At 26.8% G+C, this 60,948-nt stretch overlaps 1 protein-coding gene across 1 annotated transcript; it reads right to left on the bottom strand.

Moving 5' to 3' along the window:
- Nucleotides 1-6,673: 6,673 nt before the first annotated feature.
- Nucleotides 6,674-58,269, bottom strand: LOC135924871 (NEDD4 family-interacting protein 1-like). The gene is made up of 6 exons (XM_065459999.1): nucleotides 58,161-58,269; nucleotides 52,685-53,245; nucleotides 50,635-50,725; nucleotides 8,993-9,117; nucleotides 7,293-7,350; nucleotides 6,674-7,181 (listed from the first exon to the last, which is right to left on the bottom strand). The coding sequence occupies exons 2-6, from the start codon at nucleotides 53,228-53,230 to the stop codon at nucleotides 7,120-7,122; spliced, it is 882 nt and encodes a 293-aa protein (XP_065316071.1). The 5' UTR covers nucleotides 53,231-53,245; nucleotides 58,161-58,269; the 3' UTR covers nucleotides 6,674-7,119.
- Nucleotides 58,270-60,948: the final 2,679 nt, after the last annotated feature.

Genomic DNA, 60,948 nt, shown 5'->3' on the forward strand with positions numbered 1-60,948 from the left:
ATAGGTATCGCGTCATTACAGAGAAACCATTACAGAGAAAACATTTACAGAGAAACTTTTACAGAGAAAACAATTAAAGAGAATGTCGTTTAGAGAATTTTTTTATAGAGAATTATTTAATAGAGAAACTTTTACAGAGAAAACAATTAAAGAGAATGTCGTTTAAAGAGAATTTTTTTATAGAGAATTATTTTATAGAGAATGTATTTTACAGAGAAACTTTTACAGAGAAAACAATTAAAGAGAATGTCGTTTAAAGTGAATTTTTTTATAGAGAATTATTTTATAGAGAATGTATTTTACAGAGAAAACAATTAAAGAGAATGTCGTTTAAAGAGAAAACTATTATAGAGAATTTTTTATGTTTAAAGAGAATTATTTTATAGAGAATTTTTATAAAGAATATGATTATTTTATAAAAAATTTATAACGCTCTCAAAAATAATTATTGAGCTTTTGGTGTAATTTTGAAATTCAAAAATAGAGATTTGCAGTGTCAATTTTACTCTATTTTAATGCTACCAAATATAATGATATAAAAAAATTAAATTTTATCTATTGGACCGATTTCTTTCAAAATTAGTATCTCTTTCTAAAAAACTCACTTTATTTCAAATGATGAACAAATTTAAGAAAGTTTAGCAAAAAGATAATTAAGATATTAATGTATTAAATAAATGATGGTAAAATGAGATGTAAGATTGGTCTTTTGTAAGTATTTAATACATATCGAAATATTTAATATTTTATAATAAAAGTCAACACATAGTATATGGCCAGTCAATACATACTATGTTTTGACTGGCCAGAAAAACAATATGCACACCTTAAGTAATAATTACGCAAATTTATACAAAAATGTTATATATTATATAGATTAACATTTTTTATAATATAATCATATTCTTTAAATAAAATTTTATAAAAAATTCTCTATAAAATCATTCTCTATAAAATAATTCTCTATAAAAAAATTATCTTTAAACGACATTCTCTTTAATTGTTTTCTCTGTAAAATACATTCTCTATAAAAAAATTCTCTTTAAACGACATTCTCTTTAATTGTTTTCTCTTTAAACGACATTCTCTTTAATGGTTTTCTCTGTATAAGTTTCTCTGTAATTGTTTTCTCTGTAATGGTTTCTCTGTAATGACGTGGAACCTTGATTATAAGATGTGATCACAATTAATACAAGTTTTTTTATATTGCGCGCTGCACCACTAACTACAGGTAAAGATTATATAATGGTATGGATATCCATATTTACATATATAATTAAAATGAAAATTAAATTATATATCAAATAATAATTAACGCTCATATACCCTAGTCTAATCAAACATAATAAATGGATTAACAATATTAGGCTTGCGCTAGTGTTGTTAAAAGCCAAGTTTTTTGTTGGCTCAACCCGGTTCAGGAGTTGGCTCGAATCTAATTTTGAGCCAAAATATATTTATTTAAAAATTTTAAAAGAATATAATAAAAATCGAGAATTCGTGTACTTCCTCTTATATATTTTTTAATAATATTTTATTTTTTATGTTTATAAAATTTTTTTTAAACATAATATATTATGAAAATAGATTTATTTATTTGATATTTTTTAATAAAAAAAAATGATATACGCTGCTATTGTGTGATATTATTTTTTTTATAATTTTATTAGTGATTTTCACGCCCAAAATTTTAAGCAAAAAATATTTTATGAGTTCAAAAAGATTTTTGAACATATTTTGATTTGATAAGAATTTTAAATTTTCTTTATAAATAAATCTTTTTTTTGAGGAATTCTTTTGGAAATTTTATTATATAAATAAACAATCTTTTAGATGAAATCTTTTATAATTTTTGTAAAATTATCTATTTTTTAAGTATAGAGGTGGTTTTTTCTAAACAGTTTTTTTTTAAATATTTATATTAAACTTTTTTATGTTATTTTATATGATCTTTTTAAGGATAATATTTTAATGTGACAATTGTATTCTTTAATTTTAACATTTTTGAAATTTTTTGACACAAAATGGTAAAATTAATATTTACATGGTAAAGATGTTAAATTATTAAGTCAATGAAGATGTTCCTTGGAAAAATGACAATTATCATAATCGGTATTTTTAAACATATTATATTTTTTGACGCTAATGGTCAAACAAAATATAAAATTATTTTAAACCTAAAAATCTAAAATATTTATAACATGTTAAATTAAAATTTCAATTAAAATGTTACATATTAAAGTGGCAATGTCATAATCGTTATTTTTAAAGTTTTTTGATGCAAATGGGCAAAAATAAGTATTGTTAACATGTTAAATTAAATATTTAGTAAAAATTTACCCTTAAGAAGTGACAATTATCCTAATCGTTATTTTTAAAGTTTTTTAAAAAATTTTTGATGTTAATGGGTTAAAATAAGTATTGCTAACATGTTTAAATAAAATTTCAGTGAAGATATACCATAGATAAGTAACAATTGTCACAATCGTTATATTTTAAAAGTTTTTTTTACCCAAATCGGTTAAAATATAGATTGTAAAAATGTCAAATTAAAATTTCATGAAGATGTACCATAGGAAAGTGACCATTGTCATAATCTTTATTTTTAAAGTTTTTCAATATATTTTTGAGAAATCATTCAAAAAAAAATATTTTGTTTAAATTTTATTTAAATAATTCAGAAAAGTGTAAATTACCACATTCGTTCTTTAACTTATTTCTTTTGAGAAATGTGTTAGCTCTATTTGGCGAAACAAAAAACAAATGGCAATTTTCATGCTCATTATCGTTGTCCCTTTTATCCTGCTTAAAATTTGATAAAAATATACAAAGTGATTACTAAAGAGGGTTGTAACTCATGTTAATTTATATACTTTTAAGATATGGACTCACAATCTTATTAATTAATATATTTTAATTCTACATTTATTAAAATGTATACCCTGCATTTACAATTAGTAAATTTTTACGCACGGTGAAATCGAGCTGAGTCTGAATTCAGGGTAAGATTTTTATGAAAAGAACTTAAAAACATATAAAATGTTTACAATAAATATTTTAACCCATTTACGTCAAAAAAACTTTAAAAATAACGATTATAACAATTGTCACTTTTCTATGCTACATTTTCGTGAAATTTTAATTTAACATGTTTACATTCTATATTTTTACCCATTTATGTCAAAAAACTTTAAAAATAAGATTATGATAATTGTCACTTTTGTATGCTACATCTTCATGAAATTTTTTTAACATGTTAACAATATATATTTTAACCCATTTACGTAAAATAAATTCAAAAACTTTCAAAATAACGATTATGGCAATTGTCACTTGGGTACATCTTTACTTAAGTTTTATTTCAACATATTAGCAATACTTATTTTAGCCCATTTACCGTCAAAAAACTTTAAAAATAAAGATTATAATAATTGTCACTTATCTATGGTATATCTTCACTAAATTTTTAATTTAACATAATAACAATACTTATTTTGCCCATTTGTATAAAAAACGATTATGACAATTGTCACTTTTATATTATCTTAATAAAAATTTTAAATTTAACATGTTAAAAATTCATATTTTTGCCCATTAGCGTCAAAAAAATTTAATATTTAAATACTGATTATGATAATTGTCACATTGACTTTATAATTTATCAAAAAATGTTAAAAAATAAGGAATATAACAATTGTCACATTAAAATATTATCCTTAAAAAGATCATATAAAATAACATAAATTTATAAAAAAAAAATTATTTTGAAAAAACCACCCTTTTAATATACTTAAAAAAATAGATAATTTTACAAAGATGATAAAAAAAACTCTAAAAGATTTCGCCTAAAAGATTGTTTATTTACAATAAAATTCACAAAATAATTTCTCAAAAATGATTTATTTACAAAGAAGATTTAAAATATTTATCAAATCAAAATATCTTCAAAATTCTTTTTGAACTTCAAAAGATTTTTTTTGCTTAAAATTTTGGGCGTGAAAATCACTAATAAATTATTCTAACAAAAATAATATTACAATAGTAGCATATCATCATTTTTTATTAAAAAAACATGAAATAAATAAATCTATTTTTATAATATAATCATATTTTATAATATAATATAAATAAGCTGGTCGCCTGAGTTAATTTTTCGACTCAAAAACTGGCTGAATTTAGGGCTAAGCCGGCTTGGCTCAGCCGTTTAACAACACTAATTACAAATAAATAAATTTCGGCTCAAAAGTTGGCTTGAGCTAATTCCTGAGCCGACTCGAGCCAGCTGTCTCATCTGAGTCTATATTTCAGCTCAAAAACTGGCTGAGTTTAGGGCTAAGCAGGCTTGGCTGAGCCATTTAACAACAGTACCAGGTTATATTCTTAAGTAATATATTTATATTATATAAATATATGCATTCTTTACCTGATTCAATTACATAAAAAATATTAAAGTAAAATAGATGAAGCGGCATTAAAGAAAAATTAATCTTTGATGTTTTTAATATTTTCTTAAAATGTATAAGTTATATTAAAAACTAAAATATTATTCATAAAATTATACAAAACAAATTACAAGACTGGAGTGGAAGAATTTTTAAATATTTTATACTTGTAACTTAAAAATAAGCACGTGAACTACCTAAGAGTTCTGGAGCCCACTTAAGTGGCTCAACGAGAGGATTTTCCAACAGGAGACAAAATGTATATATAATATAAAATAAAATCTTTGTTGATATTGAAGACAGAAATATTCAATAATCAACTCAAACGATTGAAAGATGGCTGTTAGACCTAAAACATTTAAAAAGTAGGGACGGGCCGGCCCTGAATATATAAAGCTCGTACTATGTTTAAATATTTTTAAAAAAATCCTGGCCAGGTTTTTTTTTTCAAAGGAGCCGGGACGAAATTTTTCTTTTTTAAATTCAAGCCATGCAAATGATACTTCTGCAGCTATCTGATAAAATAATTGATATTAAGACCACATTTAAAAATTCATAAACAATACTTAATATTAATAAAAACCACCTTTAAAAATGTTTAATAAAAAAAATTAATTAATATTTACATAAATTCTATGAAAAAATAAAATGTTGAGTTAATGAAGGATTAATTATCAAAATATCTTTAGGTTAAAAGAAAAAAATGATTTATTTTAATTTCTATACCTATAAAATATTAACATGTATAAAAAATAAATAAAAAATAAAATATATATGGGGTTTAATTTATTTACAAATTCCAAATTTGTCTGTTTTTTTCCATTTATAGCATGGGATAAGTATAAATAAAATTTACATTATGCGATAAAAAACACAAATTCAATATTATAATAGATATAAAATATAAAAAATGAATCAGACTTTGCAAAAGTAATAATTCAAATTTCAAACAAGAGTTACAAATTAGTGATTAAATTTCCTCCATGCCTTCATTATTTTTATTTTTTTTAAGATTAACTTTATTTTTATTTATCATTAATAATTAATATAAAATAATAATTTTAAAAAATTATATTAGACGATAATAAATTTCAAAATAAAAAATATTACGAAAGAATGATTAAAAATGAATCAGACTAGGTAGAATATAGTTTTTTAATGCAGTTGTCAATAAACAAGTGAGCGACCTCAAAGTTCTGAAACAACTTCGGCTAGCCCATTTATGTTGCCCATCGAGCTAGCTTGATTATGAATTTATTTTTTTACTCAAAACGTGGCGCTTCAAATGTCTCAATCACATATAAATAAATTTCGGCTCAAAATTGAACTCATCCTGAGCCGACTTGAGCCATCTCTGAGCCTGCCGACTCATATGTTTCAATGAGTTAGTTTAAGCCTGAGTCAATTTTCGACTCAAAAACTAGCTAAGTTTAGGGCTAAGACGGCTTGGCTCAGCCGTTTAACAACACCACAAATAAATAAATTTCTGCTCAAAAGTCGTCATGAGCCAACTCCCAAGCAGGCTTGAGCGAGTCGAATTTTCGACTCAAAATCTGGCTGAGTTTAGGGCTAAGCCGCCTTGGCTCAGCCATTTAACAACACTAATCTCAAATAAATAAATTTCGGCTCAAAAGACGGCTTGAGCCAACCCCTTAACCGGCTTGAGCGGACTCGAGCCAGCCGGCTAATAAGGCTCAAAAACTGATGAGTTTAGGGCTAAGCAGGCTTGGCTCAGCCGTTTAACAACACTAATCTCAAATAAATAAATTTCGGCTCAAAAATTGGCTTGAATCAACTCCTGGCTTGAACCAACTTCTGAGCCGGTTTGAGTCAACTCCTGAGCCTACTCGAACCAGCCGCCTCATATGGCTCAATGAACTGGCTTAAGCCTCAGTCGAATTTTTGACTCAAAATCTGGCTGCGTTTAGAGTTAAGCTGCCTGCGCATACCATTAATGCTTTAATATTTTATTATGTATATTTAAAAAATAAAATAGTAACAACATAAATTCTTTCCTTTTAAAGAAACTAGATATATTTTTTAAAACATTAATTATTTTGCCGAAGTCTCGAAATAGTTTTAAAAAATTAACAGCGTTATTGTAATAATATCATAAAATAATAGTGTTTAAAAAATTAAGTGACACAATTTTGTATACCTTATAATAATAAAAAATTTATAATTTGAAATAGTTTAACGATATAAAGCATTTATTTTAAAGAAAACAAAATTGCTGGTGATATAATAATTAACGAGATAAATATAACAAAAAATAGATATAATATTTTAGGCCTTTCTAAAATTATTAGCCCATTAATAAATAATTTCTATATTATAACGTAACTTTATAGTGAATCGTAATACATAGTGCTAATAATGTTGGGGAAGGATGGATTAAGTTATTTATTTGATAATGAAATTGTAAATGCTCAATTAATGTTTTAGCATAAAATAAACACGTTTGATGGAATGGTGCAAAAAAAAAGTGAATAATTATTTTGTGAAGTAAGATTTTTTAAAGGTGAGAAAATAATAGAAGCAATGTCGCGTTAGTTTTTATAATTTAATTTTTAAAAAACAAATACATTATAATATTATTAAAATAAAAAATAATTCATCTAATTATGTAATGTCTTCAAATGCCATTATCTAAATTCCAAGAATTTGCGCTAAGGTTTTATAGGGCGAAAGGTCTTGATTGCAGATATTGAATGCAACCTTTGCAAAAGAGTAAAGCTCCTAATGTATAGTAAATTTTTTTAGTATTTTTAATAATCGTATGAAATCGTAAAATAATTTTAAAAAGATAAATCATTGATTATTAGTAAAATGAATAAATTTTAAGATTACCTAGTATTATAAGAAGCCACCACAACCAAATTTCAGCCGATGTGTAATTTAAAGAATGCTATTGATTTTTTTACCAATAAAATATGATTAATGAAGCCGAATGCAATATAGTAGCCTTATTATATCCTCATATTATGGGAAACGTATCTCGTTATTCATAAAAAGTGAAAACAAAAATTAATGGTTTAAGAAAAGGCCGCCAAAACAAATTGATATGGTAATTCTATGGTAAGATACAAGCATTACATGATATATTTTTATTATTTTATAGATTTCTTCACTCGAATATATGCTCCCATTATGGTTCTTATACAGTGAATCGATTCAACGTTTAAAATCGGGGTGTCGTAATGGTTCAGTTTCATTCCGATTTTATGTATAGTATATAAATAATAAGCTTATCTAGAAGCCGGACGTGAATTAACAATCCTCCATAGTATTTGCATTAAATATAATTTGGTCAATATATAATATTCATCATAATTAACCTGTGATAATTTCTGTTCGTTATTTATATAAAAAAATTAATGAATTAAAACAGGGTGCTAACAGCACAGAAAAAAAGTTGAATATATTTTTATAAATTCCATATTTTTTTTATATTAAGCATTTTGATTATAGTTGGGTTATTACTATATTTTTAGCCGAAAAAGATCGTTTTGGCCTAGGGTTTTTTTTAGAAAGTTAATAGTTCAAATTTGAAAGAAACTACTATAAATTAAAACGCCTTAATATTAAAGGATTTTATCCGATTTGAGCCGAAATTTAGCAAGTACCCAACTATAATTCGAATGGGCAAATCGTTAATATGGCAATATTTTTTATATAAAACTGGAGGACATAACATTTACAATTAAAGTAGTGCAAAAGCAATTTAAGCGGAGGGCGTTAAGATCCAAATATCGGTTGGTACTAGTGTTGTTAAAAAGCCCGATTCGGGTCAATTTTAAAAAACGGCCTGATTAAAATTATACCCTAAATAACATTATGTAAGCCTAAAGATTTTAATCTATTTGCCAAATCTCTATATTTACATAATATTATTTTAGCTAAAATCTTAATTTGGCAGTTTTGAAAAATCGACCTAAATCGAGCTTTTTAACAATACTAGTGAGTACTAGTGCATGAAATTTAAAAAAGAATCCTGATGATTTGAAAAATATGGTCAGTATAAATCAATACTGTATTTTTTGTATTGTGTTCATAAAACAGATATTAATTAGGAATTTAGTGGCCATTTGATAAAGTAATAAATTTTAGGATTATTATTTCACTTATTTAATATTAGATCAATAGGAAATGAGTTCATCTATGGGGGAAAAGATTAGGAATATACCATTAATCTTTATATTTTAACAAAAATTTCATTTTTTTCTTATTTTATAAAGACACGAATTTTGTATTATTAGATAAAAGGTTTTAAATTAATTCTTTTTTCTTCTTCAAATTAAAGCAGTATGCAATATTTAAAATGACTCTTCAGTTATAGATAGGGTGAAGGTGTAACTATATAAATAGTAAAAAATGATTACATAATTTGCAATAATTTATCTTTTTTTATAAATTATAAAAAATATTTTTTTATCAAATTATATTCTTTTTTAAAGTTATTTAAAAATAAGACATCTATTAAATAATCTGATATTATTTAGAAATAAAGTTATGAACGAAATATAATAAAATAAAACAATTTCGAAAACTTTGACAATGAATGTCCATTTGATGATAGACAAACCGAACCCCGAGAGAGCTCCGCATCTTCCGGCAATCGTCTGGGATACGCATATCGCGAACAAAAACCCGATCCAGTTGAAAATAAAGGCGACTTTATTTTTAAAAAAATAAAATTTAATTTTGTAACCATTGAATGAATATTTGGTTTTGTAGTGTAGTTTTGAAGATTTCTTAGGTTTAATAATTAGATCTTATAATTTCGATACCCTTAAAATATGAATGTACAACTAATAATTTACCATATTTCTAATGTCATCTTAATATTTTTTATAAGTACTTAAGAATTTTCGTCGTAGTTTATATCAAAAAAAAAGAATTAATTCCAATTATGTAAAAACATTTTTTCTCGTCGTTGCTTATCAAAAAAACAAAAAAATTAATTAATGATCATTATTACTTAATTTTCACATATTTATATACTAAAAGAGGGTTGACAACAACTATTGTTATCATATAAAAAAGCGATTCAATAAAGTATTATTATCAAGATTTTATACATAATGGTCATCCTTAAATCCTTGGACCAATTTCAAGTGAAGAAAATATCATAACTAGGTTTTATAAATTGTAATGTGTTAAAAAAAGGTACAGAACAATGATATACACAAAAACAAAAGGGATAATTAATGGACAACGTGTTTTCTTTAAAAACACAACATGGGGGGGGGGGCTCCCTGGCTACGCCTATGATCTTGGAATATTTCTAGACATGACGCAACAATATTCTAATTTTTAAAATTTTTGAGAATTTCCACATATATTATAAAATCAAATGCAAAGCAGAAACACGATTTATACACAACATTACATGGGCTGTTCTCCGAAAATTTTTTTTATTTATACGACCTGACGACCCGCGATTAGGTAATTATAAATCTGCTATAATTCGGAGGTGCGGCGGGTGCCGTCACGGTTATGTAACGATCCAATAAGAGACAGCGGTTACCTTACAATGTAGTGCCGCTGGTACTTACACTATTTTTGTAGTGTTTAATACAATTACCAAAATGCCCGCAAAATCTGGTATTCCTGTCACCTTCTCCGAAAATCCCGAACCATCGAACTCAGTCGATCCCTCCCCCTCCTTGAAGATAGTACTGCCTAAGGTCACTGTCCCAAATACTTCACCCCCCCCCCCGTAATACAATACTAGCTAATAAACTCCCGACTCTCTCCCAAAAATGTATACAATATTTCACCATAAAGGATAATTCGAAAGAAAAATATTAATATTGTTTTAAAAAGAATGGTTATAATTCAATTTTTATTTATAAAAAAAGTGCAAAATCATTAAAAAATGTAACATTGCTAAAGGACTCCAATAAGTGATCTTAAAGATCTCCAATAAAACAATGTGGGGGGGGGGGGGGGTGGCAACCTAATAATGCAACTTCTTAGAAAAATACATTAATTATTCTAATTTCATTTTTTATAATATTATATTTTTTGTAAAACAATTAAATTATTGTTATTGTATTGATACATTTATATAAAATATTTTTGACATATTAATACTTGTCATTTAGAAATAAAAATTATTATAAATTAAATATTAATATTAAATATATAAAATTCTTTCGAATAATTAGAATAGAACTTTATTTATAATTATAATATCGAATAATGCTTCATTCGTATTCATAAAATGGACCCAATAAAGTAGTCAATTCGATTTTACGATCAGCATGGACAGAGGAAATCATAGATGTAATACGAAAATATGGCATCAATGACTTCCAAGTACCCAAGGGAATGCTATGGGATGATAGAACTAAATGTTTTAAAAGATGAAATTGACCAAGTTAGTTAAATTATTAACCTCACCAAAATGAAAAAAAAAACTAGTTGAATAATGACTGCTGTTGCACTTGTGCAGACACAAAATTAACTTGCAAGTATATGTCAAAGACGTGTATTGAAAGAAAATAAAAGTTATTTATAATTTATTAAAATGTTGAAGTTGTAATCATATTAATGGCAATTATATGAAATTATTATTGATAGTATGTAAATTTTAGTGTTTAAAGTTAGTAAGATAGTTATATCGAAAATCTAATAATTAAGAAAAGAAAAATTTTATGCTTACTTTATATTTTGCTTTTATATTTTTAGTTTTATTTATTTTGTTTTATAATTGATTATTAAATAGTGAAGGTCAACGGTTCGGTCCTATCGGTCTTAGACCGGGACTGGACCGATCTTTTTTTAAGGACCGTGGTCCGGACCGGTCTTTTTATTTTTACGGTCTAGACCGCGGTCCGGACCGGCCTTTTATTTTTATTAAAGTTTGCTTTATTATTCAATTAATATTATTTTTTTGTATATTTTATTTTATGATATTTTTCTAGATGAGTTATTTTAAATTTTGTTAATTTTTATTTACAATATGAAAACCATAATTTGTCCAAGAAACATTTTACTTATATTCACAATAAAAAACATAGAGTATGTGTTCACTGCAGTACCAAATTTAATGTATCGTCAGCAACAAATAACAAAATAATTGTTTATAATTTTTTAAGCAATAATGAAATCAAAATAAGCAGTATTATTATTAAATATTTTGGTTATTATTTATATAGTTCTATTTTTTCTTAAGAAACTGTCTGAATAATTCATTGTCAAAATAACTTAACCTTATTCTTAATAAAATAATTAGGTACAAAAACACAATCTACTCTTAATTTTAATATGCCATCCACAAGCACAAAATCACTTTCTTCAATACCATTGGATAAATTTTATTGTTTATATAATGCTTTTATATTTAATAAAATGATAAAAGAAATTAAATTAGGTTAAAAAAAATATGTTTTTTAAACAAATAAAAAGACCGGTCCAGGACCGGTCTTTTTATTTAGCACTACGGTCTGGATCGATCTTTTTCTTAAGGTCCGTGGTCCGGTCCGTGGTCCGGTCCGAGGATATCGGTATAGTCCGGACCAAAGACCGGACCTTCACTATTATTAAGTAACTATTTATTTTAATAAATTAATTTGCTCTTCAATTCATGATCTTAATAATTATTAATTAAATTCGGAGTGAGGATAAATTATTCTCTCATTTAATTCGGATTTTATAGTATATAACAACAGGCTTAGTTATTTTATTATAAGTATGGTAACCCCTCTCCTTCTAGAATCTGCAACAATAAACATAGACAAAAAAACTGGTGAGGAAGGGCAAAATTAGCTATAATAATGTTCTTATTTTTATTAATTTTTTTTTAACATTATTTGTTTTTGAGATATAATGTTGATTCGTCATGAATTAATAAAATAATGCTTTTTAACAGGGCTTCCCCTTAGAGCCCAGAAAATATTTTCGGCAATTTTATTAATTAATTTTTTCAAGGCTGAACCCCTACTCATTTAGGCCCTGATATTTTTATTCTAAAAATATAAATTAAGCGCATTTTTCATAAAGTTAAAAAATAAAGATTAAATGTTTTAATTAATAGTAACTAATTTGAAATACTCGTCCTCTAGTCGACTCAAGTTGACGACTCGATACTCCTAATCCCAGAAAATTTTAATTATTACATTTTATTTTTTTTAATAAAAGATGCAAAACCAACAATCTCTATTATATTTTTTCAAATATTCCTTTATTTAATACGCCCAAGCATATTTTTTTTTATTTAAGCCGAGATCGGGCTGACTTGCAGGACACTAATTCCACTCTCTATTTATAAATGTTCCGGTTAGGTTTAGTGATTTATTAATTACTCGTTATTTTAAGACCTGTTATACTCGTAAAAAGTAGAAAAAATGGGCATATTTTTTTGTAATACCCCTTTGCTTTCCACCTTACATCAATATATACGGGAAAAAAAAATTGATCAAAAATTTAATATTTTTTTAAAAATTTACATAACAAATATTATTTTTGCCCATCTATTATTATTTTTCTTCTTCCATGTTCGTGGTTTTCTAGGTTTAACCAAATAAACCAGTTTTCCCCTCTTACCCTCCTCCATTTTTTACAACGATGAGCTTCGTTATTTGTATAATTCATTTTTCTCATGCCATCTATTAAATCCCCGTCATCTTCAAGGTACATTTCTTTGCCCGATCATCTTTCGTTCAACATTCCTAAATCACCTCAGTCTATTTCTTCTTCAAAAATCGTGTTACCCTCGTTGCTCACGATTATCGGTAGGAATTGAGATTTATCATTATATCACAGCACTTATAATTCCTTAATGTGCTATAATAGTTCATGTATGATCTGACTTTGTGGATGGCGTTATTTGTGGGTGGAATAACTTATCTTGAAAGGTATTTACACCAAACATGAAGATGCTTGCGCAAGTATCTATCTCTCCTTCAATATTTAAACTGTTAATTTCTGCTACCATTTTAATGTATTTTTCGTCCATTGGATCGATTATTAAATGGTTAATTTTGATCTAGAGATGGGCGGGTTTTAGCTAAAAATCCCTCCCACTAGTTATTTTAAAATTTTTAACTCGCCCCCGCTCACTTATAATTTTTTTAAAATTTAAACTCTCGCCCGCCAGCCCATTTATCTACAAATTTTGTTTAACCAGCCAGCCCGCCTAATGTTTAAAAATTATTTTAATGGCTTAATTGGTCTTTATTTATTTATTTATTTTTTTAATGTATTTTTAATTAAACATGTATAATATGAAATATTATGAAATAAAACTAATATTTTTAATGAATCGAAGTCTGTTCTGCTCATTTCGCCTGAAAAAATATTTAAAAAATCACCTGCCAATGCCCGCCAGTTTAAAAAATTTTTAACACCCCCCCCCTCCAATTTTGAAATCCTGACCACACCCGCCCAAGGTATGGGCGGATGGGCTAAAAATTCGCCCATTGCAGACCTCTAATTTGGTCTCCTTTTCGATTTTTTTATCTAGGCAAACGAATCGCTGGTCTGGTTATGATTTTAAGTGGTTTATCCATATTTTGAAAATAATTGGGATGGGAATTGGTTGTCAGTTGTCGCTGCCCGGTCTATCGGTTTTAGACCGGGAACGAACCGATCTTTTTTAAGGACCACAGTCAGGACCGGTCTTCTATTAATTAAGTTTGCTTTACTATTCAATTAATATAATTTTTTATATAATTTATGTTATTTTTCTAAAGGAGTTATTTTAGATTTTGTTCATTTTTATTTTACAATATGAAAATTATAAGTTTCTCCAAGAAACATTTTACTTATAGTCCCAATAAAAAAACATATATGTGTTCACTTCCGGACCAAATTTAATGTATCGTCAGCAACAAGTAACAAAATAATTGTTTATGAATTTTTCTGAGCAATAAATTAATCAAAATAAGAGTTATTGATATTATTAAAATATTTTGATCATTATTTATATAATTCTATTTTTTCTTAAGAAACTGCCTGAATAATTCATTGTCAAAATAATTTAACCTTATTCTTAATAAAATAATTAGGTACCTTAAGCTGACATCTGATAAAACATAAAATATATACTTGTAATGATGAAAAAGAAAATAGCTCAAAAACACAATCTACTCTTAATTTCAATATGACCTCCACAAGCACAACATGACTTACCTCAATACCATTGAATAAATTTTAAACTGAAATGAACTGTCTGCCAATGAAGACATTTGAAAGTCAGGTCTTCATAATTTATTCAAATAATTAAACTCAATAGCTACAATCTGGACTAAAAACAAAGTTAAAATTTTTTATATAGCTAATTTTGGGAAATTAAGAAATTCATTAAAAATATTTTAAATAACAATTCTTTAATAAGTTTTACCATAGATATGTGGAGCAGTATAAATTAAATTCCATTCATAGCCCTAACTGTACACTATATTGATTCTTCATTTATATTAAAAAATACATAACTTGATATAAACCATATCCCATTTCCTCATAATTCTGAAGAAATATCCTTAGTTATAAAAGAAGTAATTGATGTATATCAATTGGAGAATATACTGGCCTGCACTACAGTTAATGTCAATAACATCTTAAAAAGCAGGGATATTTTGCAGAATATAACAAAAATTTAAAGGCTTCAGGCGTTGTGCCTATATTCTTAATCTAATATCTCAGAAAAGTTTATCATTCATTACAATTATCCTAGAAAAATTGTGAGACATAGCCTTTTCTATAAATGAATCGTCCAAAATAAATCAAGCATTTGTACATATATGTGAAAATAAGTATATTACAAAATTTAAAATCCTTTCTGATATCCCTATCAGATGGAATAGCTCCTATTTAATAATGATTATAATTTATGAGGTATTTACATTTTTATCCAATTATTTTTAAAATAAATTTAATTTTTTAGAACATGGATGCTATAGAACAAGTAATTTTTTGAATTACAAACAGTGGCGTAGCCAGAATTTTCTCATGAAGAGCGAGGGGGGGGGCGGGGGTTAAAAAAATTATCCCTCCCATTTTTATGAACTTGCTTATATCTTAGGCTATGTTAACTTTATTAAATATTTGCATATAATAAAATTGTAGAGTATTTCAATTATAGATTTTATTTATTAGCATAAATAACATTCCTTTATTTAATCATGTATTTATTTTTATTATTTAATATAAATTTCAAAATGGAGATATTTTATACAGATTATAATTTTAAAAATTTTATTGTATAAAAACTCAAAAAAATGTATTTATAAATAAAATATAAGCAGTGGCGTAACCAGGATTGATCCATGAAGGGGGGGGGGGGGGGTTTAAAAATTTTTGGGAGGCTTCGCCCCCAAACCATATTTTAAAAATTTTCCAATATTTTGTGCTTTATTAGTGTCTAACCACTATAGTAGCCAGCATAGATGAAAAAAAATATTAGTAACAAAATTTTGGCCAAATTTATGATTAATACGCGACTGAAAGCATTATTCTGAAAATTTTATCAATGTTTAGTCAATTGTAACTTAATTCAATCCATTCGGTGTAGAAAGAAGATCGCCCCCCCCAACCTTTTATTTTTTATGACACTCAATATATCTTATTCTATGTTAAAAATAATTATTTTAATTAAATTTTTGTATATAACAAAATTTTGCAGAGAATTTCATTATAGATTTTATTTATTATTAAAAATAAATAATACCCCTTTATTTAACTATGTATTATTTTAATGATAACAAATGAGTTTATTAATAATTCTTATTAGAGATCTGCAAAAGTAAAAAAATCGGGTTCGAGCCTAATATTTTTTAAAAAAATTCGGGTCGGGTTGGATCGGGCCTTGGAATTTTTTTTAAAATATATCTAAATATATCAATTTTATGATTTTTTATGTAAAATAAAAATATTTGATTATATTTATAAAAATTAGACGCCATGTAACATATATCTTTTATTTTGAGTAATTATAAAAATGAATTTCTATATTTAAATAAATTCAGGCCAGGCCGACAAAACTTTTTTAAAAAAATTTAGGGTTCGGGCCGGCAAAACATTTTTAAAATAATTTCGGGCCGGGCTTGAAAAATTAGGCCCGATACAGATCACTAATTCTTATTGCAGATACAATATTTTTATTAAAAATAGTATAATATATAAATATTATGACTAAGAATTCATTATAATTACTTATTGAAAATAAAAATTTTATGTTATAATAATATAGCAATTTTATGATTTGAATTTATAAAGAGAGGTGTATTTTTCTCTAAGATTTGACTAATTCATCTAGAATCAAATTTTTATCTAGAATAATCTCCTTATAAATATTTAATATTACGAATCATTTAACCGGCTTTCACCGGTGCTATTTCTAAAATAGGGTTTTAACCTTTTCAAAATTGAAGAAGACCTTTCATTAGTACAGGTGCTAATCGGTAGTGCTATTACACATGGAAAGGGCCTGCAAAGCATTTTTTGGTCTCAAAGAGTACTCTATTCTGTCAAAATTTTTAGACAAAATTCGACATCACAAAGTAACTTAGCATACGATCCTAATAATTCATCAGAATAAAACTCTGAGACTTAATATCCTCTCGTGTTTCAAGTGTATTCAGACTCAACCGGCAAAAGAAAATGAAAGTTGTTTAGAATAAAATTGTGACTAATAAATCTTTCCTTTAATTGAAATAAAAATGTATCAATAAGGGGAGTAAAAATATTTAATTTATAAAAATCCTCAATCGTAAATGAATCAATATTTAAGCGATTTGACTATCTAGAAACTACTCTAGGTTTAAAATTTTTAATCTCAAACATATTAGTTATCACCTTTACTTTCTAATTATATTTACCAAATTAAATAATTTTTCTTTTATTTAAAAATTATAAAAAATTAATTAAAATTTTAAAAATCTAATTAGTTTAACAATATAAATTTTATTATTAAATTTATAAATATCTAATTTAACTATGCTAGAAAAAATTTACAATATATTTTTATTGTTATTTAATATTTTACAATATATTTTTATTGTTATTTAATATTTTAAATATATTTTTATTGTTATTTAATATTTTACATATAATTTTTAATATATATTTTTTAACCATGTTAACATTTAAAATTGAAAATTCTTATTTGTTTTTTTAAATATATTTCATTTTCATATCTTATATAATTTTATTTATAAATTGAAACCGTTTTTAAATAAAATTATTAGCAATAAGAAAAAAATTTTCTATCTAAAAAATATTTTTTAAATTAAAAAATTTTTTTTTTCGGAGGTTATGAGGGGGTGGGGGTTTAGCCCCAAAATTCCCTCTTTACGCCACTGAATATAAGTAATTCTTATGCAAATAATGGTATTATTTAAAAAAATATGAGGATATTATGAAAATATAAATAATAGACACTTTGATTAAAAGTAGTATTAAATTGCATAAATTTTAAGAGTTAATACAAAAATTATATAAATGTTATAACTAAGAATTCATTTCATGAAAAAATTTATTATAAATATTATATATTAAAACAAATATAATCATATTGCAATTTTTTGATTTAAATTTATAAAGGGAGATCTACTTTTCTCTGAGATTTTGCTAATTCACCTAGAATCAAATTTTTATCTAGAATAATCTCCTTAACGTTTTTCACTGGTGGTATTTCTTAAATAGATTTTTAACCTTTTTAAAGTTGAAAAAGACCTTTCATTAGTACAGGTACTAATTGATAAGGTAGCTAAAATTATTAATAATGTTTTGATATCAGGCAGGGAATCTAAAGTAATCCGACATCACAAAGTAACTTATCATATGAGCCCACTAAATCATCAGCGTAAATCTTTGAGTAGTGTTTTTAAACGGCTCGTTTTAAGCCGATTTTAAAAACAGCTAACTCAATATTTCATCCTGAAAAATATTACTCAAGCCTCAATACTTTACTCATAAATGGAACAAAGGTCTAGACATATATTCTCGAAATCTCGAGGCTTAGACAATATTTTTCTGGCTAAAATATTGAGTTGGCCGTTTTTAAAAATCGGCTCAAAACCAGGGATGTGAACCCGAACTCTTGTATTTTGGCTGAACCCGAACCCCGACCCTTTTTAAAAGTGGAGGGTCCAAGGGTTCTAGGTGGCATAAAAAATTTTAAAAATAAAAATATTTTTTTAAAAAATAATATAAATTTTTTTAAAATTTATTCACTTTTTTGTGGAATCATTTATTTATCTTGGCGTTTTTCTTTCAATTTTCCTGAACTTCCATTTTATTTAGAGATTATATCATAAATAATTTTCCAGTGTAATAATATTTTATTATATAAATTTATTAATATGCTATGTTATAGAAATACGTTTATTATTTTGAAAGTGAATTGTTTTGTAGTACAAGAATTAATATTTTAATTTAAATGATAATGCACAACACGTTGGTCCTCAATTTGTATGATGATAGAACGATTATTAAGTTTGAAAGATTTCTGTAATGATTTTATTATAGGAGCATGTAAAGTCATTTTGTCGTAGATGATTGATGCCAAATAAAGGACCTTACTAGTGTATTAGTTCTTTTAAAAATAACAATATTAAGATTACAATCAGAAGAATTATGTTTATTAGATGCCGATTAGATTTATAAAAATTTTCAGTCCTTTTTATACGTAGTATTAGAAAACATGAAAATTAGAGAGCAACAATATTTGAAAAATAGTTTAGTATATGCTTCTATATATTTAGACCCTCGATATCAAGTTTTATTGAGTATTGAGCAAAAACAAATGGCTAAAGACCATATTATGGATTTATGGCATAAGAAAACTCCATTATTTACAATATATTGGAGGCTACGACAATACCTATTGGTTGTAGTGATAATAATAATAATGATAGCAACATTGATGATCTTGAAATTTTACTATTAGATAGAGAAAAAAAAATTAAATAATCATCAGATAGAAAGGAGGATCAAAAAATGCCTAGTGCATCTTTAATAGTAAGAGAATAAATAAGGATATAAATATTAAAATTCTGGGAAGAAAATTCTTCAATATATCCAGAATTATATATCTTATCTAGAATCTTTATGGCTGTACAGGCGACACAAGTACAATAATTTTATAAAGATAACTATCTATTTTAGGTAAGGGTAGAACGTGGTGAATTTTTATCTTTGAAATATATATTGTGTACTTTACGTGGAAATCTCAAGGATGATATATTAGAAGATATTATGATTGTGCGAGAATAAAACATTTAAAATATAAATTATTTCATTTTAAAATTTTTCATTTGCAAATTATGAATATGTATATATTGAAGTATAATAATAAATGAATAAAAATTAATCTTATTTTGAGTCATTATTTTTATGTGCCCTGAACCCGAACCCTAGACCCGGGTCCTTTCAAATTTTATTCCTCAGACCTGGACCCTTTTTTGTCGAGGGGTTCACATCCCTGCTCAAAACGAGCCGTTTAACAACACTAACTCTGAGATATTCTTAATATCCTCTCGCGTTTCACGTGTAATCAAGAGTTTACACTCAACTGACAAAAGAAAATAAAATTATGATTAATAAATCTTTCCTCTCGTATTTCAAGTGTAATCAAGAGTTTAGACTCAACCGACAAAAGAAAATAAAATTATGATTAATAAACCTTTCCTTTAATTGAAGTAAAATGTATCTGTAAGGGGAATAAAAATGTTTATTTTATAAAAATCCTCAATCGTAGATGCATCAATATTTGAGCGATTGGATTGACTAAAAACTACTCTAGGTTTAAGAATTTCAATCACAAACATATTAGCAATCTATTTTACTTTCTCATACATTTTATGAAATTTCTCATCCACATTCTCTGATATTTGTTATTATCTCAACAATATCCTTTGCTCTATTCATAACGTCCCTTAAATTCAACTTAATTTTTTGTAGCATTTTGCTAAAATCATATGTATAATTAAATAAAAAAATAAACACATTGAATTGATATTAAAAATTGTGTTTAATAATAGCTTGCAAAAGATTCTCAGCATCTGCTGAATCTTTTTCCTTGCTTGATATATAAAATTCCAGTGCTGCAAATACAACATCATATAATTTATTTTAAAAAATATATAAATAATCAAATACTTTAGATCAATTATTATTTATAATAAATTTTAAAAAAAATTATGGGGGGGGGCATGCCTACGCCACTGATTACAAACAATTTAAAGTGCTATAATTACTGAGTGTGAAAAAGACCGTAAAGAGGCTTTAGGTTTTCTTAAGCCCTTCTATAAAACCAGGCTTGATTTATCAGGATCCAATATCATACATTTGGGATTTCCATGTTATATATGGAGAATATAAATAATGAAATTTTATATAATATTAAAAAATAATAATAACAAGAAAAGAAATTCTTAATAACATGCTGGTTAAAATGCAGAAATATCTCAGAATTATTTTGCTATGAATCATGTTTCAACATTGTTGGGCCCGAGATTAAAAAAGGTTACATGCCTACTCTTAATAGAGTTGAGTATATGACCAAATTTGCACAATATTTAAGGAAAATAAAGAATAAAAAAAATACAGGATTAACTAATTCTCACGTATATTTTTAATATTTATTTATTAAATCCTAATTTTCAAATATTTGTGTCAGGAGGAAACCAATGAATTTAGTTTTTTAGAAACTATTATATCTTAAAGAAGAAATCCAGAAGGGGGTATATCGGAAGAAATTCTAGAAGAACATATTTCAGAACTTCACTGAACCTCTTGTTTCATTGAAGGATGGCATATTAGTATGGTGGAAAGACAATAGTGAAAGGTCTTTAAAATTGTAAATAATAAATATAGTTTATTATATAGATTTCCAGTCCTCTCATTAGCAGCTGAGAATTTTCAGGCAACATCTGTCCCCTATGAACAAATATTTTTGAAAGCAGGAGATCTGGTCATAAAAAAGGAAAAAGTGTTCAAACAAAACAATTCAAGTTTTGATGTGTACAGATTCTTGGTTAAAGAATAAAATAGATCTACCGCCTCCATTAAGTTCCTCTTATAAAGGCATTAGCATTTATTTAAAATAAATATTTGCATTAATAATTATATTTTTCATATTACATAATTGACTTTATCTCCTATTATAATAATCTTCAAAAAACGTCAATCACATTTAACCAATAGTGTTCTTTTTGTCCAATGATAATCATCATAACAATTTTAAGCCAATAGTAATTCCCATGTGATTTATAATATAGCGAATATACTCAAATGCACTATTATCATTCCAGAGGTATGTGATGCTATATGGAAAACTTTAATAGATGTCCAGTTCCAACTAGAGAACATTGTGAGATGGTTTTAAATTTAGATATTAATATATTTTTAGATTGCACAAGAATATTTTGAGAAACATGGATTTCCAAACTGCCTTGGCTTATTAGATGGTAAGCACGTAAAAATAACAAGTCCTGCAAAATCTGGAACCCATTGTTACAATTATAGATCTTTTAAATCAATTGCTTAGTTTAGCTAATAGCATTATAAATTTATATATAAAGATGTGATGGTGTCACTTTCAGAAATAGTAGTTTATATCAAAGTAAATTTTTAATATTAATAAATAATTTTTAATTATTTTAGAGTTAGAAAATCAAACACTTTTTATTCCTCCTAAATTAATGCCAATTATTATCATTTTCCATATGTAATTATATGAAAAATAAATATCAGTCTAGAAGAAAAAATAGAATGTGCATTAAATGCACTGAATACACACCTAATATTATACCTATTACTGAATATTTAAGGATCAGTAGAACTTTAAATGCATCAAGTACCAATTCAAGAAGAATAAGAGATTTATTTAAATACTATTTTAATTCTTGAATTTATGAATAATTTAACATTTATACCATTATATTGGGGAATCAGAATTTTCTCCTTTATTGGATGAATCAGAAATTTTCCTGTCTTATGAGGTGTTATTTGAAAATTTATATTTATTTGGGGTTATTCTAAAATTTCCCATTATTTTTATAAAATATGTTAATGAAGTATATATTTAGTAATTTTAATTTATGTGCACAATTAAAAAATCTTTTAAGCTAAATTTTTATTCTTTTGTATTTGTAATTTATAATCTAAAAATTTATTCTTGCTAGATGAGAGTTTTATGTTACCAATGTGTGCTTTGTGCCTTCCATTATTAAAAACCCTTAAGGAAGGATCCATTCCACATTGAATTTTATACAACTATATATCTTCTAATTGGTAATTTTTATGCATAAGTAAATATTTGCATCTCTCTTATCGTTTCTGAAAATTTGGCCTTTCTACATGCATTCCATAGTGTTGTATATTTTCTTATAACTTCATAATTGTAGAATGTATGTTATTCATAACTTATTAGAACATTTTTGATTAAATGTATAACCTTTTTTTTAACTTATTAGTTTGACTATGATTGAAGTTAACCTCCTATTAATTGTTAACTTAGAATATTTTTTTATTTTTTCTATAAACTTTATTTTACTATATTTAAGCCTTATCATTAAATAATTTATCATTATAATTTTATAATTTTATTTTGATAATATTGATATTGGTATAATTTAAAAATTTTTTATAAAGCATTAAAATATCAAAACAACTATATAAAAATATATAAAATTACTAAATAAAAATATATATTGTAATTTAATAAAAAATGTCTTAAATTTAAATTTATATTTTGTAACTAAGTAATAAATCATTTGGAAGGGTGGTGGTTTGTTTAAAATTTAATTAGGATGAACATATTTTCAGCATGGTACTTTAATATGTATTCATGAATTTCATATAAATACCAGGAGCTAACCAGTAGAATGATAAGTAAATCAGATATTTCCCCTTCATTTGATGATAATTTTTAAAAATTTTCCCAATAATTAAAATGGCAAAAAAAAATGTACATATTAGACAGATTTAATTCTTATAAACCCCTTACATCAGACCTATTTTTCTGGATCCGAGAAAAAAATAAATTATTCTGGGTTTTCCTGGGCTTTGGAAATATTTTTCACAATTAATATGGACTTGGACGTAACTTGGGAAACATTTTTAAAATTAATATAGTCTTAGATTCCTGAAATATTTTTAATTTTAAATATGGGCTAGAAATTGGCCTGAAAAATTTTTTTAAAGACATGGCCAGGCATGTTCAAAAACCAAGGCCCATGCAACTTTCATATTCTGATTGTATTTTTAAATGCAATGTGACTTTTTATATATTATTTCAGTCAACTACCAAGATTATTATGGTCTTTGGGGGGTTTGAGAAAATTTTCCCAAGTGCGTGGACCTGGCTTGAGAATTTTTTAATATTAGGCATAGGTGTAATATTTAACACAGAATATTAAGGCCCTCTGGTAAAAGCTAATTTAAATATATTTTTATTCAAAAAAATAGTATTCACCTTTAGTCTTAATGGGTTGGCCTTGGTCTGAAGTAGGGGTGAGCTGGGATAAAATAAAATTAAAAATAGATATGGTTTTTAGAGATTTACCTATCTCCAGGTTTGGAAAAATTTTGAAAATTACTATGGGTTGGCCAGGCTTGAGAAATTTTTTTATAAAATTATCATGGGTTGAGCTGGGCTTGAAAATATTTTTATAAATTACATTGGACAAGGCTTGGGGATAATTTTTCAAAATTATTATGAGCTTGGACGCTTGAGAATTTTTTTATTATTAACTATTGGTCAGACATTGGCCTAAAAGAAATTTTTTTGCAGGCCTGGGCTCGGCATGATCAAAAAACCAAGGGTAATGAAAATCCGATTTTGATTGTATTTTTAAATTCATTATGATTTTAAATATTTTATTTCAGTTACTACCAAAATTATTATGATCTTTCATTGGACTTGGAAGAATTTTTTTAAATTATTATGGCTTTGAATTTTGCCTGAGAATTTTTTTTAATATTGAATATTAGGTATAAGTGATCAGTAATATTTAACAAATAATATTGGTATTATCAAGTAAAAGCTTTAATTTTATTTTTACTCAAACCATGGTATTTACACTAGTTTTAATGAACCTGGCCTGAAGGGGGGAGGGGGTAAAAAGAATAAAAATTGGATATTATTTTCAAATAACAGGTTACAAATATCATAAAAGTAAGAAGAAAATTCTCATTCCCCGTCATTTTTGACGGGCTCTAAAATTAAATAAAATGATAAACAAATTAAATTAGGTAAAAAGAAAAATATTTTTTTAAAAAAATAAAAAGACCGGTCTAAAACTGGTCTTTTTGTAGAACCACTGTCTGGATCGATCTTTTTCTTAATGATCTTGGTCTGGTTCGAGCAAAAGACCGGACAGTGACTTTTCACTAGGTGTCGCATACATAGGTATCCCAGTTGTTTGTTGGACGGTTATAATAAGGCTTGGGTCTCTCCTCTCCGGTTCAATATAGGGTCATTCCTTATCAAATCAATCGCTTTACAACCTGACCATATCAGATTTTGCTAAAATTTGGTATGCAAGTTAATGAAGTGTAATTGACGAATCCAAAATATTAACCCTTTAACTCTACTAGAACCAGAGATATATTGTCTCAAAGTGGCCCTGCTTGGTCATTTTTCGAAAAAAAGGATTTTTTAAAATTGGAATAACTTTAATATTAGATAAACTATATATATCTATCATGGCTCATTTAATAGCCCTAAGTAAACTCTTCCACGTATTTTAAATAAAATTAATTTTTGTTTAATAAATTTTTTAAAAATTGCGGTTAAAAATTTTTAATTAATTTTTTTAAATGCTAGTATAAATTTTTTTTCCAAATTTCAGAGCATTTGTAAAGAGTACCAAGAACTGTTCATATAAAAATTTTCAGAATGGTAAAAAAAGGTTAAATAGGTTTATGCTTAAAATAAATTCCGCTAGATGGCGTTACTAATTTTAAATAGCTTAAAACTTAATTTTTAAAAATAAAAGTCAATCTACCTTTTATTTATATACCATAATATAATATTTTTTGAATAAAATGGCATTTTGGCACAAAAATAAAATTTTCGCTAGATAGCGCAAGTAATTTATAAAAAATAGATAATGATGATTTAAATTAATTATCGAATTTTCAATTCATTTTCCCAATAAATTTATCGATTTTTAAAATTAATTAAAACTATTTAAATTTGAATATCATGATATGTAAAAATCCTTAAAATATAAATAAACATTTATCAAAGAAGAGATTACAGTAAGTTGCTGGATGACAGAATTTGACAAAATCACTATTAGCAATTATATCTGTATTGCATACTGCTTAACTTTATATAAATCTAAAAAGGAGGGAATTCCAATTTACCAGGAAAACAATACCGCTAATTCAAATGAATTCTTAAAATCTACCATAGAAGTAGAAAATGATACTCCAATTAATAATGATAACGCACCACTCCCGATATCTTTCTTTGAATCCTTAAATTCAACGTTATTAGATATTGGACAATATCCAATTATAAAAAAGAGATTAGAAAAGTAATGTACTAAGCAAAAGCTTGCAAGAATTTCAAAGGGTATAGAAAATTCTTCAACCATCGATGGAGATAAATAATAGCAACGCCAGCGATGGAGATCAATAATAGCAACGATTTGATAATTCAAAATAGTTATGTATGTTCCAATTTGGAGGTAATACTGTTAATTCTGTATATTAGATAAAAATTGATAATCCTCCGAATTGGAGCATGCATAACTATAATTTCGAATTATCAAATCGTTGCTATTATCTCCATCGCTGGCGGCTATTATTTATCTCCATCGATGGTTGAAGAATTTTCTATACCCTTTGAAATTCTTGCAAGTTTTTGCTTAGTACATTACTTTTCTTTTAATCTTTTTTTTTTAATTGGAGATTGTCCAATATCTAATAACGATGAATTTAAGGATTCTAAGAAAGATATAGGGAGCTGTGCGTTATCGTTATTAATTGGAGTATAATTTTCTACTTCTATGGTGGATTTTAAGAATTCATTTGAAGTTGTAGCGGTATTGTTTTCCTGGTAAATTGGAATACCCTCCTTTTTAGATTTATATAAAGTTAAGCGGCATGCAATACAGATATAATCGCCGCAAATTCAATCATCCAGCAACTTACTGGAATCTCTTCTTGGATGAATGTTTTTTTATATGAAGGATTTTTACATATCATGATATTCAAATTTAAATAATAAATTTATTGGGAAAATGAATCGAAAAATCGATAATTAATTTAAATCATAATTAGCAATTATATAAAATTACTTGCGCTATCTAACGGAAATTTTATTTTTGTGCCAAAATGCGATTTTATTCAGCAAATATTATATTATGGTTAGACCTGTGCGCCGCCGGTATTTTTATTCACGCCGGAAAAGCCGCCGATTGAGATCAGCGGTGCGAGCCGGCTCGCCACCGATTTTTATTATGGCGGCGGCGCGGCGTGTGTAATTTTTAGAAAGCATATTAATTTTATTTATATAAAATTATTATTTGAATTTGAATACTAACATTAATAAAATTAAAATATGAATTGTATTCTATTGCTAAATATAATAGACTAGTGTATATCATTTACATTCATTCATACATCATATTATATTTCCACAAACAATTCATATTAATTATTTTTATGAACTTGCACGTTTTAAACCACCCTATATACAATTATGAAATAACAACTCTCTCTACTAATCATAAATCAAGTTATGTCTGGAGGTACTTTGGAAATCTTATTTTGAAGAATGAAAATAAGAAAAGCACAATAATGCTTGATTATATTTATTTTGAACCTTGTTTAAAATTGGCGAAAAAAGATGAGGAAGATTCGAATAAATATAATTCATTTTCACAGAAATTTATTTTTTTAGACTTATATTTATATATATTTTATATTTTAGTTATGAAATAAAATGTTTTAGTAAAAATATAAGTACAAGTAATCTATCTCGGCACTTAATTAATTATCACAAACTATCAGAAAAAATGAATAATAATAAATCCATTCAAAGTCTAAAAATATTTTTAAAGCCAACAGCAAGACAGCAATAATATAAAAAATAAAAAATGGCTCTTATATTAGTATTATAGTTTATTATTATTCATTTAAAATTTTAACTAGTTTTTATTTTGAAAGTTCAAAACAACTAAATTTTTAGTTTATTTATTGCCAGCTCTATTTTGAGATCTTTTTAATATATAAACTTAATATATAATTTATTAAATTAATTATGTAAAACTTTATTTTGAAAGTTACTACTAAATCAAATTTATAATTTGTTTCATTCCAACTCTAATTATGTTTTTTAAATGTCTTTTTAATGTATAAACTTAATATATAATTTATTAAATTAATTATGTAAAACTTTATTTTGAAAGTTAAAACTAAATCTAATTTATAATTTGTTTCATTCCAGCTCTAATTATTTTGATGTTTTTTTAAATATCTTTTAAATGTTTAAAATAAATATGAAATCTAATAGGGCGAAATTATGTTTTGATGTGCTGCTTAGATTTAATGCCATTTGATTCTATAAACAATAAAAGAATGACAGATTTTCTAAAGGTTTAAAATTTATATAAAATGATTATTAAAAAATAAATTGCCTAAAAAATAGAAATATAAGATAATTTAATCCTCGTCAGAATTACCATATAGGACAACCATTAGTCGGGGTGCGCTAGACGATGTTTATTTATCTATAAAGGCTCATGTTTTAAATCTAATTTATTCTGGACCAAAATTTTGTTCTATCACTTTTGATTTATGGACCGATTATTTCAAGCGTCGAAATTATATCACATTTAGTCTTCATCATTTAGATGAAAATTTTGCTTTAAAATATTTTACCCTAGCAAATAGAAAGTGACTTAAAAGCATACTGGGGAAACAATATTATCTGAGAGATAGTATTGAAGAGGAGTTCCGTTTAAAAGCTAAAATAATACAAATGGTAACTGATACTGGGGCAAATGTCAAAAGAAACGTCAGATTAGGGAATTATGAGCATCATTTATGCTTAGGGCATGGACTTCCTAATTTGGTTATAGTTGATGGCATAAAAAAAGCTACCAAAATTGATATTCTCATTAAAAAAATTAGAGAAATTATTTCAGCCCTTAGATATCGAGTGGATTTGGAATGTGAAATTAAGGCTGAACATCGTAAATGTCTGCAGTCAATTTATGAGACGGGTAATATCTTGGATATTAATGATTCTGATCCATACCTTGATGACCATTTTGATATGTCTGATGAATCGGATAATAGAAATGGCAATACACCAACCAATCTAATTAATGGAAAAACCTTAAAATTAAATTGCCCTACCCGCTGACATAGCATATATGCTAGAAAGTGTTCGCAGTGTAAACAAAATTCTATAAATAATGTTCTAAATAAAATAAGAAAACAATCTTTAAAACTCTTTAATAATGAATGGGATATGATTGATGAGCTTTACGCAGTATTAAATCCATTCCGAGAGTCGGTGGAAATCTTTCTTCCCAAAAAGGATCGAAAATAAACTTAGGGTTATTATTTCGCAGTGAAATAGAAGCTCATATACAAATCAATAGATCTGATTGCTCAGATATTATATGCTTAAAAGAAAATATGGAAAAAAAGGCTTGATCATTGGTTTCCCATTACTGAACTTCAAGTTATTTTATATTTTTTATTAATAAAATTATATTTTAAACATTAGATATTAGCAACTCTACTTGATCCCAGAATTCAAAATCTTAAAGTTGTTTCAGAATATTTAAATTCGAATTATACGACATCATTGCAATTTTTAATTCGACATTTAAAACTTTTAGAGCATGATAGAAATGCACAGAGTAAAATTCAAGTTAATGGTCAAACATCAAGCTCTTATATTGCTAAATTAGCTCGTAAGCATTCCCTTCCAAGTAACGATTATAACAATATTAGTAATCTAGAACAAGAATGCCATATTTTGCTCAGCCAAAATAATATCCCAGAAGAAGACACATTAATCTTTTGGAAGAAAAAGCGACTGGAACTTCCTATGCTTGCTAATTTAGTTAGGAAGGTTCATTGTATACCTGCACAGCGAAAGATCCATTGCTGGATTAATACTCAATGCTAAAAAGACTTCTTTATGTACCACAAACCTTGATAAAATACTGTTTATTCATGACAATTATAATTTTGCTAAATCTGGATTATGACTTATTATATTTCATACTTTATATTTTCCTTGCAAATAGTGTTGTTAAACGGCGCGTTTTGAGCCGATTTTTTAAAACGGCTAACTCAATATTTTAGCCAGAAAAATATTGTTTGAGCCTCGAGATTTCGATAATGGGTCATTCCATGTCAAATGAGCAAAAAAATCAAGATTTTCGGCCGACCTCTTTCAATTTCGATAAAAAGTTGTAGACTTGTTATATATGTTCCCATTAGATTATAAACAAAATTTTAGCGCATTGGCAACTATATTAGCGGAGATAATCGGGGTTAAAGGTCCAAAAAACGTCTTTTTTTGCTTTTTACTGATGTCAAATAATTAGTTTTTAATTTAAAACTAAATATGATCAAATATTGAATCTAATATCAATAGCTAAGTTAATAATTGATAATTATGGCTAAAACATCAAAATTAATTTTTGATAAAATTTGGGTCATCTTATGGTCAGTTGAAAACTTGAAATTAATATTTCGAAATGTATATGATCTCCGATTTTTAATTTTTTTAAGAAATATTATCCTTTTACTATATTTTTAATAATTTCTTCAACAATTAGCATGGCTGGATATTTATTTAAAAAAATATTTCGATTTTTATACTTTAAAAAAAATAGATGGCGCTATATATAATAGTTTTAATATGTTAAAATTCATTTTTTTTATTGATTAAAAATATTTTAATGTAATATATCATAAAATTCGATTATATAACTTTGTAAACCTTATTCCCCTGAGATATTCACAAGATAAAAAATTTTAATAATTTTTTTAATATTTCAATGTAAATTAAAAATAATTAAAAAATCCGACTAACGAACAAAAAAGCAGGATTAAAGGAGTGCAGGAAAATTATTAAGGGAAAAATCGAAAATCACATTAATTACCAGGCCTACCCCCAACCTTCCCCCCCCAGACTAAGTCATATACCCATCAAGATCAAGAATGTTATGAAATTGTCATTATCTTAAATTATTAAAATAACCAGAGATGAAGAAAATTTCGAAGATTTTAAAAAAATTTTTAAGCAATAAAAATAAACAAAATTATAGTTCTGATGAAATAAGCCGACTCATGCCTGGAATAAAAGATTGTGTATCTGTTAAAGGCGAGAAAGATTCAGTCCAAAGACTTATATTAAATAAGCTTAGATAAATATTCAAGATGTTTAAGGAAGAATACCCAAATACATTAATTGGATTTTCTAAATTTGCCGAAGACCAAAAAACTGTATTTTAGTTGGAGCTAGTCTGCTCCATTCATCAGAATGTGATAATAATGACAAATGTAATAGCTGAAATTACAGCAGGAGAAGATTACTGTATAAATTCTTATAACTATCTTTTGGCGCAAATTATTTGTAATCCATCTCAGCCAAAATGTTATTTAACAAATTGTGATCAATGCCCTGATATAGAATCTCTTAAGGGCCAATTATACCAATTGTTTCAGAGAAATCGTATAGAATATGTCACGTTTAAACAATGGATCACGGTGGATAGAGCAAATCTTGAAACTATTATAAAGTCCATTGATGATTTCATCGAATATCTATTAGAAAAAGTTCAAATCGTCACTCTTTATAGCTAAACACAAAGTTTATTTTTGAAGAATTCCAAAGAAAATTTAAAAGATGGGGAATTTTTAACAATTCTAGATTATTCTGAAAATTATTCCTTCATTTTACAAGATGAAGTTCAGGGATTTCATTGGAACAACGTGCAGGCCACTATACATCCATTTGTAGCATATTATAAATCTGGAGAAAAATTAAAAAATATAAATTTTGTTATTTTATCCAAATTTAATTATAAACCAGAAAAAATAATATATTTTTCAGATGAAGCCGCGTCTCAATACAAGAATCGCGAAATTTTTTTGAACATATGCCTTCATAAATACGATTTTAATATTCCTGCCGAATGGCATTTTTTTGCCACTGCTCACGGCAAAAATGCATGTGACGGTATCGGAGGAACTGTCAAAAGATTAGTTGCCAGAGCTAATCTTCAAAGGCCAAATAAAAATCAAATCCTAACCCTATTAGAATTATATAATTATGCTAAAGAAAATATTAATGGAATTCAATTTTGAATATGTATCCAATCAAGAATATATCGAAGAGGAATTAGCCCTTCGTAAAAGATATAATTCTGCACTGCCCATACATGGGACCCAAAAAATTCACGGGGTTATTCCCATTGAAATAATATTCTAATTCCAAAAAACAAGTTTCGTTTTTAAATGAGAAAATAAAATTTTAAAATATTAATTGATATATAACATGTGTATATGATGATAAATGGTGGTTAGGATATATAATCGATAAAAATGATATAAATGAAGAAGTAAAAATCAGATTTTTACACCCTTGTGGACCTTCAGCCTTATTTTAAATTCCTCTGAAAGATGATATTTTAGTGTTGCCTAAATCTCATATTCTCTCGCTGGTCAATCCTTCTACTCCCACCAGTCAAACATATATTATCTCCTGAAGAAATCTCACAAGCTAGCCAATTTCTTAAAAAAATTAAAAATCGGAGATCATATACATTTCGAAATATTAATTTCAAGTTTTCAACTGACCATAAGATGACCCATATTTTATCAAAAATTAATTTTGATGTTTTCGCCATAATCATCAATTATTAACTTAGCTATTGATATTATATTCAATATTTGATTATATTTAGTTTTAAATTAAAAACTAGTTATTTAACATCAGTAAAAAGCAAAAAAAGATTCTTTTTAGACCTTTAACCCCGAATATCTCCGCTAATATAATTGCTAATGCGCTAAAATTATGTTTATAATCTAATGAGAACATATATAACCAGCCTACGATTTTTCATCGAAATCGAAAGGGGTCGGCCGAAAAGTGATTGATTTGACATGGAATGACCCTAATATATGTCTAGACCTTTGTCCCTTCTATGAGCAAAATCTTCAGGCTTGCATTTTCTGGGTGAAATAATGAATTAGCCGTTTTTAAAAATCGGCTCAAAACGAGCCGTTTAACAACACTAATTCCAAATTTATTTTAATTATAATAAAAATCAATAGAATATTTCTTATATCTGTTGGATGTGACTCTGATCTGAGTAAAAATGAAATTCCTTAGTCTATTTCTGAGAATGAGAAAATAGATAAATTTAAATTGGAGTGAGACAGGAAATAAAGATGTTAACAAGTTATTAGAGAAGATCGCCCAAATAAATTATAAAAAATGTAACACATTAATTTATAAATTAAATTCATCAAAAAATAAATTGATTTATAAATTAAATTCATTAAAAAATTTTAAAATAAATATTGTGCCGCCGCCGCCGACAATTTAGTAGACGCGAAATCGGCGCGCCGCCGAACGCCGATAAAAAAAATTTAAAAAAACTGCCGCCGTTGATTGAGAGATCGGCGCACAGGTCTTATTATGGTATATAAATAAAGGGTAGATTGACTTATTTTCAAGCTATTTAAAATTATTAACACCATGTAGCGGAATTTATTTAAGCATTTTATTTATTTAACCTTTTTTTACCACTGAAAATTTTTATATGAACAGTTCTTGTTATCCTTTACAAAATATCTGAAATTTGGAGAAAAAGGTTTATACTAACATTTTAAAAAATTAATTAAAAATTTTTAACCGCAATTTAAAAAAAATTTATTAATCAAAAATTAATTTTATTTAAAATACGAGGAAGAGTTTACTTAGGGCTATAAAATGAGCCATGATCAGGGTTGCCAGGTCAAAATTTTCAAATTGCGGGAGAAATTTGGTATTATGCGGGAGAAATATGAAAATTGCGGTAGAAATATAAGAATTGCTAAAAAAAAATTGCGGGCCGGGCCGGGATTTGGAATTGACTTAATTATCCGCCTATTATTTTTTATAATTAGTTTATATAAATGCATACGGTAACTATTTTTCAAAATAAAATAACATCTTGATTTATTTAAATATATTAATTTATAAAAAAAAACCAACGATCTTTTTTAAATATAAATGAATATAAAAAAAACGATTTTAATTTTACAATTAAAAATATATTTTATGCGAATGTCCCGAAAAACGACCTCAATTAGAAATCTACCGTGTGTGCAGGGGTTCGAACCGAACCACAAAACCGGAATGAACCGTTATGATTTTCTGAACCGTAACCGAACCGTTATGAAGAAAACATTAAAAGAGCGAACCGAACCGTTATAAATATTTTGAACCGGTTTTAAAAATAATATATTTTAAATTATTAACCTAAATTTAAAATTTTAATTTTCCTTGGGGGCATTTTTTAAATTGGTAATTTCTTTTCAAATTAAATATTTCTATATTATCAACATTATATATCAAATTAAATATTTTTATATTATCAACATTATATAGGTTTGTTGTTTTATCTTTAAATACTTAATTTATAAGAGATTAGACAATTTATCTGTTAATTAGATAAGATAAGATATCTTAAAATCAGACATAATTATTCTTGGCTAAATTAACAAATTTATATATAAGATATTAATAAGCTTTTAGAATAATACCTGCTAATAATTAGGAAAAAATTATATAATTCTATTATTAATAAATAACATCTAATAGAAATCAAGTACATTTTACATTCATTTTTATATTATATGGTTTATTTTTTATCTCATTATAAAAACTTGGATCATAGAATTTAAATGACAATAAATAAAATAGTCAGCAATATTTTAATGATATAATAATTTTTTATTTATAATCATTGTTTTTTTTAAATTCAGAATTCTAATATTATAAATTATTTATTATTATAATATGTTAGTTAGCATTTACCATTATCATATATGCAAAATAAAAAAATATGATTAAAGAATGGCATTTGTAATGAATATTTTTCTAAATCTGTATTTTTAAATAATAAAAATCTTACTGTAAATCTTCTGTTTAAATAAGTTAATTAACATTGCATTAAATTATTTTTATACTTTTATTTATTTATTAATGTGTTTTATATTTAAATAAACTTACAGTGAATTAAAAATAGGAATTAAATTTTGATGTTAAACTAAATATAAATACTATAGTTTAACTTAAATTACCTATTCTGTCATATTATATTAACATCTAATAGAAATAAAGTACTGACCAATTTTTATATAATGTTGTTTTACAATAATTTCTTATTAATTGATATATTCAAAAAAAGTTTATCTTAGTTTATATAGAATATATCAGAGTGGGTAATTTGAATTAAACTATACTAGTTATATTTAGTTTAACATCAAAATATAATTCCTATTTTTAAGTGTAAGTCTATTTAATATAAAACACAAATAAATAAAAGTATAAAATAATTTAATGCAATGTTAGTTAACTTATTTAAACTGAAGATTTATAGTAAGATTTTTATTATTTAAAAATACAGATTTAGAAAAATACATTACAAATGCCATTCTTTAATCATATTTTTTTTTATTTTGCATATATGATAATGGTAAATGCTAACTAACATATTATTTTAATAATAAATATTAGAATTCTGAATTTAAAAAAAATATGATTTTTATAAATAAAAAATTATTATATCATTAAAATATTTATTGCTGACCATTTTATTTATTGTCATTTAAATTCTATAATCCAAGTTATTTAAAAAAATAAAAATGAAAGTAAAATTGTTTCTATTAAGCTTTTTTATTTATTCTATTTATATAATAAAAGATTTTCATCTATGATATAGCTTTTTAGTTATCTATTAAATGGTTCGGGAAAAGTCAAATCCTGAGCGTTCCTATTTTAAATTAGATATCATAAAAAATCAATCTATTTGTAAAATAGAAGACTGTGGTAAGGTCTTAACTGGGGACCATGCTGCAAATCTTAAACGACATATAGAAAGATTCCACAATAGGGAATTCAAATTATTAAGAAAAAAGAAAGAAAATTTGACTATTAAAAAAATTCAAATAACGAAAACTGCAAACCAGTATAATACAATCCAAGATGCTTTTAAGTCCAACCCTACTACAATCAATATAAATAAAGAAACTTTAATCCGCTCCTGCACCGAGCTAATAACAGTTCACGGTAGGCCAATAAAAATAATTGACGACAAAGCATTTCGAAATATTATAGATCCAATAATTATAGGATTGGGTGGAAATTTAACTATCAATTCGGAAAATAAACGCAATAATATTAAAAAAATGGCGTTAGATTTTTCGGAAAATATAAAAACGGAAGTATATCAAAAACTTATTTCGTTAAAATTAGATATAACAACTAGATATGATAGGTCCATATTGAGGATCAATATTCAATTTATAAATAACGGAAAAATAAAATTAAGGACTCTATGCATGAAAGTGATTAAAGAACGACACACATCAGAATATCTTAAAAAAATTATTCTAGATGTTCTAAAAGAATATGAAATATAAATTGAGCAGATTTACATAATAACCACCGATAATGCAGCAAATATGATTAAGTTAATTAAGCTATTAATACTACACGATGAAGAAGATGATGACCTTAACGATTATTTAATTAATGATGATTTAAATATTAATGATATAATTCATGATGAAAATAAAGAACCTTTCAATATTGAAAATATTAATCTTGCATCAAATGCCAGTTCCATATTAATAGGTATTAGATGTGCTTCACATACATTTCAATTAGCAATTAATGATTGCATTAAAAATTCAAATGAAATTGTCATTATAAATAAAGCAAGAAACGTCTGCAAAAAAATAAGAAATCAGACAACAATGGCTATTCTCTCAAAATTAAATTTGAAAAAACCACTAATAGATTGTTGCACAAGATGGAACTATATCTATTTAATGTTGGAGAGATTACTAGAGTTAAAAAGTTTTTGCCAAGAAATATCGCTCCAAAGCTATCGCGAAAAATGTTTATCAGAGAATGAATGGAAAATAATTAGTGACATATTAAAAGCTTTATATCCAGCTTATGTTTTGACAAAATATTTACAAATTGAACAATTGACAATGGGCGATTTTTATGCTGCGTGGATTTAAAATCTCATGCAAACGAGTAAAGTAGACACTCCATTTGCCAGACTTTTAGTTTCTACGATGAAAGCACGAGAAATAAATTTCAAAAATGAAGTTTTTTGCTCTGCTATTTATCTCGACCCTAGATATAATGTATTTTTAACTTTTGAAGAAAGAGAGATCGCCAGAAAACATCTTTGTAAAACTTGGAACTTGATACAAAATCTAAATAATCAGAATATTGAAATTCTAAATACTATGCCTACGTGTTCGTATTCGAAGGATAATTTAGATGATGATTTTGAAGATTTATTAAAGTCGCATGAAAGTCTTAATAAGAATAATTCTCAGGGCATCGAAAATTATAATAAATGTATAGAAATAGAATATATAATTCGGTCATTTGATAATATAGAGAGATTAGAAAAAGATACTAATCTTTTGAATTATTGGGAAAATGTAAAGAATAGTATGCCAGAACTTTATAAGTTAGCTATAACTGTGCTAGCAGTTCCAGCTACGCAGGTCTCCGTAGAAAGAGCATTTTCAAGCCTTAAGTTTATACTCTCTGCGCAGAGAACTAAATTAAATTCTGAAATATTAGAAAATATTTTAGTTATCCGTTCGAATTCTCTTTTTAAACCTAAATAGTATAGTATACATATTATTTTATTCATTATTGTATTTACGCATGTTTGTTTTTATCTTATTTATTTATGAAATAAAAAAAAACTAATTTGTCTAATTTATATTTCCTAAATTTAATAAAAATATCTATTAGATTATCATGGATAAATTAAATAAGAAATTATAAACTAAAAAGATTTTTCTCTAAAATTAATATATACATGGTTAATGATTAATTTTTTTTTAAATTAAATTTATAAAAACCGGAACAAACCGAAAGAACCGTTATAAATTATAAACCGAACCGATATGATTTTTTTTTAAAAACCGAAATGGAACAAAACCTTTATAAAATTTTAAACTAAAAACCGGAAAGAACCGAAACGTTATACTAAACGGTTCGAAACCCTGGTTTTATTGAAACGACCTTAATTTTGTTATTAGATGCATCTGTTAGAATATCATATGTATGCCCATCTTTCAAATCGTCAAGAATTGACCTCCTGGTTTTAGGTCCTAAAACATTGATGATAGCCTTGTTCATTTTTGTTCTACAAGTATAGTTTTCATTTATATTAGAGTCGTTAAATATTATGGGAAAAAACTACCAACATTGTGATTATAAGTATCTCTGTGAATGTTGTACTACAAGATAAGTGATTACAATTGCCCCAACTGTAGTTTTATTTTTGGAATACCTTATTATGTATTTAAACGTGATAATTAAGCGCCTATCCCTATAATGTTATACCCACACACGCAGGGTTTCGAACCGTTTAGTATAACGGTTCGGTTCGTTCCGGTTTTTAGTTTAAAATTTTATAAAGGTTTTGTTCCATTTCGGTTTTTAAAAAAAAATCATATCGGTTCGGTTTATAATTTATAACGGTTCTTTCGGTTTGTTCCGGTTTTTATAAATTTAATTTAAAAAAAAATTAATCATTAACCATGTATATATTAATTTTAGAGAAAAATCTTTTTAGTTTATAATTTCTTATTTAATTTATCCATGATAATCTAATAGATATTTTTATTAAATTTAGGAAATATAAATTAGACAAATTAGTTTTTTTTTATTTCATAAATAAATAAGATAAAAAGAAACATGCGTAAATACAATAATGAATAAAATAATATGTATAGTATACTATTTAGGTTTAAAAAGAGAATTCGAACGGATAACTAAAATATTTTCTAATATTTCAGAATTTAATTTAGTTCTCTGCGCAGAGAGTATAAACTTAAGGCTTGAAAATGCTCTTTCTACGGAGACCTGCGTAGCTGGAACTGCTAGCACAGTTATAGCTAACTTATAAAGTTCTGGCATACTATTCTTTACATTTTCCCATTAATTCAAAAGATTAGTATCTTTTTCTAATCTCTCTATATTATCAAATGACCGAATTATATATTCTATTTCTATACATTTATTATAATTTTCGATCTGAGAATTATTCTTATTAAGACTTTCATGCGACTTTAATAAATCTTCAAAATCATCATCTAAATTATCCTTTGAATACGAACACGTAGGCATAGTATTTAGAATTTTAATATTCTGATTATTTAGATTTTGTATCAAGTTCCAAGTTTTATAAAGATGTTTTCTGGCGATCTCTTTCTTCAAAAGTTAAAAATACATTATATCTAGGGTCGAGATAAATAGCAGAGCAAAAAACTTCATTTTTGAAATTTATTTCTCGTGCTTTCATCGTAGAAACTAAAAGTCTGGCAAATGGAGTGTCTACTTTACTCGTTTGCATGAGATTTTAAATCCACGCAGCATAAAAATCGCCCATTGTCAATTGTTCAATTTGTAAATATTTTGTCAAAACATAAGCTGGATATAAAGCTTTTATATGTCACTAATTATTTTCCATTCATTCTCTGATAAACATTTTTCGCGATAGCTTTGGAGCGATATTTCTTGGCAAAAACTTTTTAACTCTAGTAATCTCTCCAACATTAAATAGATATAGTTCCATCTTGTGCAACAATCTATTAGTGGTTTTTTCAAATTTAATTTTGAGAGAATAGCCATTGTTGTCTGATTTCTTATTTTTTTGCAGATGTTTCTTGCTTTATTTATAATGACAATTTCATTTGAATTTTTATGCAATCATTAATTGCTAATTGAAATGTATGTGAAGCACATCTAATACCTATTAATATGGAACTGGCATTTGATGCAAGATTAATATTTTCAATATTGAAAGGTTCTTTATTTTCATCATGAATTATATCATTATTTAAATCATCATTAATTAAATAATCGTTAAGGTCATCATCTTCTTCGTCGTGTAGTATTAATAGCTTAATTAACTTAATCATATTTGCTGCATTATCGGTGGTTATTGTGTAAATCTGCTCAATTTTTATTTCATATTCTTTTAGAACATCTAGAATAATTTTTTTAAGATATTCTGATGTGTGTCGTTCTTTAATCACTTTCATGCATAGAGTCCTTAATTTTATTTTTCCGTTATTTATAAATTGAATATTGATCCCCAATATGGACCTATCATATCTAGTTGTTATTTCTAATTTTAACGAAATAAGTTTTTGATATACTTCCTTTTTTATATTTTCCGAAAAATCTAACGCCATTTTTTTAATATTATTGCGTATATTTTCCGAATTGATAGTTAAATTTCCACCCAATCCTATAATTATTGGATCTATAATATTTCGAAATGATTTGTCGTCAATTGATTTTATTGGCCTACCGTGAACTGTTATTAGCTCAGTGCAGGAGCGGATTAAAGTTTCTTTATTTATATTGATTGTAGTGGGGTTGGACTTAAAAGCATCTTGGATTGTATTATGCTGGTTTGCAGTTTTCGTTATTTGAATTTTTTTTAATAGTCAAATTTTCTTTCTTTTTTCTTAATAATTTGAATTCCCTATTGTGGAATCTTTCTATATGTCGTTCAAGATTTGCAGCATGGTCCCCAGTTAAGATCTTACCACAGTCTTCTATTTTACAAATAGATTGATTTTTTATGATATCTAATTTAAAATAGGAACGCACAGGATTTGACTTTTCCCGAACCATTTAATAGATAACTAAAAAGCTATATGATGATAGATGAAAATCTTTTATTATATAAATAGAATAAATAAAAAAGCTTAATAGAAACAATTTTATTTTCATTTTTATTTTTTTAAATAACTTGGATTATAGAATTTAAATGACAATAAATAAAATGGTCAGCAATAAATATTTTAATGATATAATAATTTTTTATTTATAAAAATCATATTTTTTTTAAATTCAGAATTCTAATATTTATTATTAAAATAATATGTTAGTTAGCATTTACCATTATCATATATGCAAAATAAAAAAAAATATGATTAAAGAATGGCATTTGTAATGAATATTTTTCTAAATCTATATTTTTAAATAATAAAAATCTTACTATAAATCTTCAGTTTAAATAAGTTAACTAACATTGCATTAAATTATTTTATACTTTTATTTATTTGTGTTTTATATTAAATAGACTTACATTTAAAAATAGGAATTATATTTTGATGTTAAACTAAATATAACTAGTATAGTTTAATTCAAATTACCCACTCTGATATATTCTATATAAACTAAGATAAACTTTTTTTGAATATATCAATTAATAAGAAATTATTGTAAAATATTATATAAAAATTGGTCAGTACTTTATTTCTATTAGATGTTAATATAATATGACAGAATAGGTAATTTAAGTTAAACGATAGTATTTATATTTAGTTTAACATCAAAATTTAATTACTATTTTTAATTCACTGTAAGTTTATTTAAATATAAAACAAATTAATAAATAAATAAAAGTATAAAAATAATTTAATGCAATGTTAATTAACTTATTTAAACATAAGATTTACAGTAAGATTTTTATTATTTAAAAATACAGATTTAGAAAAATATTCATTACAAATGCCATTCTTTAATCATATTTTTTTATTTTGCATATATGATAATGGTAAATGCTAACTAACATATTATAATAATAAATAATTTATAATATTAGAATTCTGAATTTAAAAAAAACAATGATTATAAATAAAAAATTATTATATCATTAAAATATTGCTGACTATTTTATTTATTGTCATTTAAATTCTATGATCCAAGTTTTTATAATGAGATAAAAAATAAACCATATAATTTAAAAATGAATGTAAAAGGTACTTGATTTCTATTAGATGTTATTTATTAATAATAGAATTATATAATTTTTTCCTAATTATTAGCAGGTATTATTCTAAAAGCTTATTAATATCTTATATATAAATTTGTTAATTTAGCCAAGAATAATTATGTCTGATTTTAAGATATCTTATCTAATTAACAGATAAATTGTCTAATCTCTTATAAATTAAGTATTTAAAGAAAAAACAACAAACCTGGTATTATTTGATATATAATGTTGATAATATAAAAATATTTAATTTGATATATAATGTTGATAATATAGAAATATTTAATTTGAAAAGAAATAACCAATTTAAAAAATGCCTCCAAGGAAAATTAAAATTTTAAATTTAGGTTAATAATTTAAAATTAATTATTTTTAAAACCGTTTTGAACCGGTTCAAAATATTTATAACGGCTCGGTTCGCTCTTTTAATTTTCTTCATAACGGTTCGGTTAAGGTTACGGTTCAGAAAATCATAACGGTTCATTCCAGTTTTGTGGTTCGGTTCGGTTCGAACCCCTGAATAAAACTATTAAATTTCTACCCCTCAAATAGTGAAAAATCCAAAGACATAGCTAACCATATAAGGTAAATATAGCAGATTCGAGATTATCAATAAATTGCATATCAGTTTTCTGATCTGATAATGCCTCAGTGAATTTGGTAAAAACAGAGTGTATTTACAGAATTGAGTCAGCACAATGTTGGCTACGATATGTTCCTAATACCCGCCATCGATAAAATTTTAAAATTTTATAAACCTTTAAAAAATTATTTCTTAAATAAAGATTATAAAAGCTGTCCTATGAAATTTTTTTTAAATAATGAATGGCAGAGGTATATTTAGAAATGATTTCACATGTAGGGAAATCTACTACATTCTGTTAATGTGCAGTTGCAATCAGAAGAATCTTAACACAGATTCACAAAATTATGCTGCAGATGTGTTCATCTTTACAGTTAAAAATTGACAATAAATTATATGGCGCCATTGCTAAAACTTAATTATATTTTATTTGAGATTTAAATAATAGAACTAAATGTTTACCGTTGTTATTGAGATATTTATAAAATTCATGGATAAGCTCGGCCTCTAATGTTGAGAAAGCAATCCGATTTCTCTCCTTTTTCCAAGCAGTCCTCATCAGGCTACAAATGCGCTCGGATGAGGCATTAGAATGAGGTAAGGAGAAGACATACTCGCATATTTTTTCCAATCATGGGGATTTATCGTTATTACGAAAAAATTCTACCCATTTCTCCTCTGCTTTTAGACCATCTAACTTTAAGTATTTTGGCGAATCATAAAAAATAGAGAGAATTACTATTTCCTCAAACAAGACATCAATGTCTTTCGGTATTTTTAATATATTTATTAAATAATAAAAACCATCAATTGATGGTTTCTGTTCCAAGGTCATAATATTTATACAATTGTAAATAGAGTTATTAAAATCAAATTTTGATTATAAATATTCTAAAATTGTCTTAATAAAAATATCTGCTTCATTTAAAAATGTATTAATTAGAGTATTATTTGAACATTTTAATATAATATTTTTAGCAATTGCGCCATAAAATTTATTATCAATTTTTAACTGTAGAGATGAACAGAGCTGTAGCATGATTTTGTGAATCTTTTTTAATAAAGAATATTCCGATTGCAACTGAATATTAACAGCATGAAGTAGATTTCCCACATGTGAAACTAATCCCAAACATGCTTCTGCTATTTCATACTCGAAAAAATTTTTCAAAATTTTAGGACAGCTTTTAAAATCTATTTAAGAAGTATTTTTTTAAGGGTTTGTAAAATTTTAAAATTCTATCGATGGCAGGTATTAATGATAACCACCTGATAGGTTTATATCGAACAACTCATACCATAGTCAGACCACTTCACCAACTCTTTTAATTCATTAACTCTTTTAGTTGATGAACTAAATTCGTTAAAACATTTCATCACAATTATTTCGACATCCACAGATAGTACGTTCATTGCCTTCTTGCAAGAATTATGTAGTATATGGCATATACAGCCAATTGGTATTAATTCATTATTGTGCTGCCTCAATTCGGTAACTTTGGTTTTTGTCAAAATTTACAGAGGCATTATCAGTGAAGAAAGCTGACTAGCAAATCATTGATAACCCTGAACCAGCTATATTTACCATTATGTGGCTAGCTACATTGTTGGATTTTTCACTATCCGAGGAAAAAATTTTAATAGCTTTATTGAAATGTTCTTATTCTGGTTGGTTGAAATAGCGAAGGATGGAGGGAAATGTTTTAATATTTCCCTTATTAGATGCATTTTGTTAGAATTTCCATGGATTTTCATCTTTCAAATCGTCTAGAATTGGCCTCTAGGATTCATACTAAAACACTTGTGATAGCCTTGTTTATTTTGGTTCTACCACAAGTAAGTTTGCACTTATATTGGAGTCGTTAAATATCATGAGAAAAAGATTCGACCCACATTGTGATGATATAGCTCTGTGAATGTTGAACTACATGATAGATGTATACGATTTCCGCAAATGTAGTTGCATCTGTATTATTTATTATTTTTGAGAATTTTGTATCGCAATCGATGTTCATATACTCCCCTGTACTGACTTATATGAATGAAATGATATTGATTTATTATTGGATAAAAATAAAATAGGATAGAAAGAAATTTACAAACTAGACATGTTTTTCGAATAAATATTTAAAATTTATCTTAAAAATATAAAAATAATCAATGAATATCTCTCAAAATTATTATTTATATATTAAAAACGTTAAAATTAGATTTTTGCGGGAAATTTCCAATTGCGGTAGTTTTGCGGGAAAGAGATGTCTGCGTGTAAACTAAAAAATTGCGGGAGTCTCCCGATGATGGGGGGAGACATGGCAACCCTGGCCATGATAGATATATATATAGTGTATCTAATATTAAAGTTATTCCTATTTAAAAAAAATATTTTTCGAAAAATGACCAAGCAAGACCACTTTGAGACCCAATATCTCCGGTTCTAGCAGAGTGAAGGGGCTAATATTTTGGATTCGTCAATTACAACACTTCATTAACTTACATACCAAATTTTACCAAAATCTGAGATGGTCGGATTTTAAAATGAATGTTGATATGGAATGGCCCTTTACAGCCCTATGTGAAGTTGAGCTGTTATAATTAATATTAATGTGGTGTGATATGTGATTTAATTGTTGGTAGTCGTATTCTACTCGAATTCCATAGCTGCGCTCAGTTCTAGTATTACCGCAAGCCTTACTTTGGAACGAAGATAGATGTCGCCAGTTGTTAACATTTTGTCTTATTCAAGGGCAACTAATTCCCACTCCGAATTGAATGGATAAAAATGTTCCAACTTTGATCTAAGGGGCAATGCTCCACTATTGTTAGTAGCGCTAGAGGCCTGCACAGGTTGTCCGAAGTCCTTGGGCTCAGGTTCGGGCGTTGAAATTTTTCCCATCAGGCTCGATAAGATGTGTCCGACCAGAAATTCGACCCGATAAATTTAAATATAAAAATACAAATATCTTTTGTTTTACAAAAAATGTCAATCAGAATAACTGATATTGATGTGTATTTTTAATATGTTCTATTAATATTTTTTTAGAAATTTTTTTTCTATATAAACAATTATATAATAATTTTTCGATATCAATCATGCAAATTATTTTATATAATCACAATAATTTTTAAATTCAAATATATTTTAACTAGGGCTGTGCCGATATTAAATATCGGATTGGTACCGATATTTAGCGTTTTCCGAAAATATCGGATCGGACCGATACCTGAAAAAACCGATCCGATTCGATCTTTTTATTTTTCTTTTTTTTGTTATTTTATTTTATGTTATGTATATTTATTTTACACTATAATATTTTCTAAATAATTTTTTTAAATTTTATTACCAAAGTTTTATTTATTTTAAATCTTTTTAAATAAAGCCAATTTTTTTATTTATACTTTAAATAAAAGAATTTTTTTAAATATGGTATCTGAATTATGGAAATATTTTACAAAAGACAAAGATAATTTTGCAAAATGCGTTATTTGCAGAATCATCTGAGTCTGCCTTCATTACGGCAGGAGATATAGATAGTCCATATCGTAGAAGCTTATTCCCAGAAAATCTAGAGGTTCTAATATTTATTAAAAAAATCTAATATATTATAATTTTATATATTAAATAATACAATTTTATAATTTCAACATAAAATGGATATATTATTAAATATTAATTTTTTTTATTATAGTCTTAATTGTAGAAATAAAAAAATTAAATTAAATTCATAATTCGATTTTTTGCATAAAAAATATTGATTTCTTAATTACATTTGGTTTAAACAGGGGTGATTAAAAATCAGTAAAAATATCGGATCGGTTTTGAAACAATATCGGAAAATATCGGATCGGATCGGATCGGTGAAAATATGTGGATCGGCACAGCCCTAATTTTAACTTTAATTTATATTTAAACTGAATAAAATTTAAATGTATACAAATCAGAGACCTTTTTTTTAAATATACCCGGGCCGAGTCTGAAATTTTTTTTAAAAAAATACCCGGGCCGGACCTGAAATTTTTTTAGGGCCGGGCCGTATATTTTAAAACCAAATATTTGAAATCGCTATTTAGCTATAAAAATCAAAAATAAATATAATATATTTTAAAAAAATCAGGACCGGGCCTGCAAATATAAACCTCGGGCTGGGCCGAAAACATTTTTGAAAAAAAATTGGGCCGGGCCGTGCAAATGATTACTTCTGCAGGTCTCATTTAATAAAATGCAACGTTATATGAATATTTATTAGATTATGGAAGTTAAATATACTTTTATTTAAGGTGACAACAGGTGAATAAATACACAAATTTTCAATTGTATTTAACTCAAATTATAAAAAAAAAATTTAGTCGGGCTCGTCGGGTTGGATCTAAAAATGTATGCTTGGGTTCGGACAAAAAATGTAAACTCGGGCTCGGCCGCGAAAAAATCACTTCGCAGACGTCTAACTAGCACATTGAATATCCCCAACGTGTTGAACTCTAAACGATTTAATGATAAGTCAATGTGGTCTATATTGAGTAAAATGGTTCTATGTATATGGCCGACAACAGGCAATAAACAATTACCCAAAGCATATATTTCCAAAATCTGGACAAATCAAGCAACTTATACCCATCAACAGACCAGCGATCACGTTTATTCCAGAGATAAAAAACCTAAAAGGAGACCAAATTAACAATTCAAAAAGCTATCCAATGGAAGAGAAATATATTAAACATACTTAATGGCAGTACAAATTTATGGTATAAATGTTGATGGGGGGATATATACCGGCGAAAGCATCTATATGATAGGTAGAAAAACCTTAATCAGTTATCCCAAGCCTAAATAACGCTATCCACAAAGATAGTCATGTGATATACAGAGAATTAGAACAAAAAGGATTTATAAGTGCTGTAATATAATGATCAATCTCAAATAATGATTTTTGGAAGAGATTGCTATCAAAAAATTTTGCAGACTATGACGAAGACAAAACCAGTATCAGATCATAAACCAATACTCACGCCCATTCCTGAGTTCGGGAAAGGTAGACAATGAATTTATGGAAATGAAGAATTCTGACAACTCAGTAGACATCGCCACCCATTGAATTCGATTAACATGACGTATAGCTTAAACTGCTCCAATTTCAAAATTTTGTTTCCCACCGTCATCCCAAAACAAAACAATAGCACGTCACCTAATCTACGGACATCCACACCTCCTCCCCACCTGGTATCAAACCCAGACCTTAATCAATCATTAACCCAAGATACTCCTGCAAAATATGGCAAGATGTAGAATGTCTCAGGGTCATATTCTTCAAAAACAAGCAACCAGAGCTCGATGCATACTCACCTCAAAACAACACGAATGACCCTATAGTGTTGTTTTATAGTCAAGTTCTCCTGACTCTGAGTCGAAGTCGCAATAATTCTACTCAAAACTCGACACGAGTTATCGATTTATTTTTAATACTCGAGTTCTGAACTCAAGTCGCCACTCGAGTTTTGAACACGTGACCCGAAGACGACTGCCCTGAGTATGATGATGGAGACAAATGAGAGTAGTGAATAGAGAACAAGGAATCTGAAGATTGATTATGCATAAGAATAAGAAAAGTGCTCAAAATAGATTTTAAAAAAAAATAATTTTAATCATATGATATTATAAATTTAACATTTTATTTTTAATACATTAAAAGAAAAATATCTGGACTGCCAAATATGGGTTCGAAACCCGAATTCGGAGTCAGGAATTTTAAATTTATTTAACGGAAATTTTGATAACATGTACTTAATCGGAAACCGATTTTCTGAGAGTTTAGAACCCGCCCGGTCCATATATATCAGATTTAATGGGTAGCCCCTAAATCGGTCTTTGTTTAATGTTAAATCTAGACCCGTCCATTAAGAGCTATTCGATGCTCGAAAATATATTTTCACAATCAATTACATGTTACCCCCCTCCCCAGGTCGTACTCATATACACCATATTAAGGTAGAGCTAGGATTATTTGATACCCATCCATCCTCATATCAATATTTGGTGCTAATTAAATTTTTCCTGAACCCAGTAATAATAGCTTCGCCCATTGAGATGAGGCGTTTGATCATTACCTATTCAATATATATAATTAGCTATCGATTGATACCTTTATTAACCATATATTTATATACTTTAATAAGGTCAAGAAAAAACAACTTAAAATATATTGGTCTGAACCTCGGGTTTGTGCTTATAGCTGGTTTAGTCGATTTTTAGATCCAAGCCTTGGATCTGGATTAACCACCCAAATAACAACACTAATATAAGTAAGCGAGTTTCATAAAATTTAAGTTAACCTATTGAGTTCACAACTCAAGTTCAAAACTCGAGTAACAATTTGAGTTCACGACTCAAGTTCAGAACTCGAGTCGCGACTTGAGTTCATGACTCGAGTTGTAAAAACAAGTCGACTAATCAAGTTTTGAATCGATTTTTCGGCTAAAAACTCGAATTGAGTCGTGGTTAAGCCAACTCGGCTGAATCGTTTAACAATACTAACCCTACATATACCAACGGTAGCGAACAAAGCTTAAAATGCTGCCCACAAGATAGAGTAACTAAAGAAGTCGCCAACTCAGGCTAAATCGATCCACATCAGTAGACCAAAAGGATGGAAGAAGTCCTTGAAACATCTACACAGGCAAATAATTAAACTTTTATAGACATATATAGAGCAAGACAATACTTTGATTTTCACAATATTAATTATGTTATTAAATAAATAAGCATCATTATATCATCAAAGATATTGCTAAATATTTAAATTTAATTCATAACATTAATAGAGAATAAAACTAATATTTTTATTTTGAGATTTCTTCATAACCATTTTTAAAAAATTGGGCCCGCAGGCCAGTCCTGGAATTTTTTGCCACCGTGCCACAACCTTCTACCTTTGTGCAGTTAAATTCATTCTCCCATTCATCATCTTCATTCAATTAGTTTTCCCTTGTAAGTTTTGTAGCTATTCTTTATTCCGTTACCATCGATCATTTTTTCCATCCATATTCTCCAGACACCTACCACATCCTGTCCTTTTTTTGTCATCCGCTTTGCAATCCGGAACATATTTCTTCTTCTTTCCATGCACTCCACGTCTTTTTCGAACCCCTAGCTTTTATCTTATTTCTCATTAATTTCTTGGTATTTAACTGTTCTTTTGTATATTTATATCGCTATCCTCTTTACTATCATAACATCTTTTAAAACTCTGTTTTTCGTTCACAAGTTTAGCCACCTCCAAATTCTACCATCATGTCCCCTTCTGTCCATCCGCATACCTCAGTTACTTCCTACCAGGCTTTCTTGTCACATTTGTCATCTACACCTGATGCTTGAGTAACTTCAGAATCTCTTATCGCCAGTGTAGTCCTATCAAATGGTTAACGGTGCATATATGCACCAGGCTAGATTTTCTATTTAGGATTATTTTTTTGACTGATTTTTTTAGAATATCATATTTGAGCATTAATTAATATAATTTGAAAAAATTGAGCATTTTTATCCACTAGAAAATTGACCATTAATGGGTTAATATAAGCGATCCTCATGCCTTTAAATATAAGATCTCCAACAATCAGATTGGTGCTCTACGCATTTTCCCCTCCCTCCAGTATCACTAACATTCTTCACTATACACCTATCACATCTCACTAATCACCAGCTTCTTTGGTTCTTTCATAAACACTATATCTCAAACCATTTTCATATCATCACCAAAATCTAGAATTTTTCAGGCCAAAGCTAAATTACCTATGGACTCCTTCATACGCCTCACTATTCACTTATCCTTGCCAGTTCATGGCCAATCATAATCCTCGTTATTAGATAGTTTTGATATAACCTACAATCGACTAACCCAAAATGAATCTATCTTTCGTTACTTCTGTGAATAGTCTCCTACCAAATATTATAATCCAATCTTTTTACCTCTATTACTTCTTCCACCCATTTCTCTGAACTAATACACCAATAACTCTGCCATCATTACTACCTCGCCAGAAATAATTGTACTTTTTATTTGTCTCGCCAATCTTTCCCTCACTATTTATCTAAATAGAAAACATAAATATCATAACTGATTGAACCGACAACTTTTATATTTACTACTGATTTCTTATTGATTATACCAAACAAATAATAATTTCATACTGACTTTAATTAAAAATAATTATATATATCATCACTAATTTTTAAAAAATGTATATATTTACTACATCATTAAAAAAAAAAAATATTGGTCATTTATAATATAAATATGTCATTTAATTTACCGTGATTATAATCTATAATTTCCCAGAAATCGGAATTTTTAAAGGGCACATTTACAGGTTTTGTAGATTATCTATCAAATTAGGATCCACATTTGATTCTCCAAAATATGGGATAGGAATGCAATTTTATCTTTGTGTCATCCCGAGCCCGGCCTGAAATATTTAACAATTTAGGCCCCAACCCGGTTTCGAGCTGGCTTGCAAGGTTTCAAGATAGATTTTAGTGAATGTGGAAAAAAAATATTAACTAAATTAAATAAACTTAAAAAGCTTGTCAAGAATGCCGTGTCGGAACCGATCAAATCTTGAGTAGTGCTCCGCCAATCTTGGCTCATCAGACTAAAAGGAAATATCTTAAATTTTTTGTGAGATCAAAAAATTATTATATAAATGTTATATCGTATATAAAATATATAAAAGATTATCTTATTTTATATTTATATGATACGGTACTATTTAGAAAGAAGAGTGAAAGAGAGGGAAAAGTCTAGTAACGTTTAGTGTTTTAAATCACCTGACTTTAACTAACTCCGCAATTTATAAATTATGTTTATGATATGGTACTATTTAAAAAGGGGAGTGAAAGAGGGGAAAACCCCTTGACGCGTTTAGTGTTAAAATTATTTATTTTTGGCCAAAGTTTTTAAATTAATCTCAATCTTTAAGCTGGGACTTATCTTTCTCCCTTGTTTAAGACATGCTTATAAGTTAAAAACTTGGATGAGCCGTATTAGAGTTTGCCAAAGATAGGCAATTTAGCGGCACTAGTTCAGTCCTAGCTGAGTCTTAGATTAATAGAACCCCGGGTCTGAACCCCAGATTCGCGCTCAGAGCAGGCCTATAGGCTTTTAACTCCGCTTCTGTCAATTTCACGAAAGAGCAACTTTAAAAAAAACCGAGTCATTAAGGTTAACATAAAAGAATTTTATGAGTAAATCTTATAAAATAAATATTCATATTTGTTGATCGAAAAATTTGTTCAAAATTTGAGGCGATAAAAAAAATCGTCAAACGCTTATTGAAGTTTTTTTTGTCAACCCGTTTTTAAGGGTATTTTTTTGAAAGCGAAAGAACCCTATAATCCGAGGTATCCTCACACGGGAGGGCCTATGCCAAATTTTTTTTGTAAATAAGGGGTCTTCAAATTACTGAGTATTATAAAAAATTGTTTTTAACGGGAAGTTCTTGAGGGGTGTGTGTGTGTGTGTGTGTGTGGGGGGGGGGGGGGGGTTCTGTCTACAATAATTAAGTATTGTACCTTCATTTAAATCCCTTATTGTTTATTAGGTAGACATAATTAAGTACTGTACCTTCATTTAAATCCCTTATTGTTTATTAGGTAGACATGCACTTTCAATTTTAATATAGTACCTGAATACTTTAATCATTTAACATTATTTTACGAATCATAATTTTTTAAACAAAATGTGATCAAGTAAAAACTCCCGGAATTCAAAAAAAAATGAAATATAAATTAATAAATAATTAGTGATAAGCATGCAAAAATTAAATCGATAATCATTGTCGGTTTAAAAAAAATGATAATAAAATCATGTAATTTTTTTTAATATATAATTATACATTTTTCATAACATATTTACATTCTTTCGCTCACGTTAAACAGATATTTTTTTAAAAAAATTCCATTTTCTTAATCAAAATAAATTTCGTAAACGCTTATGTATGAAAGCCAATACGCAGTTCAAATACTTTATTGATTTTTATAGCCGATATAAACCTTTATCTTCGCGCGGGCAATTAGAACAATGCGCAAATACGCACATTTTATAAAAAAAATGCTTTTTTATTTATACGTGTAATAAAATGGCTGGGTATTTGCCAAGACGCTCATGGTTCATATTGTTTAAAAAAATTTGCGAAAATAAAATGCGCGAATATGCGCCTCTTAATTTCTAGCGATGATAAAGAATGTGTTTTTGTCAACAACTAATGACGTATTATTGATTTGTGAATTGGAAACCGTGTCAAAATATAAAATTTTTGTTAAAAAAAATTAAAGAATATTAACATGTTTAAAGAGTCATACACCGGAGAAAATTTCTCATTTTCAAAAAAGAAAACTATGTTTAACTACAAATCGAAAAGGTGTATTTAGCATATTGTATTTCTTTCTTTTCTCCTTTATTTTATGTATTTATTTCTTTCCTTCTTTCCGTCCTTTTGTGAGTTAGAGGAAAAAGACAATAAAAAAAGGATCATTGAAATGTCGATTGGAACAATTTCCAAAAAAATCTAACATTATTAAAAAGTAACCGCTCTAAAAAATTAAATCAATATAAATAGTTCGTTACGCTGTAGCGTGCCGCACTGGGTTCTGGATCCCGCCTCGCGTCCGCAATATCACCAACGCGTTCACGCCCAGTTGTCATTCCCGAGTCTATGGTGTCTTCCATCACAACCGAATAAAGCTGTGGCTGAACGGTAGGCGGAATGACCGCTTCCCTTTTGACGCGCTCGGCTTCTTCGTAGGAGGGGAGTCGCGTAGCAGTTCCATAATCAGGAGGTGGGCACTCAGAATATCCAGGAGGTTTAGAACCGGAAGTAGAGGACGGGTTATCGAAAACGGGTAGCATCGATGGAGAGGTGCTCAGGTTTTGATCTACTGCCGGTGTTAGAGAACCGGTTGGATTTTGTTGTAGGTTATGATTGAGTGGTTGTAGTTCAGAAGATGATGAGAACGATACTGCCGTAATGGGAGGAATGTTTAACAGTGGAGCAGGTGATTGGGATTGGGTTAAAGGGAGGTGGTTACTAGGGTTAATGTTGGCATTAGAAGGTAATGAGGTTGGTATCATTGAATCTGTGTTATCTATATTATCGTCTTCTTCAATGCTCATATCTTTAACATTAAACTCCAAAAAAACGAGATATAATATAAAAATTATGTTGTTTGAATAGGGCTGGAAATTCACTTCATATAAATCGCGGTTTAAATTAAAATAACTATAGGTTCAACAATATATTTTAAAGATATAATGTGATTGGAAAATAATAATTGACGAGTATCTTATGAGAATGATTGAAAGAAATAATTTGTAGGCACGTTATATATGTCAGAGACCTGCATACAATATTTTAGAATAAATAAATTTTTTTTAAAAAAATTCAATATGCACGATATTCGTTAATCCATTATAATCAGAGTTGTTAAACGCTACTTTTAAAAGTAGTGAACTACCGCTATTTGTCAAAAAAAGTAGCGCACTACCGCTATCGCTATTTGTCAAAAAAATAGCTCGCTATTAGCTACTATTTTTTAAAAGTAGCTTTTGCCTATAATGTTATTGTATAGTAAATATATAAAAATCAACATTTATAAATATTAAAATATAGTTAGTTTTGATTATAAAAAAATTTATGTAATAAAAATAAATATTTATGGTAATTTGTTGCATTTTAATAATAAAATCATTTCAATATTATCATCCCCAAGTTTAGAGCGACGATCAGTATAAGTTTTGCTTTGCCTTACTAAATAATCTCTCGACTAGCACTTGAGGGTAAGGGCGTATTTAATCTTATATACATATTTTTAAATAAGATAGATTATCAATAATTTTATTTGCAAGTACATCGTATCCTATTATCATTTTGAGGACTAATGCCACAGACCTTCTTTTTAAAGTCCTAGGGTCGCCAAAGGCTTGTGATTCCCAAATAAGCTCAAAAATATTTAATCAGATCAATTTATAAATATAAATAAGTTTTTACCTTCTGTTATGTGTCCAACTATCTCCCGTGGTACATATATATGACTGATAACTCTACTATTAGAGAATCTTTCATCATTTTAACCCTATCTGCTATTTTATTCATTAGTGTCTGGCGGCATAAAATCGTTGTACCAGGGGATAGTTTTAATCATCATGGTAAATGATGGATTATCAACCAAGGACATTGGCTGAACTGTATAAATTATATCAACAATAACATTATCAACCAATTTCTGAGAAATATTGTCATTTGCATTATTAATTAATTTGGTTTGAATTGAATTAGTCTTTTTGGATGTAGAGTCGCCTATACCAAAATTATTTAGATGTTTCTCAATTTCCTTAAAACTCATGAAGAGTCTTATAAAATAAATATTATTAGAATGTAAAAATGGCAATTTACCTTTAGGTGTTTCTTGAGGTTATAGCTACTGATTGATTTGAGGAAATATTTTTTTTTACATTTTATGCAAATAAATTTAAAGCCAGTTTTGGATTATATATTTATTTTAAAAAAAATTCAAATCTAGGCAATGGGAAATTTGTATTATAGCTATTAAGAACATTTTTTTCCCTGGTATCTTCCATTTCATTAATATCATTGTCTGAATCACTTTCAACGATTTGGATATCCATAGGCGATGACATTTTAAATTATTAACAAGGTTTATAATACAAATTAAAATATAAATTACAAATTAAAAATATATTTCAATTTCAAAATTAAATAATAAATCATAAAAATTATAATTAATTATATTATATTTAAATTTTCAGTTTATACTTACCTTCATTATATTTTTTTCCAAAAAAAAGCGCGTTAAAAAATTAAATAATTACAAAAAAAGTAAGCTATAGCTACCAAAAAAGATAGCGCGCTAACTCTGATTATAATGCCCTAAAATGATTTTTAACGATATTATAAGACTTTTATTGCATTGAAATGTTCATATATATCGGGCCCATTTTTATATTTTGAGATTGAGATATTTTTGAAATAATTTCAGCAGCATTTATTATTGAAGAAATTATTAGAAAAAGGGTAATTAAATAATAGAAGGAAAAAAATTGATTTTTAAAATATTAATTTTATATTTTATACTGGACATAAGATAACCAATATAAAAAAAATTTAATTTTGATGTTTCCCCCTTTATAAATTCTTAGTTATCAATACAGATTGAATATTCGAATCATAGTTTTTAATTTAAAACTAATTAACATAAGTAAACGATGAAAAAGCCGATTTTTATACTTTTAAATCTATCTCATTATATAATTACTAGTGTTGTAAACGAAAAACGAAGTTCGTTTTTTTGAAAAAAATGATGAACGGCGTTCCTTTTATTTTTGACGAAATTTGAACGTGAACGCGTACCTTTTTTATGACGAAGGCGTTCGATTTTAATGTTCGTTCAATTTTAACTTGTTATTTTTATTTATTTGAAAAATTTAATATCAGAATTTTTTTTAAAAAAATATTTTTTTAATATTTCCTTTTTCACATTTCAATTTTTTTAACAAGCCATTATTATAGTTTATTAATTTGAATATTATTGTTTATATTTTAATTTAATAGATTAGCATAAGCATGTATTATTTCAACATCATCACCTGATTCTGAAAATCCAAAATCAGATGAATTAACATTACCATGGCCAAATATGATAAATGTTTTACAGTGACATCCTATATTGAAGGAACTAATTCAATGCTTACCAAGTGTAAAATGTGCCCAAAAAGTATTATATCAGTGTCAAAATCTTCAAGTTACAATTTAAAAAGACATTTAATTGTAATATTAATTATTTTACTTTATATAATATAACTAAGTAAAATCATTAAATTTGAAGAAAAAATGCATTTGGGCTATTTGACCCCAACAATAAAGATAGTTATTTTAAAATTAAAAAAAATTAGTGGCCTCAAATAAGGTCAACCATTAATAGACGCAGTATTAAATGGGATATAAAAGGTATTAAACCTATTATTCTCAAATTAAACATATATTTTATTTTTTTAAAGATTTAAATATATATAATATATTTACTGCAATTATACTCAGTATTCAAGCTTCAATCGCCATAGATAAAACTTCCACAGAATGAACTATAAAAAATAAACTTATAGCGTTACTGAAAAAAAATGCATTGAAAATCCTAGAAATAATAATCTAAGAACTGTTTATTACGAGATATCCTTTTCTTTATCCAGGAAGTAGAGAATGGATTAGAGGAGGATAACTTATCTCAATTTTTTGAAACAAAAAACAAAACAATAAATTCCCCACATTAAAAGAGATGTTTATTAAGCATAATACCGTGATCCCCTCATCTGCCCATTTAGAGTGCAATATAGATAATGCCATATTAACTGCCAAGCATTCCTGCCTATCAGATGAGAATTTTGAAAAATAATTGTTATTAAAAATTAATAAGAAAAATTTTTTATATTATATTGTATTTATAATTATATTATCAAAATAAAACTATTATTTTTTAACATGGCTAATATATCGTGTTTAAAAAATATAAGACATTTATATTAGATTAAATTTTAAAAAAAATTTATCATAAAATTTTGAACGGTTCATGATCATGAATGTGAACGCGGACGTATTCCTTTTTTTTGAAAGTGAACGTAAGAGTGTTCGATTTTTGTCGATGAAAGTTGAAAGTGTTCAATTTTTTTAGAAATCTTTACAGCACTAATAATTACTAATGAATTAAAATTTGGCAATATTACTAGACATAAATAATAGCTTATAAATTTTTATCTAATCTGAAAAGGGTTAGCCAAAAATCTCGATTTTCCTGCTCAGACATGGAATGACCATATAGCCAAAGAAATATTATTTAGCCCTCAAGATTTCATCAAAATATGGCAAAAAGTGACCATCTTTTAATGGAATCTGGAACCTTATGTTATATTTGATTGGCTAAAATATTGATTTATTCATTTTCTTTTTAATTGGAAAAATCAATAACACTAGTATTTGGTATCTAGTTGTGACTCTTCTTAAAGAAGAAAATTCTCTTAATTTGTGCAAATACTAATAGATATATCAAAATATATAATCCTTTTAACATATTAGTAAAAGACTTAGATCTGTAAGAAAATATCTTTTCATTGATTTGATATAAAAAAATTATTCAAAAGGTTATTATTGCACACCTTGATTCTGCCAATTTTTAAAAAACTACTAAATTAATAATTTAGCCAGCAAACTATAATGTCTTTTTTAGTGAACTCTCAAGGATTGGATATTAAAAATCTTGATTTTAGCCATTTTTATAAATCAGTTAAACATTTGACCTAATTTCTTTAACACTAATACAATACTTTGTACAATATCATGATGTTAATTAAATCATTATCATTTTTTTGAAAGAGATTGCATAAAATACTTGTATAATTAATTTTTGAAATATTTTAATGCAAATAGGGCTATTATCAAGTCTAGTAAGGTATCTTCTTCTGAAAAGAAGTTTTTTCAGATCATTCTGCCATTTCACCAAAAGCACATATAATTCTCTAGATTCAAAACTACATGATTTTGATAGTGATAGCATTTAAAAATATATTTTAAATATGCTTTATTGTATGCCTAAGTGTGTTCCAATAACATGGTAAGTTATTTGTTAACCATTGCTCATTCACTATTCTACGTAAGGAACATGGTGATAGAAGCTGTAGCATTTTTATTTTGTTGCTAATTTATATGTTTTAAAGTTAATATCCTCCCCTTCTATGTTGAAAAATATAAAAAAAATTAATTAAAATAAGAGTTAGTTTTCATAATTATGATGCTAAATTTTCACTTACATAAATAGAAGCAAAGTAAAAATTAATAGTTTAAACTAGGATGGCAAGTTATATCTAAGAATTTGATATATATCTAGTTAGTAAAATAAAAGTTAAAAACCAAAAAACACGCTTTTACACAAAATACATTAATTGAAGAAACATATTAAATTAAGCTATTATGTTTTTAATTTATCTACATCATACTTACTTATTTGATTATATAAATTAACAATATAATTTGGCTTACATATTCGTAAGGAATAATATATTGTGCTAGATATGCCTAATTTAAGCAGGTCACGTGGTATCATAATCATTAGATGGATGTCAATAATATTATCAAATGCATTGCGTCTAGATCAATGTAGTGTTGTTAAACGGCACTCAATATTTCATCCAGAATAATATTACTCAAACATGAAGATTTTGTTTGTAGGAGGAACAAAGGTTTGGACAACTATTAGCGAAATCTCGAGACTTAGCCAATATTTTTCTGGCTAAAATATTGAGTTAGCCGTTTTTAAAAATCGGCTCAAAACGAGCCGTTTAACAACACTGGATCAATGGCTATTATATTACCATGTGAAATTGCATATAAAGCAGTGGCCCCTACACTTTCTGAGGGATGGAAGAAATGCCCCCCCCCTGAAAAGTACCCCCCCCCCTCGAAAATATAGTTAATTATTTTTTGACACCCATAATCAAAAGTTTAATACATAATATAAATAAAATATAAAAAATATATACTTAAAAATATTTTTTTTAAATTAATAATTTAGATAAATTAGGGGAAGAGAAAGCGAAAGAAATTTCATCAATATTTAATTGTTTAAATAAATTTTTTTCCATTGATAAAGTGGTTAAATTATTGAAAAATGGATCTTTCATGATGGTGCTACGAAATCTTGTTTTAATTAATTTAATCTTACTCATGACCTTTTCGGCAGTACATGAGGTAGTAGGAATGGTTAAAAAATATTTATATAAAATTGTTAAATTAGAGAAAGCAGAAAAATTTTAAAGTAGACGCTAAGGTAAAATAGAAGAATAGTTTGTCCAATCTGAATCATAAGTCACAGAATTATTATCATCATCATCAGAAGAAGAAGTTAAATAATGTATTAGTATAAATATTTTAATTAAATAAATTCACAATTCTCAGAATCTACTTTAGACTCTTTAACCTCTATGTCACAAGTAATATTTACTCCCCTGTTTTAGCCGTCTTATAAATATTTCGTTCTTCAAAAATTTGACTTAAATTTAAATGATAAAATTTACATATATCCTCGATATTATCTTCAACAATTGACTTTTCCGCCATTCGGTGTAAAAAATGATGTTTGATTTAAAAATTTCATTGATCCATCATTAAATCTTTCATACTGCATAATAATCAAATCAAAAATAAGTGCAGCATAAAACACTGGTTTTAAAGCTAAAATAAAAATGATGAAAGTATATACCTCTCCTTTTTGGATTGGAATGTTTGAAATCTAGAACTTTCAAAATGAAAAGGTAGATTTCTCTCCTTCATAAAATCTTGTGCTTTTGAAAAAACATACAAAAATCCAGTGTTATTATCAATTAGGATTAAAAAACAATGACAATTTAAATTATATTTCTCAAATTAATCAGGCAATATTTTGCCAATTGAATTTGATTTATTGCAAACCATATATCCTTCGAAATTGTTTGTAATTTTGTACAAGCCAAGCTTGTTATCAGCAATATTATCCAAAACACAAAATAAAATAAAATTTTTCTATTAATAAACATTTTAAATCTAAACAAATAAGATCATATTACTGAGTGGTATTTTTGATGCATAGAAATCGTTGCTATTTTGTCAGTACATTACTCTATGCTTTGGGCACCTCATATCTTTTATCGCCATTAAAATATACAAAAATCTCATCTAATATTCCTAAAACATTTCTGAGTTCTTTAATTGATTGGCATGATTTAACAATGATTAAATTTAATCGATGACAATAGCACCAAATAAAAGCTGCCTTTGAGGCTACCGCGCTAATCAAAGTCTGCACTCCATTGATTCTTCCACTCATGTTTGAGGCCCATCATAGTTTTGCCCAACTAGGAATTCGAGGGGTAGATTCATGGAGCCAAGTTTGGATATTATATTATTTTTAATATTGAGACCAGTTGTATTTCCTGTACAATATATGTCTATCAGTCTTTTAACAGGGTTATGCCTCTCGTTATTTTCAATAAATCTTACTAAGCACCTGTTAAATTCAATCTCCTTTTGAATTATTTTATATTTTTCATGGTTTCAATTTGAATATTAATGTTATTACATGATAATAGATTTGAATATAATTTAGATTTTAATCCCTTATTTTATTTCTCCCTTCTTTTTTCTTCTATTTGTTGTAAATACATTTTGACAACAGGTTCGGAATCTGCAATTAGTTTATTAAGGCCCATCATATTGCCTTCTTGTTACCGTTTCCCCAGAAGGCTTGGTTACGAGATATTAAATAACCTAGACATCGTATTATTATTCTTATAATAGAACGGTTATTGTCCACACATTCTTTCTGGGGTATCATAAATTATAATATGGAAAAAAGCTACTATTACAAAGCTTTTCTTTATTCGTTAAAATTAAGGCCACCATGTCTTTTTCTAATGTGGTCTGTCCATTTATCATCTCTTATATTATGTGATGTGTAATTTTTAATTAAGCATTTTTATTTTTTTGGTTAATATTTTTTGGCATATTTTGAAATTGGGAAAATTATTTTATGACAAGAAATCTTGGATAACAACTAATTTACTAAACATCAACCAAAATTTCCGACAATACATATTAAATTAAATAATAAGTGGGGCTGGGGGGGGGGGTCTTATTATTATATTCATAAACTAGAGATGACTTGATTATGGATGGATGTAGCAAAACAAAAAAAAATATTTTAAAATAAAAAATACCCACATAAATTTTTAGAAGCAGTTGCTTCAGACCCCCCTCCCTGTTGTAGGGGCCACTGATATAAATGTTCCTGTGT

The sequence above is a fragment of the Gordionus sp. m RMFG-2023 genome, chromosome 1, assembly GCF_954871325.1.
Source record: "Gordionus sp. m RMFG-2023 chromosome 1, tfGorSpeb1-WG-v2, whole genome shotgun sequence".
Lineage (NCBI taxonomy): Eukaryota > Metazoa > Nematomorpha > Gordioida > Chordodea > Parachordodidae > Gordionus > Gordionus sp. m RMFG-2023.

Excerpts from the sequence above, each read along its gene's own strand:
- LOC135924871 (XM_065459999.1), bottom strand. The coding sequence starts at position 53,230 with ATGAGCATTGAAGAAGACGATAATATAGATAACACAGATTCAATGATA. Across the intron at positions 9,118-50,634 it reads ATTCTTGACAAGCTTTTTAA|TCGCCTTTATTTTCAACTGG; the intron begins GTTTATTTAATT and ends TTAAAAATAAAG. Across the intron at positions 7,182-7,292 it reads GTGGCTTCTTATAATACTAG|GAGCTTTACTCTTTTGCAAA; the intron begins GTAATCTTAAAA and ends ACTATACATTAG.